Source organism: Piliocolobus tephrosceles, chromosome 6 (assembly GCF_002776525.5).
Source record: "Piliocolobus tephrosceles isolate RC106 chromosome 6, ASM277652v3, whole genome shotgun sequence".
Lineage (NCBI taxonomy): Eukaryota > Metazoa > Chordata > Mammalia > Primates > Cercopithecidae > Piliocolobus > Piliocolobus tephrosceles.
The window spans coordinates 87195888-87265334 of NC_045439.1; the positions used below are offsets into that span (position 1 = coordinate 87195888).

Below are 69447 nucleotides of genomic sequence, written 5' to 3' on the forward strand. Positions count from 1 at the left end.
GATTCAGGGTCCTAACTCCAACTCTGCCAGGCTGGAGGAAGAGTCCCACATCCAGATGTAGTGGCACTTATGGGTCTGAAAGATATAAGCCCGGGTCTAGGGGCTGAGTAGTCCTGTATGCCAGGGGCCATGCCAGGCACTTCACCGTGTTAATGTGCTTCATCCAGAGAGGAAGCCGACCACCAGAAAGGCTTGTGAGATTGACTGCTGGCTGCCTTCTTATTCTCCCCTTGGGTCAGGACTCACCCCTTGATGGGGTGAGGCTGAGGCTGGCCAGCAGGGAGGCCAAGCTGTTGGATCAGAGGAAGGTGATATTAGACACCAGCCCCTGTCGCCCACCAGCTCTTCCCTTCCCACTGTCCCCAGCTGGCCCTGGCCCAGCCTCTCCAGCATCCTCATCTCCCTCCCTGCCTCCAGCTCACCCTGCCCACGTATCCACTAAGGGCTACCGTTGTTTCTCTGATTAGTTACTGTTTTGCTGCCAAATTAATGCTTCTAAACCATATTTTATAACAGCAGCCTTCATCTGCAGAGGATCTTTGAAAATACTTGGCTTGGCATTTAAAGTGGTTCAAAAAATGTGGTCTTACTGAATTTTTACAGCTTTATTTCTCCTTTCAGAGGTGCATCCTGCATGTATGTCAAACTGTGGGGGCTCATCTCTCCACCACACCTCTGCTCAGTTGTCTTTCTCTCCCTCAGTCCCCCACTCCTGGCCCTCCTGCATCCCTCTGGGTAATGAAACAGCCCCTCAGTCAGTCAGCCAGTCTTACATTCAGCAGGCTCTGCAGGTTCCCACTCTGTGCCCACCTATTCCTGGACAGCACTCGGATCCCCCCTGCTCTGACACCTCATCCACTTGTTTTGTGATCTTATTAATCTTCATTTATTAACTCCTGCATGAAACCTTATCCTTCTGCTCCTCTGAACTGTAATCCTTCAAGGGCAGAGGCTGCATCTTGCCCATTCCATGGCCTCATGGTTACCTGCCTGTTGCAGGGGTCAATAAATATGCCACACGACCTGGACAAACATGGGCTCTGGAAGGAAAGCACTGAATACTGGCCTGGGGGCTGGAACTCAGTCTCAGTTCTGCCATTTAAATGTTGGGTGATCTCTGTAACATTACTGTCTTTTTCTGGGCCCCAGGATCCCCAGCTATAACATGCAGCTGCCATCCGTGTCCTGTTTACCTTACTAGGCTAAGGTGGGAGACTGTGCAGGTGCGGGCTGTTATTATAAGGGTTTTCCCTGTGGGTGGGGTGTGTACTGGTGTAGGGGGAGATATTGTGTTTTTTGGTGCCTCTTGGCCATAAGACCTGAGCAAAACCAGCATGAAGCCCCTCCACAACCCTCAGATGCCAACCCAGGGGGTTAAGGCGGGGGGATGTGAGGCAATGGCCAGCAACCCCATGCACACCTGTTTATGTGAGTTGCAGATGAGGTGCTCTTATGCTCCCAGGACTTTCTGCCAGCGTTGAGGAGGAACAGGAGCTCTTCTCCAGCCAGGTGAACATGGCCTCGCTTGGCAAGCTTGCAGTCCTACATTCCGGTAGGTTCCAGGCTGCTTCCAGTAATTCAGGGAGGCTGGGGAGGGATGAGTTGGGACATTTTATTGTTATGGACTATCTGAGTGGAAATGGATAGCTGAGCCCTCTGAGGACCTGCAGCCTCATTACCCAGAGGGGAAACCAAGGCTCACACAGGAGAAGGGGCTTGTCCAAGGTCACTTCTGCAGTCTCGTCTCTAAGACAAGAATATGGATTTTGGAGACAGGGAGATTTGAATTCTGCCAGTTACTAGCTATAAGAGCTTGAGCAAATGTCAACCCCTGAGGCTTAGTTTCTGCAAATGTTAATGAGGAATCACAATTCTGATATTTTATTGCTATGAGGATTAGAGGAAATGATAGATGAAGAGCCTGCTCCTGAGAAGGGCCTTCTTGTTTCTCAGGCAACAAAACTGCCAAAGGCTTTAGGAAAGAATCCTAGTGGGGTGTGGGTTGGGGGAACTCTGATTTCAAGGAAGTGAATGGCTTGGGATCTGGCCCAGCCTTCCCGTCCTTCCCTTTCATCCATCTGCTCATTCATTCCACAGATGTGGATTGAGCATCCACTCAGGGCCAGATTCTGTCCTGGATGCTACTTTATCAAAGAGAACTAAGACCCAACTTCTCCCCACCTTAAATGCTCACAGTCCAGTGGAGAGAGAGAGAGAGAGACAAGGCAAAGAGACACTGTCAGAATGAAATTGCTGTTAGAGGTGTGTGCATGACACAGGGGGAACTCTGAGGAAGTGGAGCTCCTGAAGAGTCACGCCTCCTTTTTTTTTTTTTTTTTTTAACTGCAGAGCACTTTTTTATGGTTGAGACCTACCTTTCTCTATAATTTTATAACCTGCTATTTCTGATTAATTTTTTTTAGAAACAAGGTCTCACTATGCTGCCCAGGCTGGAGTGCAGTGGCTATTCACAGGTGCAGTCCCACTGATCAGCACGGGAGTTCTGACCTGCTCCATTTTGGATCTGGGCTGATCCACCCCTCCTTGGGCAACCTGGTGGTCCCCCACTCCTGGGAAGTCACCTTATTGATGTCAAACTTAGTGCAGACACCCAATCAGCACAGCACACTACAGCCCAGAACTCCTGAACTCAAGTGATCCTCCTGCCTCAGCCTCCCGAGTAGCTGGGACTACAGGCACACACCACATCCAGCTATTATTATTTTTAATTAACATGTAGTAATTGTACATATTTATGGGATACAGTGTGCTATTTCAATACATGTATATGATCCATAATGATCAAATCAGGGTAATTAGCATACCTATCACCTCAAACATTTATCATTTATTTTTTTTTTATTTTTTTTTTGTGATGGAGTCTCATTTTGTCGCCCAGGCTGGAGTGCAGTGGCACGATCTCAGCTCACTGTAACCTCTACCTCCAGGGCTCAAGTGATTCTCCTGCCTCAGCCTCCGAAGTGGCTGGAATTATAGGCACTCACCACCATGCCCAGCTAATTTTTGTATGTTTAGTAGAGACAGGGTTTCACCATGTTGGCCAGGCTGGTCTTGAACTCTTTTTTTTTTTTTTGAGACGGAGTCTTGCTCTGCCCCCCCTGGGCTGGAGTGCAGTGGCGCTATCTCGGCTCACTGCAAACTCCGTCTGGGTTCATGCCATTCTCCTGCCTCAGCCTCCTGAGTAGCTGGGACTACAGGCGCCCGCCACCGCGCCCGGCTAATTTTTTGTATTTTTAGTAGAGACGGGGTTTCACCGTGGTCTTGATCTCCTGACCTTGTGATCCGCCCGCCTCAGCCTCCCAAAGTGCTGGGATTACAGGCGTGAGCCACCGCGCCCGGCGGTCTTGAACTCTTGAACTCAGTGACTGCCCACCTCAGCCTCCCAAAGTGCTGGGATTACAGGCATGAGCCACCACGTCCAGCCCATTTATCATTTCTTTGTGCTGGGAACATTTAAAATCCACTCTTCTAGCAATTTTTAAATATACATTAAATTGTTAATTATAGTCATCCTAGGGTATTATAGAATGTGAGAGCTTATTCCTCCTATCTAGTTGTGATTTTGTATCCTTTAACCTCTCACTATTCCCCACCCTTCCCAGGCTTTAGTAGCTGCTATTCTACTTTCTACTTCTATGAACTCAACTTTTTTTAGCTCCCACATATGAGTGAGAACATGCGGTATTTTTCTTCCTGTCCTTGGCTTATTTCACTTAACATAATGTCCTCCATGCTCATCCATATTGCTGTGAATGTCAAGATTTCATTCTTTTTTCTGGCTGAATAGTATTCCACTGTGTATGTATACCAGATTTTCTTTATCCATTCATCCACTGATAGACACTTAGATTGATTTCATATCTTTGCTATTGTCAATAGTGCTGCAATAAACATGGGAGTGCAGATATCTCTTTAGTATACTGATTTCCTTTCCTTTGGGTGTATACCCTGTAGTGGGACTGTGGGATCACATGTTAGTTCTATTTTCAGATTTTTGAGGAAACTTTATACTGGTTTTCATAATGGCTGTACTAATTTACATTTCCATGAATAGCATATAAGACTTCTCCTTTCTCCACATCCTCAGCCTTTGTTATTTTTTGTCATTTTTATGGTAGTCATTCTAACTGGGATGGGATGATATCTCATCACCATTTTGATTTGCATTTTCCTGATGATTAGTGATGTCATACATTTTTTCATATACCTGTTGGCCATTTGTATGTCTTTGAGAGATGTCTATTCACCTCATTTGCCCATTTTGAAATAAGATTATTTGTTTTTTTGCTGTTGAGTTATTTGATTGAGTTCCTTGTGTATTCTTGATGTTAGTCTTTTGTCAGATAGATAGTTTGCAAATATTTTCTCCCATTCTGCGGGCTGTCTCTTCACTCTGTTGCTTGTCTCCTTTGCTGTACAGAAGCTTTTTAGTTTGATCTAATTCCATTTGTCTATTTTTTGCTTTTGTTGCCTGTGCATTTGAGGTCTCCATTAAATCTTTGCCCAGACCAATCCAATGTCCTGAAGTGTTTCCTATATGTTTTCTTCTAGTAGTTTTAGTTTTCCCTTCCCTTCCCTTCCCTTCCCTTCCCTTCCCTTCCCTTCCCTTCCCTTCCCTTCCCTTCCCTTCCCTTCCCTTCCCTTCCTTTTTGCATAGCTAGCTGAGGTTTTCTTTTGGAAAAAAAATCGAATTGGTTTGTAGCTGGAGGCATCGCCAAGTTGGGGTACCGCAGCCAGTAAAGTCCCCCCTCCGCGGGTGGGCTTTGGCCTCCCCCACAAGCTCTGGGGCAGCCACAGGAGGGATAGGTTGGGCGGGGCTGCCATGGTCGTTCACTTGGGCAGGACGTCAGAGGACTTGGACACCAGCTTCCCATCGCAGGTCTCCATCTTCTTCACAACCATGGCGCTGGTGGAGCTGGTGTGGCTGAAGGAGCTGGAGCCCCTACCAGAGCCAAAACTGGAGTCCAGGCCATAAGCTGAGGCTGGGGCTTGTGACGCCCTTGTAGCCCGAGCTCAGCTCATTGGCATAGCCACTGGTGGTCTTCGTATGGATACTCATGTTCTGCATCCCAGATGCCAGCCGGCTCTCCTCGCCCTCCAGCAGCTTCCTGTAAGTAGCGATCTCCATGTCCAGGGCCAGCTTGACGTTCATTAGCTCCTGGTACTCAGGCAGCTGCCGTGCTATGTCCTGCCTGGGCCACTGCAGGACAGCCTCCAGCTCGGACAGCTTGGCATTGGCGTCCTTAACGGCCAGCTCTCTGTGCTGCTCGGCATCTGCGATGGCGGCCTCCAGGGAAGCCCTCTGGCCTTTGAGGCCCTCAATCTCAGCCTGGAGCCGGCTGATGTTCTGGTTCATCTCCGAGATCTCAGTCTTTGTGTGCTGCAGGTCATCCCCATGCTTCCCAGCCAGCATCTGCAGCTCCTCATGCTTGATCTGGTGCATGCTGTCAACCTCAGCCCTGCTGTGGTTGGTGATCTCCTCGTACTGTGCCTTGACCTCAGCTATGATGCTGTCTATGTCCAGGGAGCGGCTGTTGTCCATGGACAGCACCACAGACCTGTCCGAGATCTGGGACTGCAGCTCCCGGATCTCCTCTTCATACAGCTACCTGAAGAAGTTGATCTCATCAGTCAGTGCTTCCAGGCCAGACTCCAGCTCTACCTTGTTTATGTAAGCTTCAACCACATCCTTCTTGATGAGGACAAATTCATTCTCCATCTCTGTACGCTTACTGATCTCATTCTCGTACTTGTTCTTGAAGTCCTCCACCAGCCCCTGATTGTTGCCAAACCCTGCCAACAGCTTCAGTGTCTCCTGGCCCAGAGTATCCAGCTGCTGCCAAAGGTTGTTGATGTAGCTCTTGAACTTGTGGTCCACGTTGCTCCGAGCTATATTGTGCTGCTGCAGGAGGCTCCCCTTGGTCTCCAGCATCTTGTTCTGCTGCTCCAGGAACTGTACCTTGTCGATAAAGGAGGCAAACTTTTTGTTGAAGCTCTTGATCTGCTCCTTCTCCTAGGTGCGCGTGGTCTGGATGTTGGGTTAAGGGGGCTCAGCAGGCTCTGGTTAACTGTGACAGCAGTAATGCCTCCCATACCACTGGCCCGGCCACAGCCTCCGCCCAGGCCACCCTGGAAGCTGCTGCTGCCTACTCAGGAGAAGCTTGAGGAGCTGATGCGGGCACTGGGCCCACTCGTGTAGGAGCAGCTGCTGAAGGCCTGGGGGTCAGAGATGGATACCTTATAGGACTTCTAGGTCACCCTGATGGACATGGTGGAGGCAGGCAGGCTGAACCAGGTGGGGATTCAAGAAGGAGCAGAGAAGCTGCTTCTAGGTCCCTTCTAGTAGTTTTTTAGTTTGGGGTCTTACATGTAAGTTTTTCATCAATTTGGATTTAATTTTTTAATGATGACAAATAAAGGATCTAGTTTCATTTTTCTGCATAGAGATATCCAGTTTTCCCCACACCCATTTATTAAAGAGACTGTCCTTTCCCCCAAAGGACATTATTGACACCTTTGTGGAAAATCAGTTGACTATAAATACGTGGATTTATTTCTGGGTTGTCTATTCTGTTCCATTGGTCTATGTGTCTGTTTTTATGCCAGTACCATGCTGTTTTGGTTATTATAGCTTTTTTTAGTACATTTTGAAGTCCATTTTTTTAGTACATTTAAAGCTGGAAGTGTGATGCCTCCAGCTTTATCCTTTTTGCTTAGGATTTATGTGGCTATTCAGTCTTTGTTAACCTGCTTTTTTTGTTGTTATAGATAGGGTCTCTGTAGCCTCCACCCGCCTCCACTGTCCCCCCACCCCCCCGCCCCGGGCTTAAGTGATCCGCCCACCTCAACTTCCCAAGTAGCTGCGTCTACAGGCATGCCACCACACCGGGGTGATTTTTGTATTTTTTTTTAGAGACTGGGTGTTCCATGTTGCCTAGGCTGGTCTCGAACTCCTGGGCTCAAGTAATAAGCCTGCCTCAGCCCCCTAAATTGCTGGGATTACAGGTGTGAGCCATCACACCCAGCCTAACCTGCTATTTTTATTTGGTATTATGTAATAAACATTTGCCCTATAATATTATAAAACTCTTGGTAAACATTTTCAATGTCTGAGATGTATTTTCAGCAAAACAATGCCATAGTTTTTAGGGTTTTGATTTTTGTTGTTTTTTTTTTTTTTGAGGCGGGGTGGTCTCGTTCTATCACGCAGGCTGGAATGCAGTGGTGTGATCATGGCTCACTGCAGCCTTGACCTTCTGGGCTCAAGTGATCCTTCCACCTCAGCCTCCCAAGTAGCTGGAATCACAGGTGTGCAACAACACATCCAGCTAATTTTTTGATTTGTTTTTTTTTTTTTGAGACAAGGTCTTGCTACATTGGCCAGGCTGGTCTCAAACTCCTGGGCTGAAGTGGTCTGCCTGCATCAGCCTCTCAAAGTGCTGGGATTACAGGTGGAAGAAGTAGTCTTGGACAGTTAGGTTGTTTTCAGGATTTTTCTTTGACAAATAATACTGTTACAAATATCTTTGTACAGAATTGTTTCCCATGATTCTTATTTCCTTGGGATAGATTTTTTAGTCATGGAAATTCTGGACACAGCGTATGAACATTTTAAAATCTCTCAATAATCCCGTGATACTTATGGCCTGAGTGACTTCCTGAGATGGGTTTCTGGTGTGTCCAGTTGCCGTTATGGCCTTGTCCTTGCATCTGTGTGGAGATATGGGAGTTACAGAAGGAGAGAAGGTGGGCATGGAATGTTTTGAATCACATGGCTCTGGGGTTCTTACTAATCACATGGCTGTGGCCACATGGCCTCATCCTCCTGAGATTCATTTCCTCGTCTGTGTGATTGAGGTGATAATACTACCCTCAAGCAGTTTTGTGAGGACCAAGGCCGGTGAATGCGCGGCACACAGCTCAGGGCCGGGCACACAGAGGAGCACAGCAACTGTTTATCACAATAGCATGGCATCTCCTTGGTTGGGACTGGTATAAACGTTTGGCCTCTGGAAGTTGATGCTGCAGAGTGAGACCCACCAACCGAGGCATGTGTGTCCCTACATTGACCCAGCCAGGGCCCCCAAGATCCCTTCAGACAGATGGGCAGAAAGCAAAAACCAACACCAAGGTCCGAGACCAGAGAAGGTGAGCAAAAGGCTCTGAGGGCAGAACAGAGTGGGGAAGTGATCATCAGGCTGCCTGGGTGAGGAAAAAACTGGGACTGGGAAGAAGTGGGAGGGAGACAGCTTGGTTGCGGGGAGGAGGAGTGGACAGGAAAGGTCAAGATCAGAGGATGAAGTCCAAAGGGAAGGATTGGTTCAGTACCAGGACATAAGGTAAATCCAGTTACTAGGTGGCCAGAGGAATAGGCAGGAATGGATCCCAGGAAGTTCTGACACCCAATGCCTGGTTCTATGACTAGCTCACTGTGTGACCCTGAACAAGAACCTCACCCTTACTGTGCACTGCTTAGTCCCAGTTACTCAGGAGGCTGAGGCAGGACAATCACTTGATCCTGGGATGCGGAGGTTGCAGTGAGCTGAGATTGCGCCACTGCATTCCAGCCTGGGCGACAGAGCAAGACTCCATCTCAAACAAACAAAACAAACCAAAAAAATCCTCAACTGTCTCCTCAAGGTCTACTCCAAACAATTTCTAGGAAATAAGAGGTAAAGAATAATAAGTTAAGAGCCAGAGTTCTGGACTCACCACTGAAAGGAACCAGGGATCCTTGGAGAAAAGTTGATTTGAGAACGAGGGGCAGGTAACTTACAAGATGAGCCTGAAAACTTGCGCCAGAAAGTAAAGAAGTGCTCAATAAATGATGGGGCCATAACAGAAGGAAAGAGAACCCACCCTAAGGGGCTCGCAATGGTTAAATCTGGGATAATTTGAGCATCATAATAAATAATAATAGTAACAGATTATAACTCATTGGATGACATAGAACTTACCAAACCCACAGTAATATAATTAAATGGATAAATAATTGGGAGAAGGGAAAATTCTTTCTTACGGTATAATAAATGTAGATGGAATGATGGAGTTGGAGAATCACCAATGGATGCTAAAACTAGTGGGCGAAGATGCAAAGAGAAACGTGATCTATGTATTTACATAGTCTCAAAGGATTTCCCCACAAGATTCTTACAGATGACTAAGGGAAAAACAGTAACTTTAAGGTGGAGAAAACTGGTGGACACTACCTTAATCAAGTGATCAGAGTTAATAACACCAATAGTGGGACAAATTGACATCACGTGCCTCCTGTTATGATGCACTGAGAAAGACACAGCATCACATGTGTGGTATCTTTTGCCAAAAACACATCATCTGAGTCTAATCATGAGGAAAGCACTTGACACAAACCCAAATTGAGAGGCTTTCTATAAAACAACTGGCCTGCAATCTTCCAAAGTGTCAAGGTCACGAAAGTCAAGTAAAGACTGGAGAACTGTCACAGAATTAAGGAGACCAAGAGAAAAAACACAAAATTTTAAAGGACATTACAATTAATGAAATTGAATTTGAATATGGAGTGCAAATTAGAAAACAGCATTATATTGATGTTAAATTTCTTCTTCTTTTTTTCTTTTTTTTTTTTTTTTTTAAGTCAGGGTCTCACTCTGTCACTCAGGCTGGAGTGCAGTGGCATGATCAAGGCTCACTGTAGCTTCTACCTCCCCAATTCAAGCAATCCTCCCACTTCAGCCTCCCGAGTAGCTGGGACTTCAGGTGCATGTCACCATGCCTGGCTAATTGCTTGTAGAGATAGGATTTTGCCATGTTGCCCAGGCTGGTCTTCAACTCCTGAGCTCAAGCAATCTGCCCACCTCAGCTCCCAAAGTGTTGGGATTACAGGTGTGAGCCACCGCACCTGGCCGATGATAAATTTCTTAATTTAAAAAATTGTACTGTGGTTATATAAGAGAATTTCCTCATTCTTGGGAAATATATACTTGAAGAATTTTTTTTTTTTTTTTTTGAGACGGAGTCTCGCTCTGTCGCCCAGGCTGGAATGCAGTGGCCGGATCTCAGCTCACTGCAAGCTCTGCCTCCCGAGTTCATGCCATTCTCCTGCCTCAGCCTCCTGAGTAGCTGGGACTACAGGCACCTGCCACCTCGCCCGGCTAGTTTTTTGTATTTTTTAGTAGAGACGGGGTTTCACCGTGTTAGCCAGGATGGTCTCCATCTCCTGACCTCGTGATCCACCTGTCTCGGCCTCCCAGAGTGCTGGGATTACAGGCTTGAGCCACCGCGCCCGGCCTGCTTGACGAATTTAAGGGTGAAGGGATACCATGTCTGCAACTTACCCAACTAATAGAAAAAAGTCAATATGCATATATAAAAATAGAGAAACAATAATAAAGCAGTTGAGGTAAAATTTAAACAATCTGATGAATCTTGGTAAAATGGACAGGAGTTTTTGTATTCTTTTCTCTAAATTTAAAATTATACCAAAATAAAAATTTACAAAAAAAGGAAAAAAGGAACATGAGAAAGACTGCCTCTTCTAGATGACTTGAGGAGGTGCTACGAGGACGGCGCTCCGGAGGCAGCTAGAGAGCAAGTGCCTGCACCTTGAGGGTGTGGGCTCTCATAGGGCTGGGAAGTCTGTTTGCTACTCTGGCTTCCAACCACTCCTCACCTTGGTTCTATGATTTGAAGTCCTGGGAATGAGGCTTTTCCAGCTGGGCAGACAGGGCTGTCAGGAGCAACGCTGTCAGGTCTAAGGGTACAGTCATCACCCTGGTTGTGAGTCTACTGTGGGTGAACCTGGACTAAGGTGCCTTTTCATGTTATCAAACACTGGTATAGGCATGTATCTTCCTTCCTTCCTTCCTTCCTTCCTTCCTTCCTTCCTTCCTTCCTTCCTTCCTTCCTTCCTTCTTTCCTTCCTTCCTTCCTTCCTTCAGACAAGTTCTCAGTCACCCAGGCTAAAGTACAGTGGCGCAATTATACACAGCTCACTGCAACCACAACCTTCTAGGCCCAAGTGATCCTGTCACCTCTGCCTCCCAGGTAGCTGAGGCTACAGGCACATGCCATCATGCCCAGTTAATTTATTTTCCTTTCTTTTTTTGTTTTTTTGGAGAGACAGGGTCTTGCTTTGTCGCCCAGGCTGGTCTCGAACTCCTGAGCTCAAGCGATTCACCCACATCGGCCTCCCAGAGTGCTGGGATTACAAGCGTGAGCTACCAGGCCCGGCTAGAATCTGGTTTAAGCTTTAAACAAGTAACCTGCTTAAATATGTAGGCTTATCATTTCTGTTTTCCAGATGAGGTAACTGAGTCTCAGTGAGGTGAGGCTGGAGCTCTTGCAACTCTGAGTCCAGGGGTCATCCACCCCCACCCCAAGTTCCACTCCTTGGACAGGCTGGGGCTTCCCTGCTTGGAGCCTGGGCACATGCTGCTCCCTTTGCCTGCACACAGGCCTATCACGTGTCTGCCTGGGGATTTTTCTGGCCCAGCCAAGACTAAAGTTGGGGTCTCCTGCCTCTGATTCCTAGGTTTTCAGGGATAATTAAACACCAGTTGGACTGAAATCAAGCTTTGCCTTACTGTGAACAAGTTGTTTCCCACCTGAATTAAAACCAACCCAATAGGGGAGAGGATGCTAGAAACACATTTTTGAAGCTGTTTTGAGAGACAGCTGCCATAATGGAAACAAAACGAAACAGGCTAGAAAAGGGGGTAGGGGGTGGGAGATGGTTATGTCTTTCCTTCCCTGTCAGTGAGATCATTCTACTGGTCCCCCTCTGGGCCCTGCCACCCCCACTTATTGGGCCTCAGTTTCCCTATTGTAAAATGACAAAGTAAGGCAATAGAAGGAGTTCTGCTCCAAGGTGTGTGACTGACTCACGAAACTTAAAATCTATGCAGACTCCCCGGCCCCACCCAGTCAGTAGGCCAAGGTTTTGCTTTTTTTTTTTTTTTAAACAAAGTCCCACTTCTGGTAGGCACGCTTTGTGCTGTTTGAGCACCTCCAGATGGTCCCTGCTGGCTCTTCCATCACTGCAGGCCTCCACCCTCTGACCGGTGAGCAGGTGGCAGTGGATTCCTGGGACTCACTGAGGCCCCTTCCCCATGCCCACCAGTTCCTGGGCCACTTCCCGAAGGGCCACTTTGCACCTCTTTGCTGTCTTTCAAGAATCCTGAGCAGCACTCAGCTTCTGACAACTGATAATGCTTGGAAACTCAGAGTCACACTCTTGTGGCTGCAAATTAGCAAACCTGAAAGCTCCTCATCAATTCAGAAGAGCTGTGCGAGTGGGAAGAAGCCTTATTTTTTGCAACTGCTGTCCCTGGGGGCAAAATGAAAAACAGAAACTATATCATATCCTGAAGGCCAGAGGTCACACCCTTTGCCCCAGTGGAGGACTCTGGGGCAAGGATGTTTCCTGGAGTCAGAGGAGGGGAGCCTCCATCTGAGTGCACCACATCCCCACCCCGCATGGGCTCTGCACTTCCTTCTCAGTGGGGACTTGCTTTTCCCTTCTTCCTCATCCCTGTTCTGCCCCAGGCCCTGGCGCCTCACTGCCAGCTCCACACTCTGGGGAGGAAAGACCCTTGTTAGTGATGGGACTCCGAAAAGTTAACAGACCTGTCTGAGCCTCAGGTTCCTTGTCTGTTGAATGGGGCCATAATGCCTCACATTGTTGTTGGGAGGATTAAGTGATACATAAGGCAGGTGAAGTGCTTTATAACAGAGCCTGGTGCAGCACAGCCCTAGTAGGCTATTAGCGTTATTCTTGAACGCCCTTCCTGCCTCACAGGTGAGCTCTTTCCCATTAATCAAGACCCAGCTCCCCTCCTTTGGGAGGGCTTCCCAGGCCAGGCTCCTCAACAGCCTCTCTCTGTTGTCTGCACTCAGCACATTTTCCCTTCCTAGGCTACCTCCCTCACCACACTGTCAGGGGCTGAGCTTGTTCATTTCCATGTTCCCAGACAGGAAGGCTCAGTCGGTGCTGGTGGGTGTGCTTCAGTGGAGCTTATTCCATTCTGGGACAGGGTAGGTGGGGTGGACAGAGGGTGCTCCAGGACAGTGGGCATATGCCTCTGGCCACCTGGAGAGACCCTGCGGGTATTTCCCCCAGCAACAGTGAACCATCATGGCCAGGTGCTGGAACATCCCAGTTCACCCATAGGATGGGTGGACAACCCTACAGCCATGGGCAGCGTCATGACAGTGCACCCACTGAGGTCTGAATGGCTGACTCATGAATGCCCTCTGGCCATAAGCTGATGGCAGGTTGAGGATTACTCCTGCAGGACAGATGCTCCCCTGCAGAAGGGAGAAGCATGCATCACTTGCCTACTCCTTGGACCAGCGGCAATGCTGTCTCCAAATGAAATTCATGGCAACAGCCTCCTGGCTCTTCGAATGTCACCAAAGAGCTTTCAGACCCTCCTTCTCTCCTCTTCATTCCAGCCCCTGCCCTTCTTCAGAAGGCTCGAAGCTCTCGCTTTAGATTCTTCCTGGATAACAAATTAGAATCTTAGGACTCTCAGAGTGCAGTCCTGCCCTCCAGCTTGGTGTCAGCCTCACCTCTGAGGGCTATTCCCTGACAACGTCTTCTGTTCCAGCTCCTGGGAACTTGGCTGAACTTCCTTCAAAATGGTGTTTATTTGGCCAGGTGCAGTGGCTCACACCTGTAATCCCAGCACTTTGGGAGGCCAAGGCGGGCAGATCACTTGAGGCCAGGAGTTTGAGACCAGCTTGGCCAACATGGTGAAACCCTGTCTCTACTAAAAATATAAAAATTAGCCAAGCATGATGGTGCATGCCTGTAATCCCAGCTACTCTGGAGGCTGAGGCCGGGAGAATTGCTTGAACCTGGGAGGCGGAGTTTGTAGTGAGCCAAGATTGCGTCACTGCATTCCAGCCTGGGCAACAGAGCGAGACTCTGTCTCAAAAAAAAAAAAGAAAAAGAAAAAAGATGTTTATTTGCCTTCCATGTTGCCTGCATTTTGTCCATTCGTCCATCCATTTATTGGTCAGGGAAGGCTTTCCTGAAGAGGTGACATTTGATAAGAGGGCCAAGGGATAAGGAGTAGTTAGCTGGGCCAAGGCAGGATCTAGGATGGAATGGGAAGAAGCTTCCAGGCAGGGAGATCGTGTGCGAAGAACCCGGGGTAGAAGAGAATGAGGCAGAATGGAGGAATTGAAAGAAGGTCCGGGAAGCAGTACCAGAAATTGACGGAAGCATAGTATCAGTTGAAGTTGAAGAGTAGGCTGGGACCAAATTATGCAGGGTCTGTAGGCCATGTAAGGGCAATGGCCATTGTCCTGAGAGGAATGGAAAATCATGGCAAGGTGACAGTGGGACGCTGACATGAACAAATGTGGATCTGAAAATGTCATGAGCAGGGTTGGTTTCATAGACGTGCAACTTGTGTAAGGAAATTGCACTTGGGGTCTAATGCTCTGAGATTGCCATCTTGGAATTCTTAATCACATTATTTTTGAATTTGCTTTTCTTAAGTACAGTCTGGTGGGACAATGAAGCATATATCAAGGACTTGGAGCTTTGGCTCCTGTGGTCCTGCTTCCAACTGCCTCCCCTGGACTGGTTCTCAGTCTCCTTCTCCACTTCTGCCTAGCAATCACTGCCACCCTCTGCCCCCAGCAGAGACCTGAGTGCAGGCATGGTGACAGTCAGGGTGAAGGGCACACCAGGTAGCATCTGAGGATTGGCCATGGCAGTGTGGCCCCTGCCCCAGGCTGGCAACACCATGGCAAATTCAACAGGTGACTCAGGGGGCTGAGCCTCTCACTCACTTCTGACTCAGGTCCCTAGTGCATCCCGGCCTGGACTTTGCAACACCCCTGGGAACTGCCTGTCCACTGTGGGTTGGTGAGGCAGGTCCATGGGAAATGGCAATGCCTGGCTTGACTTCCTCAACCCCCGCTGGGGAATGCAGAACACAGGTCAGTGTGGTGGCAGCAGGAGAACTCCAAGCAACTGGTGAATTTCAAACAGAACTGAGTCGAGTCAGAGGGTGGGGTGGGGCAGGTTGTCCCACAGATATTCCCATGCCCAAGGGATTGTAATGTTAAATAAAAAATCAAAAACACCATTCCAGGTTGAGAGAGAGACTGCAGTAAAGAAATAAGTTTTATATATTAGTACCTTTAACCATAATTTTGTCCCTGCTTTTTGAGTAAGAGGTCTCACATTTTTATTTTCCACTGGCCCCGTAAATTATGTAGCTGTCCAGGCAGTGAGGAATCAGTGAGATCAAGCCTGTGAAACTGGTGGAGGTCCTATAAATATTGATCCTCCTTCTGTGGCAGCTGGTGTTACTGGTTTTATTGTTTATGTGGCTCAGAGGGATCGATGAAGTGTCTTCAGGAGCTGAGTCCTGCCAGTCGGTGGTGGGGGCTGTGACAATAAATATTATAAAACCTGATTTTGCATTTTATTCTTAATCCTTGGAGCTACTGCTTCTTGAATTCTTCAGGCAGATGTGTTCAAATACCATGCAAAACAGGCAGGGGCTCTGCCTGGGAGGGGGATGCCCCACAGCCTGGCTTGAGGCACAACTGCACAGACCTCAAGGCAAATTGTTTTGAAGCAGCTGGAACAGTCACTAAAAAGCGGTGATTTTCAGGACTGTATTCCTCTCCCCAGGGGCCTGGGAGTGGGTGTGGGTGGGGCTGCTGGGAATAGGGGCCGCCTAGGACAGTACTCTTTTCTGAGGGGCACTCAGATGTGTCTCAGTCTTGCTCCTCCATCTCCCTGACATCCCACCAATCCACCCAAGCCCCACCCCACCTGCCCCAACCAGACCTCATTCCTGTCTAAGTCATCACAATATCTTCTTCTGGTCTCACCCGCTCTGAGCCACTCCTCATGGAGAAAGAACTTCCTGGAACCTTCTTCCCATTCCTTCCTGGAAAGAAGGTCCAGGAAGCAGTACCAGAAATTGACGGAAGCATAGTATCAGTTGAAGTTGAAGAGTAGGCTGGGACCAAATTATGCAGGGTCTGTAGGCCATGTAAGGGCAATGGCCATTGTCCTGAGAGTAATGGAAAATCATGGCAAGGTGACAGTGGGACGCTGACATGAACAAATGTGGATCTGAAAATGTCAGTCTGCTGTGTGGAGAGCAGACAGTCTGTCAGTCTCTGGGCCCCTCGGAGCAAAAACCAAGTTGGCCTCCCCTTGAGGCCCCAGTCCCAGCAGGACCCTGTGGGAGTTGGTGCTCAGCAGTGCTTGTGTGCCTGGGCTGAGGAGAAGGTTGTGGTGGTCACGTGATTGGCTTTCAGACTCCATGGCTGCCCATTTGCAAGGCCAACCGTGAGGAATGAGGAGCACATGACCCACTTTGGGCCAAGGAGACACAGGGGAAGGTCTTCTGGGGAGCTGGGCAGAAGGGAGAGTGCAGGGGTTTTGGAGAAAATGAGACACAAGGGCAGGTGTCCTTTTCTTTCTCTGCTTATGGCTGTGTCTGGGGTTGTAGACTAGAGCTGCTGCAGCTTCTTGGCCTCCAGCCCAAGGAGGAAGATCATAGATGCAGGAGAAACTCAGAGAGACTGAGCTGAAGCCCTCATGTACCACAGCTGGAGGCTGCCCTGCCTCCAGCCCCCTTGTGTAGGTGACAGCACACATCCTCTGTGTCAGACCCTCTGGTTTATGTTCTTTGCAGCCAAAAGCATCCTCAACTGATGCAAATAAGACAGTGACTGCACAATAGCATGTGCTAAAGGCCCAAAGTGGGTCACGTGCTCATACTTCCCCATGGTTGGCCTTGGGAATGCGCAGCCTCTCATCCCAATAGCACCATCAGCCCCGGTGGCTTCCCTAGACTGTTTTTCCATCTATCGACTTGGGTGAGAGGGTCTCGAGGTAGAACTGGAAAAAGGAACAATGAAACCCATTTTGAATAGAGGGCTGTTGGTAAAAGACAACTGTGGAAGTTAAGAGCATGTGCTTTGACTTCTGACAGATCTCGGACCAAAGCCCAGCCCTCCGCTTATTGACTGTTACTTGGGTGCATTACTTACACTCTTTAATCACTGGTTTGCTCATCTGTAAAGTGGGGATAATGACAGTGTAAGTGAGGCGGTCCATGTGAAAAGCGGAATGATGTACCCGGTGCTGGGTAAGTGCTCCAAAGCCGAATTGGCTGTCTGGTCGCCCAGCCCGGGGAGCTGCAATAGGTAGGGGTGGAAGGGAGGGGAGGAGGAAGACTTCTTTAGCAGAGAACTGCAGAGTCTCTCCAGGGGTTCCTCCCATTACTTCCTTCTCCAGTTGCTCCAGCCCATCACCAGCATGGTCCTCCATCCGGGGCTGCCCTGGCTGGACAAGTGCACTTGGGAAACGAAGGCCTCATGTGTGGGAGCCTTGAGGTTGGCTTTGAGGGGTGGGAGGATTTGCCAAGGTAAGGAAGATCAAGGGAAGCTTGCCAGAAGGGAGTCTGGGAACAGAGCAGGTGGGAGTGGGAAAGGTGCCTCTGGGGAGAGGGAAGAGGCCTGGCCGGAGCGGAAGTCTCTGGGAAGTGATGGGAAGGATGCCTAGAGAGGCAGGGCAGGGAGCCCAGCTGTGAAATTTTCTGCCAATAAGAGGGCAGGAGACTTCTGTTAACAGAGGGTCTCTAGACTGCTCCAGACCTAGAGGCATCATCCCATCTGATGGATGGAGAAACTAAGCTCAGGGAGGCTGAGCCAGTGCTATCAGAGGTAGTGGTGCCATTGTGAGGGGAGGTGCAGCCTGCCTCACTCAATGGCCTACGAAGTTCAAGGGGATTTTTACACTATTAGTTGTCTTCAGCTGCAAGTAACAAAAAACCTGACTGGGGTGCCTTACAGATTAAAGTTTAGCTCAAGTCCAAGGTTTCTGGAGGTAAGGGCCTTCTGGGGGCAGTCCCATTGCCCTGCAATTCTCCCCAAAGTGTTTCCTCTTGGGTGGCTATTTCAGAGCCTGGGTGTGTACCTCTCTCTAAACCCTGGGCATGCATAATGGGCACTTGGGAGCTCAGCTATTTCATCTGCAGCAACTCTCATCTATCTTACCACCCCGTCAGCTGTAAGGCAGACATCAGTGAGGGTGGTGATTTGTGGACAATCCCTGACTCATCCCATTTTGCCAGCCTGCCTTGGGCTCAGGACTTCCTGCTGCACCTTCTGCTGAGGGGGCAGGGCCTGGCTCCTCGGGGCTGGGGCAGGGGCTCTAGTCCAGGGCTCTTCCTCAGGTAGTACCACACAGTGCCCCCAGCACCTGCCCACCAAACTGGAAATTCCAGAAATATTCTTGACACCGTCTCCTTTCCAAAGACTGGGTGTGGCAGATGAGGAAGCTGAGGTTCAGCGAGTTGGAGCCCTCGAAGGGCAGGGTCAAAATGAAACAAAAACTGGGCCTCAGGCTGGGTTTCCAAACACCCTACTCTGTACCTTGATAATCCTGTTTCTCTCTCCGTCCATTCCCATTCACTGAGCCGGAAGTCTCCATCTTCAGAGGGAGGTTTTCTGCCCCAAACAGTGTCTAATCAGGAGACTTGCGGCAGTGGCGGTGATGGGGGGTGGGAGGCAGTGCTGGGGCCTCAGGCTGTTCTCCCTCATCTTGCTGCCTGCTCACCTCACCTCTGTGTGCTCACAGCCCCCCAGAGCACAGCTGTGTCTGCCCCCAGACTGTGGGCCCCTTGAGGGCAGGACCTGGTTCAGGTCCCAGAGCAGCCAGGGTTTGATGCATGAGAGATGCCCTAGGCCTGGGTAAGCCCCTCCAGAATGGCTTGCTTGTGCGGGGTAGAGAGTCTGGCATCTCTGGGCCCAGCCTGGAAGGGCGCTGGGCTGGCTGGCCAGTGACATACCTGGGGTTCCTGGGCCCCTCCTGGCCACATTGTTGGTGGGCCTCAAGCTCCCTTAGCCTATGACCTCTGGAATACTGAGCCCGCGCCTCGGGAGGGGCAAGCAGAGGCAAGAGCAGGATGGCAGGTGGCAGGCGGGGCTGCACAGGAGAGCACAGCAACTCCACTTCCTGTGGGCAAGGGCCCCGCGCCTGCCCGGGGGGGAGGTTGCACAAACCTTCCTGCGCAGGCCTCGGGCTGCCTGCCTGCCTGGCCCAAACTCCAGCCTGCCTCTTCCACTGGCCACTGCCTCCCACACAGGGCTGGCATCCCTGTTCCCTGCTCTGGGTCCCAGACTGTGTCCTCCATCACTGCAGGGTCGGCGAGGGGCTGGGCTGGACACCAGGGCCCGCCCTCCCATCACTGAGCTCCACTCCTTCCTCATTTTGCTGCCGATTCTAGCCCCAAACAAAACAGGTTGAGCCTTTTCCTCCCCTCGGCAGCTCCTGTCTGGCTCATGGCTGTCTTCTGAGTGCTGCAGACGGCGCCGGCCAGGAAGGGGGGCCTGGGCCAGCCCTGCCAGGACTGGGACGGTGCTGCTGGCGCCTGGCCCTCCATCAGGCCAGCCTGTGGCAGGAGAGCAAGCTTTGCCGCGGCAGACGCCTGAGGATGATGCCCCAGCTGCAGTTCAAAGATGCATTTTGGGTGAGTGAGGATGGTTGGGGGCACTGAACAAGTGGAGCGGGCAGAGTTAGGCTGAAATCTCCATGCAGGTGATGGGCTGCGGCTCCAAGAGGGGAGCTTTCTCATAAAATAGGGGTTGATTCTTGTTCTTAATCGTCATGGAGGTGACCCGGGTCCCCACCCTTCTGGACTGGAAGGCAAGTGGACTCCATGAATGAGGGTCCTCCTTTCTGCTGCCCCAGCTGTTTTCTCCTCTGGGAGACCTCTCCCCACAGCAGGAGCTCCTCAGAAAAGGGCAACACATGGGTGGCGGCTTGAGGAGGATGTGTGGGGCAGCAAAGGAGGGGTCACAGATTTAGAGACCAGACAAACTTGGGTTCAGGTCTTGGCTCTGTTACTTACAGGCTAGGCAAGTCATTTCTGTCTCTGAGCCTCAGTCTCTCCATCTATATAATGGGGATAAATAGAAATCAACACACCAACTAAAGCATTGGATCAGCAAGGGGATCCAATGCACTAAAGACCCCAGCCCCTTGCCTCACTCCAAATGGTAATTCTCTTTCCCTCACCCAGCCCCTTGTCTCTTGCAGTCCTTAGGGATCCTTCAAGGAGGCAGCCAGGCGGGCAATTGCTTGCTTACTTTCTTAAATTCAACACAGGCTTAAATCAAGTCATTTCCCCCATGAAACAAGGGCGCCCAGCCAGTGGTAGAGGTAAAGTGACTTGGCCCGGGCCACGTAGCCCGCAGACCAGCTTGGACCCTGGATCATCTCAACATTTTTCCAGCTGTCCTTCAACTCCCCCTCTGCCCTTCAGCTCTAGCTGTGCCCAGGGCTCTGGGGAAAAGCTGAGACCTCTCTGGTTGGAGCTGGGGAATATGGCTGTCCTGGGGTGCTGCCTCCAACCCCGAAGAGGACTCTCTGGCCCTCGGCTCAGCCGGCTGAGCCCCAGCCAACTGCCCTGCCCTCCCCGGGCCCTTTCCTGGGGCTGCAGCCAGGAGGATGAGAGCCACGGAGCCAGGCCTTTCTTCCCTTCCGGCCAGCTCCACTTGGGGCCTGTGGCCAGCGTGTGAGTGTTCTGCTTCCTCTGCACTGACTGCACAGTAGGCAAAGGACCCCACATGGGGAGGGCACCTTGTGCCTTTCTGGGCCTCAGTTTCCCCATCTCTACAAAGACAGGGTGGGCGCAGCCCAGAGAATCAAATGGAGGCAGAGCTGCCTCAGCCCATCCGGAGGACCAGGCACCAGGATGCTCAGGGCCCAGGCTGGCAGCTGGAGCCCTGGGGGGTGGGGGATGTGAGTCACCACCTTGCTGCCCTGCCTTGGTGTGCAAAGTTGGGGGAAGAGGTAGGGCCTGGAAACCCAGTCCACTCTGTAGCCCAGGGCAGGCCAGGACCCCTTGACTATCTCATCACTGAGACCTCTGTCCAGGCCCAGAGCCTAGTGCAGAGCTGGGCAAGGAACAGCCCCTATGGTAGGATCTGGGCACAGGTAGGGGTGGTGTATAAGGGATCAGGGTGTGGCAGCAGCAGCAGAAGCAAGCAGCCAGCCCCTGTGGAGCTTCCTGAGCGGCATCCTGCTCACACTCTGAGCTCGTCGCACCTCTGGGCTTCCTGGCCTCCAAGTGCCTGCTCTCCTCTGTGGCTGGCTCCCTGGGTCTGGGGTGGGCATATAGTTTCCCTAGGGAAGGCCAGAGCAGGAAGGGGAGAGAAGTAGCCAGTGGGAACCTTTCACACTGAGTCTGGGCCGACACCCCGAAAGGTCACTGTACGATCAAGGCATCACCTGCCCCAGGGCTCTGGATTCTAATACCTGTTTCTGATGCTCAGCCCATCCCAGTGCATAACAACTAACATTTGCTGAGCACGAAAGATGTGCCAGGCGCTGTTCTCAAGATGAATGCATATTCACTCATTCAATCCTTCAAACAGATGCTACTGTTATCTCTCTTATTCAGATGAGGAAATTGAGGCACAGAGACATTAAGAGACTTGCACAAGGTCACACTGCTGGGATTAAACCCTGGCAGGCTGGCTCCAGCACCTGTGTTGTCACAGGATCCCTCTATCTTTCATATCATAGATCTTTTGGCTTCGGGGTAAGAGGAAATCCTCTTATCTCCCAGAGGGTTAAGAAGATCAGACAAGGTGGCTAGAACAATATTTTGAAGCTTCATTTGTAGACAAATCTGTAAAACAGAAAAGGCACACTACTCTGACCGCAGGTGTTATGTTAGGAACAGCCCAGCCAGCTTGGCCCTTGTCTGGGCCTTCCCCCACCCCAGCCCAAGGCACTGTCATTAAACCCTGATTCAGCCTGCCAGCACACTGTTTAGAAATGACTGGTTTTTAGGTCGGGTGCAGTGGTTCATGCCTGTAATCCTAGCACCCTGGGAGGCCAAGGCAGATGGATCACTTGAAGTCAGGAGTTCAAGACCAACATGGCCAACATGATGAAACCCTGAGTCTACTAAAAATACAAAAATTAGCCAGACGTGGTGGCATGCTCCTGTAATCCCAGCTACTTGGGAGGCTGAGGCAAGAGAATGGCTTGAACCCAGGAGGTGGAGTTTGCAGGGAGCTGAGATTGCGCCACTGCACTCTGGTCTGGGTGACAGAGCTGACAGAGTGGAGGGACCCTACTTTGGCTAAACTAGAAAGATCAGGTTTGATATCACAGCCCTTCAGTTATCACCCATATCACCTCACCCATACAGAACACGGGGCAGAAGAGGAGAGCTAGCCCTGCTGTTTCTGGCTTTAGCTCACAGTAAGGGAGGAAGCAAAAGTGGTTTCTCAGGAGCCAAAGATGATTTCCCTAAGAGCTTTCCTTAAAGCTCATATACTACACTCCTAGGAGACGTCCCCTAGCTTTTACTCAGGTAAACTCTAATTTTTGTGAACTCTAATTTCACCCACAATTTTAACGAACTTGGCATGGGGTCTTTTAGCCTGTAGATGTAGCAATTGGTGGCAGTCTGCACAGTACCTGATACACAGTTGGTGATGGATAAATGCTGGTGGACCTGGACTATGAGAGGACATTTCACAGGCAGGGCAGCTAGCAGCCTGATTGCAAGGAAGGAGACAGAAACAGTCTGAAAAGCAGCTGTAATGGTACAGAAGTAGTGGGGACACTCAGAGTGGGAGCAGACACAGTCCTGTCCCTCGGTCGGCCTGTTTTTGTAATTTTATCAGTGTGGCCACACAGTATTTATTTATAGCCTGATTTTAGCTGCAGCCGAGTGTTTAGATGCACGCTGCTGTAGGAGTGAGGCAGGGCAGACCAGCCACAGGGGAGGGAAGGGATAATGTGATTTCTGTGATACATGCAGACGATAAAGAGTATCATCCCTTGGCAGGAAGTTTGTAAATGAGCCTCAGAGTGGGACCTGTCAGTGAGACAAGGTTGAGCCTGCAAATCCCAGCTGTCTGAGCGGAGAGGGCGTTAGACCTCATGTTGTCTGGCCTAGCACTGAGTCTAAGGAGCTGGGAAACCCAGAGAAGGAAGAGTCCTCCCCCTGCCCCTAGTTTGTCACGGCTCCACTCCCAGTAGGCGGCCAAACTATTGCAAGAAATGTCTGTGGCATGCACTGCCACATCCAGTTAATTTTTGTATTTTTAGTAGAGGTGGGGTTTCACCATGTTGGCCTGGCTGGTCTCGAACTCCTGACCTCAGATGATCCACCTGCCTCGGCCTCCCAAAGTGCTGGGATTACAGGTGTAAGCCACAGTGCCCGGCACTTCATTTCACTTTTGTTATATTCTACAAATATTTGGTGAGTAGGGCTCTCTACTAGGTGGTCTACCCTGGACCCCTGAGCTTCTTCACCCTGCAACATCTAATTAGATGAATGAGACTGTCTTGACCTGAAGGAAGCCACGGTCCAGTGCCAGGGCTGGAGGAATAACTGGGTCAGGCAAGGAGTGCTCTGAGAGGAGCAGAATCTCAACTGTGCCATCCCCTCCCAGGCCCCCCATCCCTCACAATATGTATGTCCATCTAATGGCCTTTGCAAAGATGTCATTAGATATCGTTTTAAGAGGGAAAATCTAGTTCTGGACCAGATCCACATCCTATCCCTTTTAGGGTAGTTAAAAGGAAAAGTAAGGACCTGGGGAGGCTGGGCCACATGCACTACAGCGACCGTCACCCACCCTTTGGGTGGGAACCACCAAGGGGGTATGGGGACAATAGGCGTGAACTTTCCCCTTGACATGTGGGCGTATCTCTCCTTTGAGGTTGGGCTCTGGCTCCATCTGGAAACCCCTGTGCCACACTGGGAGGAGCTGAGACTCCCCAAGCCCATTTAACAGGTGACGGCATTGCTGCTGGGTGGGGCAGTGACTCAGCAGCTTCACACAGTGGGACTGGCCGGGCTGATGCGCCCCTTCCCTATGTGGCACTCAGCCGCTGGTGCCTTTTCCCTTCCCAGTTCTGAGACACTGAGATGCCCATTTATGAGACTACAGAGAAGGGGACTGAGGGGCACTACTTTGCCCTGTCACAAAGCTGCCTGTCCCTACCCCAGACTTGTCTACCATGGCCCAGGGGCATTAGGAGAGCCTGACATTTGCTGGGCACCTGTTCTATCCTGGGCATTTAAAGATATGTGTGTATGTGTGTGTGTGTGTGTGTGTATGTATAATTTAAAGTGTGTATGTGTGTGTGTATATATATTTAAAGTCTGTGCGCGTGTGTGTGTGTATATATACATATATATATATGTATGTATATATATATATATACACACACACACACACACACTGTCTAAAGAAACAAAATCGACTAATATAAAATCCTAAAAGGAAAGTGGGGAAATGGAGAAAAATAGGAAAAGAAAAAGTACCTTTAGTTTAATCACACAACTGCTAATATATTGCTGTGTTTGGGTGAGATTGCCTTACATAGGTGCAAGCATATTGTGTACACAATTTCGTATTTTCCCTCTTTTAAAAATTTTTTATTTTTGCAGAGATGAGGTCTCCCTATGTTGCCTAGGCTAGTCTCAAACTCCTGGGCTCAAGCAATCCTCCTGCCTTGGCTTCCAGAGTGCTGGGATTACAGGAGTGAGCCACTATGCACGGCCCTCCCTCCTTTTTTTTCTAGTATTCTAAATTTTATTTTAAATTGTAGTGAAATACACATAACATAAAATGTACCAGCTTACCCATTTTTTTGGTGTATGGTTCAGTAGCGCTAGTGTTCACACTTTGCCACCCTCTCCTTTTCTTAGCGTAACTCACTCCATCAGGAACACTTGTGGGTGTGGACATGGGTTCCTCATTTTCGGCGACACCGATGTTCATGGCCACACAGTTCTCTAGCTTGTGAATTTGGTGACTATGCTGTGATTTTTTTGCCCAATCCCCCATTGCTGAACATTTAGGTTACTGACAATTATTTATTATTCTGGACAGTAACACCATGGGTAGATCTTTGACTATAAAGGTTTTTCACTTGGGGATGATTTCTTTGGGCAGAGGAGGCTAATGGCTCTTTTCCAGGGGAGGAGGCATTTCTGGGTGAAAGAGTGAGGGCAGTTCTTTAGCCACAGGCACTAGCAGCCACTTTGGGATCCCCCATAGTCCTCTGGTTGGGCAGGAGCTTTTTCACACAGAAAGGAGGGACCCCAGAATGGCCTGGAAGGATCAGGGCCTGTGGGTGGGGCCCTGCTGGAAACCAGAGCCTGCTCTCTGACTTTGTGAAAGGCCTTGCAGCCCAGCAAACTGCTGTGGCCTTGAAGGCCCTGGACATCCTGCCTTTGCTGCCACCAAGTACCTTCCCAGCACCTGCCTGGCTGCATCTGTCAGAAGAAGTGAGGACGGAGGCTCTCCCTTTCCTGATTGAGAAAGCTCTTTAAGACCTGGTGTTCCCTGTAAAAAGCAGAGAGTCTAGCAGTGCGTCTGGTCGGCAACTCATTGTGAAAAGTGGGGAAATAAGCATTTATACTGGCACAGGCTTGTTGTACTAACAACAAAAATCTGTGGACGGATGCACAGGGAGCTCATTAAAGTGGTTGCCTGTTGGGAGGATGAGAGAAAAGAGATGGGTGAGGGATGAGGCTGAGCGTCTGTGAATGTTTTCAGGATTGATGTTTTTATACTGTTTGATTTTTGAACCATATGAATGTATTAATTATTCAAAAATTAAATCAAACAATTAAAAATGAAAAAGATGACATTTATTTCAAGTCCCATGAAGAATTTTTCCCTGAATCCCAGCTACTTACATCATCCCCTGAGAAGCAGCAATGCTGCCTGTTTGCTGAGTGCCTGTTCCGTGCCAGGCATGGTGCCATTCAGTCCACATGCTCCCAAACCCATCTTCAGTGTCTTCCTGACTCTGTGATGGGACCTAAGGCACGGCAGGATTAGGACCAGACCAGGGTCACCTGTGCAAGGTAGAGCAGGGACTCCCACCCAGGTCTGTCGAACTCTATTGCCCTCTGCCCCTGAATTCTAGAGAGTTTGTTCTTGCTTCTATTTTAATTTCTGTAGGATGAAAGGACGGCTCCCTACATGTTAACATTGGTGTCTATGGGTTTGGAAGTAGGATTCTCTCCATCCCTCATCTAATTTTCTGCAAGTCAATACAGAGTACCTGTGTCATTAAAAAGAAAATATTTAAAAAGAAAACTAAGCAATTCCTGCTTTCAAGACTGAGGGGTGTTTCTACGCCAAATTTGTGGTTTGCTAGCACGCCCTTTCCACACCCTCTGTGCATACTTTGTGGTACATGGGCCTCTGGTGACCAAGAACTTGGTTCATCTGTGCCTGTTCCACAGAACGTGGCTGGCTGCTCAGGTGTTAGAAGATGCAGAGGTTTGTGGTCTTGCTTGCTCTGCTTTTGCGATGCCTGCAGATGGTCACTGCCAGGATTTGCTAGCTGCAGGATTCTGGGTCGATTTGGTGTTCTTATTTCAATTTTATTCTTGATAAAAAACAAGATCTGTTTCTTGATGACCTGCTTTGTGCTCCAGTCCCCAGGAACCCACGTGCTTTTCCTGGCTGCTCCTGGCATCTACACAGAGCTAGGGCAGCCCCTGGGATGGAAAAGGAGGGCCTTGCTTTGGGCTTTGGAGGGTGGGTGAGGCTCTGAGATGTCAGGAGGACAAAACGGCACTCAAGGTGGGAGGCACGGCATGGGCAAAGGTGTGGAAGGGGGTTTGGAAGACCATTTTCTGGCCCAGAGCATTGTGCAAGGTGACTGGTAAGAAGGGAAGGCATGAGCTGGATTGTGAAAGGTCTCTGCCCTAAGTGGTGGCAGAGGTACTTTCTTCTGCCTCTCTGCACCCTCTCTGGTGGTGGCTGTTTCCTCTCGTGCAAAAGAGAACAGAGGCTGCAGGCTGTGAGTGGGATGCCCTTCCTCCTCACCCAGAGCCTGGCTGACGCTGCAAACCACACAATGGAGGGAACTTTGGGTGGAAACCAAGACTGCCTCTGCTTCCAGCTAGAGAGGATGATGCCCTGGGCCGTGGGCCGCCCACACCGGGACTCCCATTTGGGTTGGCTCTGGAAGGTTCCTCCCTCACAGACTCAGTAATGACCCATCCTCCAGGCTTAGAAGGAAATGGCTTCTTGGGAGGCCGAGGCGAGTGGATCACCTGAGGTCAGGGATTCGAGACCAGCCTGGCCAGCATGGTGAAACCCTGTCTCTACTAAAAATACAAAAAATTAGTGGGGCATGGTGGCGCGTGCCTGTAACCCCAGCTACTCAGGAGGCTGAGGCAGGGGAATCGCTTGAACCCAGGAGGTGGAGGTTGTAGTGAGCTGAGGTTTCACAATTGCACTCTAGCCTGGGCAACAAGAACGAAACTCCGTCTCAAAAAAAAAGAAGAAGGAAGCGGGCTTCTTTGAAGCCTCACCCAGCCCTCACCCACACTTGCTGGATGGCCTTGGAGAATCATTTTCCCTTTCTGAACCTCAGTTTCCTCATCTGTAGGATGTCAGGGTCATCATCACTTAAGATAAGGGCTTTGAGGATGGGGTGCCTCAGGGCAGTGCTAAGGGACCACCTCCTCCTGCGGCTCAGGGCAGCACTAAGGGACTGCCCTGAGCCTTATACATAGATCTTGCTGTTTCCAGAATGCCTCCTCCACTGATGTTCAGCATTGCATGTTATACTCCACCATTAGAGAATCATTCCTTTGGTTTCAAGTAACAAGATGACCTATGTTATCTCACTGAATTCCAGCAATAGTCCTGAGAGGTCAGTATTCTTATTACTGTTTTACAGAGAGGAAACTGAGCCTCATGGAAGGGATGTGGGCCTGGGGGATGCCACAAGGATGGAATTTCGGACTGGGCTAGGCCTGGATGCCACCTTCCCAGGTCTGGGTCAGAGAGCCCTTTGCAGTTAATGGGAGGGTGTGGTGGTTTGCTGAGGCCTGGCATACTGAGCAATGGGTGATGGAGCAGGCAGGAGAGTGACAGCTCCTCCCACTTGTGTTGACAGGCCACCCACCATTGGGCAACAGGAAGTGCCAGCTGGAGCCCTGGAGACCAGCAGCCAGTGTGGGGATGCGGTGGCCAGATGGAACTCAGGGCTTCCCAGCTGTGGAAACAGGAACGGGAAACAGTCACACTGGGGAGGAAGTGAGGAGGTGATGGGCTGAGGCAAGAGCATGCCTGCATGGCTAGAAAGAGTGACCAAGGTTGAGAGTAGTTGGAGACAAGGTCAGAAATAGAACAGCGGCCAGGCGGGGTGACTCACGCCTATAATCCCAGCACTTTGGGAGGCTGAGGCGGGAAGACAACTTGAACCCAGGAGTTCAAGACCAGTCTGGGCAACACGGTGAAACCACTTCTCTAAAAAAAAAAAAAAAAGTACAAAAATTAGCCATACCTGGTGGTGCACACCTGTAGTCTCAGGTATTTGGGAAGCTAGAGTGGAAGGGTCACTTGAGGCCAGGAGTTGGAATCTGTAGTGACTACATGATCATACCACTGCACTCCAGCCTGGGCAAAAGAGCAAGGCTGTCTCAAAAAAGAAAAAACAAAGAAAGAAAAGAAATGAAGCAGGGAGCCAGACTGTAGGACTGTCATTCTAAAAAATCCCAATGCCTAGGCCACACCCCAGGTCAATTACATCCCGATTTCTGGGAGTAGGACCTGGACATCAGTATTTTTCAAAGTTCCCCAGTGCCTCCATGTAGAACTTTAGGTTGACAGGCATCAACATAGATAATTGTGGTAATTAGTTACCATTGCTGACCGAGCGTGGTGGCTCATGCCTATAATCCCGGCACTTTGGGAGGCCAAGGTGGGCGGATCACCTGAGGTCAGGAGTTCAAGACCAGCCTGGCCAACATGGTGAAACTCTGTCTCTACTAAAAATACAAAAAAAGTAGCCAGGTGTGGTGGTGCGTGCCTGTAATCCCAGTTACTCGAGAGGCAGAGGCAGGAGAATTGCTTGAACCTGGGAGGCAGAGGTTGCAGTGAGCCAAGATTGTGCCATTGCACTCCAGCCTGGGGAACAAGAGCGAACACTCAATATCAAAACAAAACAAAACAAAAATTACCGTTGCTGACAATGGGCATACATCTGGTTTGTACCATTTTCATGACCTCATTTGACTCACCTGAGTGAGCAGAGATTAAAAGTTTTGGGGGTGGTGGTTATTATACGTAACATAAAATTGACCATTTTAACCATTTTTAAGTATATGATTCAGAGGCATTAAGAAACATTCACTATTTCCTGAACTGCTTCATCATCCTGAACAGAAATTGTACCCATCAAGGAATAACTCACCACTCCTTCACCTCATACCTTGTTCTACCTCGATTCTACTTTCTAGCTCTATGGATTTGCCTATTCTAGTCATCTCCTACAAGTACAATCAGATAATATTTGTCCTTTTGTGTCTGGCTTATTGTCTTCAAGGCTCATCTATGTCATATCATGTGTCAGAATTTTCTTCCTCTTTATAACAAAATACTATTCCATTCTACACATATACTTTATTTTGTACATCCATTGATCCATTGATGGCCACTGGGCTGTTTCTTTGAGCTATTGTGAATAACGCTGCCATGAACATTGGTGTGCAAGTACCTGTTGAAACCCTGCTTTCAATTCTTTTATATACATACCTAGGAGTGGAATTGCTGGATCGTATGGTAATCCTTTATTTAACTTTTTGAGTAACTGCCAAACAGTTTTACATTCCCATCAACAATGCAAAAGGGATCCAATTGCTTCATATCTTTGCCAACTCTTGTTAATTTCTATTTTTTTTTAAATCATAGCCACCTTAGGAGGCATGAAGTGGTATCTCATCGCAGTTTTGATTTGCATTTCTCTAATAATTAATGATGTTAAGCATCTTTTCATGTGTTCATTGGCCATTTGTATACCTCCTTTGGAGAAAGTCTATTTAAGACTTTTGCCCACTTTTCAATTGGTTGTCTTTTTATTGTTGAGTTGTAGGAGTTCTTTATATATTCTGGATACTCATCCTTTATCAGATATATGATTTGTAAATATTTTCTCACACTCTGGAGTGTCTTTTCACTCTTTTGATATTGTCTTTTGATGCACAAAAGTTTTTCATTTTGATGAATGCAATGTGTCTACTCTTTGTTTTGTTGCCTATGATTTTAATATCATATCTGAGAAATAATTGCCAAGTTAAATATCATGAAGTTTTTCCCTATGTTTTCCTTTTAAAATTTTGTAGCTTTAGGTCTTACATTTAGGTGTTCAATTCATCTTGAGTTCATTTTTGCAAATGGTATAAAGTAAGGGTCCAGCTTCATTCTTTTGCATGTGGATATCCAGTTTTCCCAGCGCCATTTGTTGAAGTCTGTCCTTTTCTCATTGAATGGTCTTGGCACCTCTGTCAAAAATCAATTGACCATATATGTTAGGGTTCATTTCTGAGCTCACAATTTCCATTCTATTGGTTACATGTCTGTCCTTATGACAGTACCACACTACTTCAATTACTGTAGCTTTGTAGTAAGCTTTGAAATCAAGAAGTGTGAGTCCTCCAAACTTATTCTTCTTTTTCAAGGTTGTTTTGGCTCTTTGGGGGCCTGAGTAGAGCTGCTTTTGTTGTTCCCATTTTATAGGTGAGGAGACTAAGGCCTGGACCCTCCTAAGTTTGCCCAACCTGGACTGGCCACGAGTCCATGACAGACTCCTCATCATATTCCTACCCTAGGCACACATAGGGAGACACTTGCTTTAGAGGGCCCCTGGGTTGTGGGCTCCTCCCTGCGATTGCTCTGCCTTCCAGCTCCCCAAGAAAGTCCATCTATGACGTCTCGACTTCCTTGAGGCCCCACCAGCTCTCACTCTTCTTCAAGGAGGGTCTGGAGGGAGGGCCTGGAGGCTAGGTCACCAACTTCCTCAGTGGATGAAGAGAAGACCCTGCAAGGAATTAATGTCTGTCCCAGCCTCAGCTTGCCTGGGCCTGAGAGGCCTTTAAAAATCAGGACTTCTGGCCCTGTGCAGTAGCTAATGCCTGTAATTCCAGCACTCTGGAAGGCTGAGGCAGGTGGATTGCTTGAGCCCAGGAGTTCAAGACTAGCCTAGGCAACATGGCAAAACCCAATCTCTATGAATAATACAAAAATTAGCTGGGGCGTGGTGGTGCACACCTGTGGTCCCAGCTACTTGGGAGGCTGAAGTGGGAGGATCAGTTGAGCCCAGGAGGTCGAGGTTGCAGTGAGCTGTAATCACGCCACTCCACTCCAGCCTGGGCAGTTGCTGCCTAGGCTAGAGTACAGGGGCGCAATCTCGGCTCACTGCAAGCTCCACCTCCCGGGTTCATGCCATTCTCCTGCCTCAGCCTCCCGAGTAGCTGGAACTACAGGTGCCCGCCACCATGCCTGGCTAATTTTTTGGATTTTTAGTAGAGACGGGGTTTCACTGCGTTAGCCAGGATGGTCTAAATCTCCTGACATCGTGATCCACCCATCTCATGCCTTGTGTGTCAGGCTGCAGAAATTTCATCCCAGGCCTCAGATAACTCCCAGTCCTCAAGGGAAGGAGCTTGTACTCAGGGTCCGGCCGTCTTTTTGTTTCGTTTTGTTTTGTTTTGTTTTTTGAGACAGAGTCCTGCTCTGTTGTCCAGGCTAGAGTGCAATGGCACCGTGTCGGCTCACTGCAACCTCTTATCTCCTAGGCTCAAGCAATTCTCCTGCCTCAGCCTCCCAAGTAGCTAGGATTACAGGCACCTGCCACCACACCCAGCTAATTTTTGTATTTTTAGTAGAGATGGGGTTTCATCATGTTGGCCAGGCTGGTCTCGAACTCCTGACCTCAGGTAATCCACCCGCCTCGGTTTCCCAAAGTGCTGGGATTACAGGCGTGAGCCACTGCATCCAGCAGTCTTGATTTGAGTCCTACCTCTGTGTAGGCTGAGAGTAAAATGTTAAATAATGAATGGTCCCAGAGAGCACCAGACTCCTCACACAGCCCAGCTCCCCAGACCTGGGGTAGGGGGAGCATCTGACTCTACTTAGAGCCGTGTTTCTCCGCAACGTGGCTCTGTGCAACATGTCCACTGGCTGTGTTGGGCAGAGTAGAGCAATTTCCCAGGCTCCAACACAGAAGCCTTTACTTGGCAGGCACCATCTTTGTCTCTCACTCTGACCTTAGAGCCCAGTGGCCCGCTTTGATCCTACTACACTCATGGGTGGCCCTGGGGAGCCCCACAACTCTCTGAGCCTTGGTTCCTTGTCTGTGAACATTGTAGTAGTAAACCAACGTTAGAAGATCGAGAGTGGAGACGTGCAGGTTAATGGCCAAGCAAGGATAAGGAGCCCCACATGCCGTCCCCTGCAGGTGCAGAGTCCAACTAGCCCCAGGCGCAGGAGGCCTCAGGCTCAGCTCCAAGGTCCTGAACCTGCTGAGGCTGGCAGAGGGTGCTAAAGGGCCTCCAGAGGCTGCAGGGGTCTCTCCCTGCCTTCAGGGATGGGCATGGGCATAGGAGTGGGGATCCCCTGAAGCTCTAGGGGCCCATCTCTGTCTCTTGAGCAAGTCCCAAGCCCAAGGGAGCCTGCCAGCCCTCACACCTACAGCAATTCACAGCCACAAAGCAGGGCGCCCATATCAGCCCTATAAGGGCTTAGGAGTCCACATATTCTCCCCAATTTACAGATGAAAAAATTGAGGCCAAAGAGTGGGAGCCACTAGTCTAGAGAAGTGTCCCAGCTAGGATCAAACCCAGTTCTTGTAAACGCCCCTTCCCTGGGCTCCTCTCAGTTAACATGCATGAATCCTTTCAGCTGCCCTTCCAGGAGCCCAGTGAGTGTCAAGTGCCCTACGTGAGGCTCCTGCAGGTGTTGTTCATTTAGTCCTCAGAGCCCCTGGAAGTGGATGATGCTCTCATCCCCATCTCACAGAGGAGGAATCTGGGCCCAGGAGGTTTGTGACTCATGCAGACTGTGTGGAACTGGCCAGAACCAGAACCCAGTGCCTGAGCCCTGTCACGCCGCACTGCCTGGACTCGCTGTGGGCCTGTGCTCCCCTGGGACATCCCTGGCAGGTGTAGGTGGTGTGGGAGGGCAATGCCTGGGGACGGGGGTGTGCAACAGTGCCTGGACCACTGGTACCCCTGGCTGGTCACTCACAGGCAGGAACCCATGCAGCAGGGAGCCCTGCTCTTCCTGTGAAGACAGCTGGACCCCTCCTGGCTGGTTATAGGGTCAGTGCCTCCTCCAGGGCTCAGGGTCTGGGGTGGCTCAGCTCCATCCTCCCCTGCATCAGTCACCCCCAAGGGCCCACGGCCTCCCTTCCTCACTTGCCCTCACCGTCGGCCTCTGCCTCCTTCCTCATCCACTGCTGGATCCTAGTGAGCCCCCGACTGCCAAATCAGCTTGGCAAGGACTGTACAGAGCTGTGTGACCGATGAGTCACTGTTATCCTCAGTTCCTCACCTGCCTGAAAGATGGGACAGTAACAGCACAGTACTGACTTGACAGGGTTCCCTGAGGATTGGAGGGGATCATGCGTGAGAGCCCCACCAGGCACCCCACCCACTCAATCCCTTCCCCTGAATCTGGAACCTGGTCCTGGTGCCTATGACCTCCTGGGAAGGTCCTGCCCCTTGCTGTGTGTGACTTGGCTCTCCTCAGTCTGGCCTCAGGCCACCTTTACAGACACTTGCTCCATCTCCCTGCACCTGTCTCTGTTACCTTGAAGCAGGCTTGCACAGGAACAGCACTAGCACTGGACTTCCAGGCAGCTGAGCTACCTCTGATCTACCTCTGGCCATCTTGTGTTTGCTCCTTGCCTCCTCTCTCACTTTTCTTCTCTTTTCTTTTTCTTTTGAGACAGGGTCTTACTCTGTCACCCAGGCTGGAGTGCAACGGCATAATCTCGGCTCGTTGCAGCCTCTGCCTCCGAGGTTCAGGCGATTCTCCTGCCTCAGCCTCCAAGTAGCTGGGATTACTGGCGCATGCCACCACGCCCAGTTAATTTTGTATTTTTAGTAGAGACAGGGTTTCACCATGTTGACCAGGCTGGTCTCAAACTCCTGGGCTCAAGTGATCCACCCCCCTCAGCCTCCCAAAGTGCTGGGATTTCAGGTGTGAGCCATCATGTCCAGCCCTCTCTCACTTTTCTGCATGTTTTGGTTTCATGACACAGGAGAAAGAAGTGGGAATTGGGCTGGCCCCATGAGAGTGCAGGGGGGGAAGCAGGCAGGGAACTGAGGTAGTGGGGCGCTTTCCTGCCTCGTCATTGAAAAGGCCTATTTAAAAGAACAAAACTTTCAAGCCAGACAGACCTTGGTCAAAAGCCAGATGCCCCACAACATTAGAGAGAGTCACCTCTCTTGTCATCACCTTCCTCATCTTCATGACAGACAGCTGCCTTGTGGTCACTATTGCTGAGGGCAGGTGCCACATTCATGCACAGTGCGTCCTTGTCCAGTGCCTGTGTTGTCCCCTCAGTGGGACCCCTGGGAGTCCCTGGAAGCTCACAGGGCTCTGATGGGGCCCCTGTCAGCCACGGGCCTGTGGGCCTCCCAGCACAATGGAGCCCAGCCCAGGCATCTTCGGGCACAGCCAGCTGGGGTGCTCAGGTGAGGGACTCTGTAAGGCCCAGCAGAGGCCATCAGACTGGAACTCGGAGGAGAACTGTGGCACTCTGGAAACTCATTTCTAATCTCAAGGTCCTGTCAGCCCAGGTGAACACAGAGTTACTCATCTGACAACATTAATGCACATTTGTTGTCTAAAAACTGTCTGTCTTTGCCTTCTTGGCCCTCTCTGTTCAACACTTACCCTGGGCCATCTCAGACAGCTGTAAGTCATCCTCATCCCATATTTATTTGCTTATCCATGGATCCCAGCAGTACTTGGGTCAGGGAACCCCTAGACAGCAAGTCTCTAGTTTCACATCTGAGGCTTGAGTCCTCTCTGTGGAACCAGACCTGCTTACAGACTGCAGGGATGGGCGCTCTCCACCTGTCAAAGCACCCCGCCCTCTTTCGATACCTGCAGCCACTCGGGCTTCTGGGAAGCCTTTCCTTGCATTGACCTGGAGTTGGCCTCCCTGTCTCTGCTCCTATGAGTCCTGGCATGGGCTGGGAAATGCCAGTCACTAGTGCTCCCTCTGCTCCTGATGGCCTCACAGAGATCTCCAGGTGAGACTGGAACCTCAGCAGTTCCCCCACAGCTTTGGCTTGGAACCTTCCTTCCCTCCCTATCACCTCCTCCCAAATACTCTGGGTAAGCAACTGCCTTGTTTACTGAGGGCTCTGGCCATCCATCCACCCACCCACCCATCCATCCATCCACCCATCCATCCATCCATCCACCCACCCATCTACCCATCCACCCACCCACCCATCTACCCATCCACCCATCCACCGACCCATCTACCCATCCATCCATCCATCCATCCATCCATCCATCCATCCATCCATCCAAATTGTACCTGAGTGTTTGGTCCTTTGCCTGCCTCAATTTGCCAGCCAGTAATGGTGGAGAGGAGTCCCATTGTGGGGTACTAACTGTAGGGCAGTGGAATGAGTCTGGTTGCTGCTCATTGACTTAGCGTCCCTGTGCCTCAGTTTCCATATCTATACAATGGGGATGATAATTCCTGCCTCAGAGGACTGTTGTAAGAAGTAGAGGGGACCAGTGTGTCTGGCTTCTTTAAAGGTGCTGGGTAATGGGTCATTGAATCTGCAAGCAAATGATCTGGTCCCCTCCATGGGGCACCTCAGGAAGCAGCAGTCATAAGGCCTTGTCCTCTCGAGGGCCTCACCGAGGCGCTTCTCCAGCCCGTCACTCAGTGTGTCTGTGAGCAGGGCAGTGTGTAGGCACCGGGTGCCAGGATCCAGTGGGGAACCTGAAAGACCCCCCTCTGCCTCCATGGAGCTCAGCCCTTCCTACCCCAGGTTCTCAGTCCACAGAAGACAAGCAGCAGGAAACTAGGTGCTAGCAAACCCACAGTGTCAGCCACATCGGCTGCAGAAGTCACTGCTGGTGTGAGGCAGGAGAGCACCCCAGCACCATGCGGCTCCACAATTGCCATCCAAAACAGCTGGCCCTGACTCCCGAGGCTTCTGAGATGACAGGACAGGCAGGGAATTGACACTCCCTGTTCCATTTCTTTACCCACCAATAAAAGATAATCTTTTTAAAAGGTTTTTTTAAAAAGGAAAAACCTATCAACCCAAGAGCGTGTCAGCCATTAGAAAGATTTTCAGCAAGAATAGGAAGCCTTTTACCAGATGGTTTTTGAACTTGGTAGGGTGCAAGCAGAAAAAGTTTTCTTTCTTCTACCTTCCAGATCCGCTGCTAGGTCTTGCGTCCCCACCTGTGGACCCATGCTGGAGCTTTCCTAGTCGTCTTCAGATGTAACCCAATCTAGTCCAACCTAGTATCACAATTTCACTCTGTCATTCAATGTAAAGCTCCCCAGTCCCCCGATTTTTATTGGAAGCCTCTGATGGGGAAAAGAGAACAGGGTCGGTTTCCTCCCTTGCCATGGGGTACCCACACTGCACTGCCAGCTGCCTCTGGGGTCTCCATGGGTGGGGTGGGGCACGGGGCCATGACTGTAAAGGGGAGAAATGTCCCGTTGCCCTGGTATTCTTGTGACTGGTGACAGCGAATGCACACAGGTCAGCCCTTTCTCTCCCTGGCACCTGGGCAGGTTTTTTGGCGACCCTGCCCCCCTTGGAGTCCCTAACCATTCCGTTCCCTACAGCCTTCCACTTCCAACCCCTCCCATTGCACCCAATAGTCTGCTCCACTCAGCTGCTCCTTAGGGTTCCTCTCTCCCTGTCAGGCTGTTCTCATGGACAGAATCACCAGGCAGCTCTTCCTGGCTACCTTCCACAGCCCCCACTTGGTTCCCAGGGAAGATTTCGGTGCCAATTCTTGGACATAGCAGATGGGAACTGGGACCAAAACCCAGGAGTCCCCCTCCAAGGTTGGAGGCTTAGCTGTCCTCTGATAGATGCTGTATTCTGGAGTGCCAGGCAAGCGAGGGTTTGAAAAAGGCTCTGCTCCCCTTTAAACGGACCCTCTGGTGGAGGAAGGTGTGTAAGGCGAGAGGGGAGGTGAGGAGGTGACTCATTTCTTCCAGCCTGGCCCCTGCTGAGGGAAGGTGTTTCTGGTGGGGGAGGTGGCAGACAGGCGGGTAGGGCTCGGGGAGCTGCTGCTTGCTGAACTGCCACTGGGTGACAGGCCCTGAGTGTGGGGCTTTGCAGAGAGGCAAAGTAATGGGAAGTTAACAGCCAAGATCGTGGCTTGGGATATCTGGGTTATATCCCGGCTGCATCCTGCAGGTCCCTGGACAGGCTGGGTAACCTCTCTGGGTTACCCTTTCCTCATCCATAAAATGGCAGTCATCATCCCGAGCCCAGTATCCGCCTTGTGGTGAGCCCTGATCTTGAGTCCACTGTTCTCACCTATGCACACCATTTCACTTGCTTCTCAGGACACCTCTATGTGGTGAGAACTATTAGGCCCATTTTCACAGGGAAGGAAACAGGCTGAGAAGGGCCAGGGTCACGGGAGGTGTGAACCCACATCTAGTCGGTCAGACCCTTCCCAGCCTCTCAAACAGGCCCTAGGACCCTCTCTGAACTGTGGCCCATACTAACAGGACTGTGCCCTAGAGGGGCGGGCTGTCAGGGCCCGAAAAGGGGTTAGCCTCCTGCCCCCACTTCCCCAATGAGGAAACTGGGTCCTGAGAAGTAAAGTGGCTTGCTTCAGGCCCTGATGTCTGTGGTCTCGCCCCTGCAGCCACCAAGAGTGTTATGGGCATGAAAAGGGGGAAGTGGTGGTAGGTACAGAGGATGCTTCTCCACTCAACCGGTGGGGGTGTGGAGGGCCTGGCCAGCTCACAGGCCTGGGCCATGGCTCACACCAACACCCACCAAAGAATGAAGCCAGTGGGCTATCTCTGGACAGAACAGGGCACCCAGGCCTTGGCCGTACTGCCTCAAGGCAGAGGCAGGAATGTGTTTCCTCCCAAGAGCCTCCTCCTGGCGTTCTGGGATGCAGCCTGGAGCCGATGGCCACACACCATGGATGGCAAGGGCTGGGTCCCACATCTGGCTCAAGTGAGCCTCCCAGAGGGAGGGACTGTGCCCGCTCCCCACCTGGCACCCCTAGTCCAGGACAGGTTGTCCTGGGTGCCACATGGCTGGGCCGTGACCACTGGCTGTTCACTGGTTCTCCAGGGCTGCACTCCTCTGACCCAGCGTGGGCACCAGGCTACCCTCTGTGAATCCACAGTAACCAAATTGTAGCCCAAAATACAGCTTTGATTTGAGGTGGAGATAATTTGAGTAATCATTTTCAAGAGTTATTTTTTCGAATCATGTTTGGACGTTCCAAAATAGAAAATGGTTCCTGGGCTGTCTACTAAATGGCTGATGTAGCTATATGGTTTTGGGGACAGGTTGACCTGGGTTCAGATCCCAAACTCTGCCCTTTGCCCATTGTGTGGCTTTGGGCAGTCTCTTTCCCTGCTTGGGCCTCCTGTCTCCATCTTTGCCTCCCAGGATGTGTGTTATGGTCAGGAAGATAACGCTATGATACCCTGTGATACCCTTGGTGCAGCGTGTGCCAGGTGGACTTGATAAATAGAGATTTCACAAAGGGCAGGGCCACAGGCAGCATTCAGATAATGGAGGTCGGACAGGAGGAGGGGAGAGGGAGGTAAGAGTGGGGGACAACTAGGGTAGGGCCCCTGGGGGTGATGCTGATGCTGGGCCTTGGGTGGCAGACCCACACGACTGATTAAGTTATAGGATGGTGGGTTCATTCATTTCCTAAACACATCCTGAGCCTGACTCTCCCAGCTCAGAGCACTGAGTCAGACCCATGCCCTTGAGGAGGTGGCAGGGGTGGGGGTGAAGGAGGAGGACGTGGGCTGGGGGAAGGGGTGCAGGGCTGGGAGCCATCGTGAGCAGTCCCTGGAGAGTCAGGCACTTCCTCTGAACCGCCCAGTCCTTGTGACAGTAGCTTACTCAGCCACAGCCCCTGCCAGCAGCCCAAAGCTCTGAGCAGGGGACTGGGCGGGATCCTGGAGCCTGCAGCCTCTGGGGGCTTGAGCACAGCGGTTGCAGCCTGCAGAGCCTCTCGCTGCTTTCTGACTCCTCCTGAATGGCCAACGTAGGTTCAACTTGGTTCTCTTTCCACTCTGGGGGCCTCCATAAGGACAAAAGAAAGGTTCTTTTGGCGTCAGGGCTGGGTGTGGGCTGGGCTCCAGGCGGCCACCCCAGAGGTATTAGGAAGAAATGACAGGTCCCCTGAGAGTCCAGATTCTCGTCCTGACTCTGCAGCCTCAAGCAAGCCATTTCCCTCTCTGGCCTCAGTTTCCTGAGGAGTAAGGGGAGCCACACAAGGCGGCTCGCAGCTCTGGGGTGGGAGGATCTGTGGCATTCTGACCTGAATGCTGGTGTCCCTCCAGGCAGGGGCAGGAGGCTGAGGCCCCGGATTTGTTTTTCTTCCCAGCCGCCGGGGACTCTGACCTGAGAGTCTGAAGCGAGGGCAGAGGCTCAGGGGTGGGAAGGGGAGGGCTGCTGGCTGCAAGCAGCTGCCCACCAAAAACCACAGAAATGGAAGCCTGGCCCAGGCTAGCCCAGTGATGCCAACCTGGACATGGGGGTGGAGGCCTGCCTCTGAGGCTGGGGGGACAGCTTCTGGCCTTACAGGCTAGACACCCTGCTTGTTGCTCTGTGGGACAGCTGAGCCTGGGCCAGATCCTCCTCGGGAATTTCTAGGGATGTTTATGGAGGGGGTAGGAGCTTGGGGTCCTAAGTGTCCTACAGGCCAGGAGAGTCCACCCTTCTGAGCTTGCTGAAGGTGGACTGCAGTTGGTGGGAAGGGTGGGGCGCTGTTGGGGCAATTTATGCCATTGCTACCCCTCCCTGCTGCTTCTGATTCTCCTTAGACCTTGGAGAATACCTTCTCCTTCCAGCACTTGAGTCAAATGCCTCTTCCTGCAGAGAGCTCTCCTTGATTTGGACTCCATCCCTGCTCCCCTCACACCCCTAAGGTGGCGTTTGAGGGGAGACATGGGTCAGGCGAAGGAGCACCAGGCTTTACCTGAGTCATGCCAAGTGTGTGCGACCCTGGAGAGTGTGTGACCTTGGAGACTGTAATGTGTGTGGTCAGGGGAGCTGCAACTTCTTGCTCGTCTCTGAGGCTTTAGGGGTCCTCAGGGATAGAAAGGAAGACAGACTAGGTGCAGAATGTCAGGCCTGCCTTTGTTCAGTTGGTAACAAAAATCCTGTCTCCCCAGCACCTCAGGCTCCCCTGGAGTAAGCCTGCATGCAGCGCCCGGGAGAGCTTAGGGGGTTGTGGCGGGAGCCTGGCCCTGGGACCCATTCTCCAGGCCTGGGAGTGTCCTGGGAGACCTCTGTTCCTTCATAGTCCTTAAAGACTACCTCCCTCCCCCAACTTCTCACACCAGCTTCCCACACCAGCAGCTCAGACACACACCTGGAACCCACTGCACCGTGAGAAAGGAGAATTGGGTTGGCCAGAACGACAGCCAGGGCAAGCTGGGCAAGTGCCAGGCAGCAGAGGGTAGCTGTCCCTGGAGAGTTCTCTGAGGCTCCCCACCCCACCCCAGTCCAGAGGGGAATGCAGGGTGTGTTTGCGTGTGCTCTGGCCTTGACTGAAGTAACCCTCCATGCCCATCTCCCTGGATCTGCATGAGGGGGGTTTCCTGAGCCCACAGAGAGCCCAACGTGGCATCTGGCACATGGCTGGTGCCCAAGAAACTGCAATTGCTGTGATGGTCATGGAGACTGCACAGTGCTGAGGCGAGGGCAGGGACTCCAGCCAGACACCCTGGGGTTTAAGGCCAGGCCAGCCACTTTCTAGCCGGACCACTCTGGATGCGATCATGTGTCATCCCCCTGCACCTTGGTTTCCCCACTTAGCTGAGACAGGGATATTGGAAGGGTGGCACCGTGAGTGAGTGAATTTCAGGGCTGACTGTCATCAGGGGGACTTAAGGGTGGCCCTTCCCATCTGCTATCTCATGCTGATGTATGTCCTGTCCTGTGAGCTCTGATGCCAGGCCCGGCACCTCCAGCCCTGTCAGCTGGGTGGGGTTCACTTATGTACCTATCACCTCCGCAGATGTGAGGGGACCTCCTGTGTGCCTGTGTAAAGCCCGGTCTAGAGTCCCAAGAGCTTGCCCTGAGCAGGGGAGATAGAGGCAGGAGAGAGGCTGTTCCTGGAGATGGTGGGAGGGTCCCCACAGGGCTGTGCTTGGTGTTGCCTGGTCGTGGCCCTCATGTGTCCTTCTGTCCTATGTCACAGTGCAGGGACTTCACAGCCCACACGGGTTACGAGGTGCTGCTGCAGCGGCTTCTGGATGGCAGGAAGATGTGCAAAGACATGGAGGAGCTACTGAGGCAGAGGTGAGCTGCTGGGCAGGCCACGGGGAGCACAGGGCAGGAGACAGGTGCCTTCCACTCAGCTCCTGGGGCAGTGGCCGAGGCCCGCATCCCAGCCAAGCTGTGTCAGAACATGTCCTGCTTTAAAAAAACTCTCCTGTGTTCCCTCAAACCTGGGCCTCCCCCAAAGGGGGCAAGTCACTGATGATCTTTCAAATGCCCTTTTTTTTTTTGCAGGGCCCAGGCGGAGGAGCGGTACGGGAAGGAGCTGGTGCAGATCGCACGGAAGGCAGGAGGCCAGACGGAGATCAAGTAAGAGCTCCCAGGCCCTGGGGCTCACTCCTCTCCTCTGCTGGCAGTTTCTGGGCCTTTAAATGAGGTTTAGGGCTTCCTGGCATGGGGGAGGCTGGGCAGAACCAGAGTAGGTCTGGATTGCTCATGAGGCGTCGGGACTCCTCCTTGGTGTCTGGTTATCGGGCATTCAGGGTGAGGCCAGGTTCTGTGCGGGAGGGAGGAAGCCCAAGCGTCTGAGTGTGGAAAGGGTCTGGGCGGGGGAGCAGGAGGCCATCCATCCTCAGTCATTTGCAGTGCAGCCTGCACCAGCCTGGGTGGCCTCCCCTGAAGTCCTGAGGGGCAGGTGACAGGCCTCTCCACTGGTAGCCCAAGCCCCCTGCAGCACTGGCTCAGCATGGGCTTCAAGGATGGAGATGTAGCCAGAGACAGGGGTCCAGGAGGGGACACACCTGGGTTCTGGTGCCAGCTCCTCATCCCCCAGCTGTCTGACCATGGGCTGGCTGCTGACACACTCCGTGGCTCCATTTCCTCGTCAGTGGTGGGACAGTAACGCAGCCCTCCTCAGAGGAAGAAGTGGGCTCAGGGGCTTAGCTGAGGCCTGGTTAGAGGGCAGGCCATCAGGGGAGTGGCTCTGATGAAGCAGGGGTCCCCAGCCCCGCAGGTCTCTGCACGCAGACCGCTGGGGTGGGAAGAGGGGTGAGGAGATGAGGCTGAGTTCAGGACAGAACCACCCTAACAGTGGAGAGGAGGGGCTGCTCTGGGGAAGGCCCAGACTGTCCCCCTGGGTGAGGACAGAGCCAGGTCGAGGGGAAGACAGACCACCGGCCTCAAAGTTCTTGAAAGGTCTCTGCAGAGTCCTCCTGCCGAGGGGCCCTGAGACCTGACCTTGCAGCTGTTGTGGAACCCCTTCCCCTCCTGCCTGCTCCCCCGAGACAGGAACTGAATGTGCCATACTCTGAAGGTCCCCCAAAGACACCAGGCACCCTGGCGGCTCCTGCTTCCAACCAGGAGCCAGAGATCACAGGAAAGCTTAGATGTGGCGTGAGCCATGTGTGAGGTCAGAAAGTGTGCACACAGCCCTGGGAGGACGGAGGGCTGAAAGGAGTCCTTAGAGCTCCGGTCCCGGCTCGGCCGATGTGAGCTGTGGGACTGTGGGCAAGTCGCCTACTTCTCCGAGTTTGTTTCTCATCTCCCACTCCAGTGAGCTGCTGTACAGATCAACAAGAACATGGTCTGAGGGCCTCCCAAGGGAAGGGCTGAGGGCCGGGTGCAGGCTGGGCACAGAGGAGGGCTCAGGACATGGTGAGGAGCGAATGGGTGTATGCCTTCTGCAGGAAGCAGTGCCCAGAGCTCTCAGCCAGGTGGGGAGCAGCTGTGGGGGCCTGGCAGCATGACCAAGGGAGCCCCTCCTGGCCTCCTGGCCTCCCGGCCTCCCAGCCTCCAGGCCAGCTGGAAGATAACTTTCCCAGAAAGAGAGGGTACCTCATGGGGAGAACTCAGAGACTCAGGAGAGGTGGAGAGGGTGGCCCCGGCAAGGCACGATGGGAGCCAGGCTGGAGTGAGTCTGTGTGATGCAGGCTCAGGGGATTGTGAGTCACAGGGGATTTACAGCAGGGAAGGAGAAGCTATCCACAAAGAAAATACAATGGGGGTTGGGGGCAGGGTGGGCCGCAGGAAGGAGGAGGTACACAACATCTTGCTCCATTTGTAGAACTAGGAAGGGGCCAGGTGGAGGCGGCCCTGATTGTGCCATGGTTATTCAAGGCCAGGTGGGACAGGGTCTGCCCTGACTTATCCCTGGTGTGGCCCTGGATGATGCTCCCTGTCTCTGAGTGCAGGGTCTGTACCTGTGGAAGGTGATGGTCACTTGGAGAGGTGTTCTGGGCAGTCACAAGGACAAGCAGAGAGTGCCAAGCCACAGGGGTTCACCGCACACAGTGGGGCTGTCCATAGTGTTGCTGTTGACCCATGTGGCATGAAGTAGTGTTGGTGAGGCCATGCAGTTGTTCCTTACAGTGTAGGCCAAGCATCCATCTTCCATCCATTTAGACACCAATTGAGGACCTACTATGTGTCATGCCCTGGATGGGTCAGGAGGATTCACTAATTTGAATTAAAATAAAATAAAATAAAATAAAATAGAGGGCTTTGCCACTCCTTAGCCAGAGCCCAGCACACTGAGGGTGACTTCCTTCTCCGTCCTAGTCCTTTGCATTAGGGTCCATTTATGCATCTCCTCCAGGAGATCTCCTCCAGGCCCATCTCCTCCAGGAAGCCCTCCCAGATATCCTGCCTTGCCTCACTGTCAGTCTTGGCTTAGACCCGGTTACCCCTACCCATGCCAACCTGAAGGGCTTTTGGTGGGGAAGTGTGAACAGGTGAACAGTGGCCGTGGACCTGTTTCCTCATCTTGGCCTCCTTGGGGGTGGGGAGTGTTGGCCCTCAGGAAAGGTGGCCTGGCTCTTCAGCATGGGGGCTGGTGGCCCACCCTCCAGGGCCCATCCCTGAGTAGGGGAAGCCCCTGGCCTCCCTGAGGCCCACAGCTGTCCCCCAGGTCTGTGGGATGCTCATTCCCTGCCCCTTGCAGAACAGGCAGGGGGGTGGGGGATGGGAAGGCTAGGAACAGAGTGCAGAACAAGGACAAAAGTCAGGTGGTTAAGTGACCCTATAAATAGCCTAGTGAGCCCTGAGGGCAGAACTGGCCCGCTTCCCCAGCCCCACTGCCTGAAGGTGTTGCATTTCTGCACAGTCCCCTGACCTCAAGCCAGCCAGGAGCCACCCTCAGGCCTGGAGGCTCAGGCCACTGAAATTAACAGGAGGTTACATCTTAAGTGATTTTTGACATGTACCTCCTTCACATGTTAACTCAGCAAACATCCGTGGGGCAGTGGCAATGGAGGATGGACAAGTAAGCCCCAGTCCCCAAACTCCAGCAATCCCCACCAGCACTTTCAGTGCATTTTAAAGACAGCATTAGGGCCAGGCGCTATGCCTCACGCCTATAATCCCAGCAATTTGGGAGGCCGACCTGAGGTCAGGAGTTCAAGACCAGCCTGGCCAAACATGGTGAAACCCCGTCTCTATCAAAAATGTAAAAATTAGTTGGGCCTGTTGACGCGAGCCTGCAGCCCCAGCTACTCGGGAGGCTGAAGCAGGAGAATCACTTGAACCCGGAAGATGGAGGTTGCAGCGAGCCCAGATCGCACCACTGCACTCCAACCTGGGCTGCAGAGTGAGACTCCGTCTTAAAAGAAAAAGACAGTGTTAGTATTTGCAGGGGGCTTACCAATATTGCTGACGTCATATGTCTAGCCCTGCAGAGACTGCCTGACTCTCCTTTCCAGCCTCTGGGCCTTTGCTCCTGCTGTTGCCCTGTTGCTCCCCTGCCCGGCCCCACCCATCCCTCAAGGCCTGCCTGAAATGCCACCTCCCTCAGAAAGCTGTCACCTCCGCTCCCCTATTGCTCCTCCTGCATCAGGTAAGGTGCTGGGGGTGCTGCATGCCCCCGGAAGTTGCACAGGGCAGGGGTTTGGGAAACAAAGGAAAATCAAGGCAAGGCCAGCTTCCTGTAAGCCTTCTGTGGTCACCAGTGAGCAAGCACAGCCCCCAAGGGGTGCAGGTCTGAATCCTCACGTCCCTGCCTCACCCCCACTTGCCACAAACCAAAAATGCTGTGGTTTTCCTGTCAGAGAGATTTTTAAATTTTTTTTTCATGGTCTCTCTTCCTCTGAACTCAGAGAGAATGACGGCATTGCTGAGGATATTGGCGGGAGACAGCCAGGCCCTGTTCCTGTCAGATGTCCCCTGATGCTGGCTCACTGTGGGCACAGCCTCAGCACAGGGAGGCGAGAGGGCTACTCCTCTCAGCCGGTGGGCAGGCAGCAGGGACACAGTGGGGACAGAGCAGGAAACACACTGGAAATCTGGACTGTATATGAGCACAGAATTTCAGACTGAGCTTCCTGAGAGCCGAGTCAAAAAGGGCAATGGAATGAGTTACACATGAAGGCACTGGTGACAGATGGCAGGAGATAGAGGCCTGTGCAGGACCCTATCCTTGACATGCGATGGAGACGCAGTAGAGGCACTCAGGTCGATCTTGACAGTTTCCCCGCGCAGACAGCGGAGAGGAAGCGGGAATTTCATGGGGCAGAGAATGACTTTATGCGGCCCCCAGATCCTCCACAATATCAGAGCTCAAGGCTGTTCACTTTGGGAGTTCCGGGGCAAAGCTGGGCTCTTCCTCTCATCCACAGAGCTGAGGCTGCCTCCTTGAAATTTTATCTGGGGCCAAGAAAGGGAGGAGTGTTCTGGGCCTTGTTGTGTGAGCTGAACTAGGGTGGCCTGATGGTTCCAGCAATGGGGACAGGGTACCTGGGGCAGGAAGGCCTGCAGCCCAGGTGACAGCAAGAGGGGGCCTGGAGGGGCCAGAGCCTGCCTGCCCAGGTGCCCCAGACAGAGGCAGCACCAGCATCTATGCAGCCCCCAAGGCCTAGCCAGGTCATGGGGGCAAGAGTTCAAGGTGAGCACAGACCGTCACTGTCAAGACTGTCCCAGGGGTGGGACAGAGGCTGAATGTCAACCTGGCAGTGCTGTGCATTCAGGCAGGCTCTCAGCTTTCAGGTGGGGGCTGGGAAAAGGGCCAGCAGCTGCCAGAACCTGCGATTCCTTACAGCACCCTGCAGACTGAGACCATGGACCAGGGTGGCCCACAGGTGGGTTTGGGGCTGAGAAAGTCTAGATTATGAGCCTGGGGACAATGAGGAGGAGAGCCGGAGAGCCAGGCATTGCCCCTGTCCTCAAGGGCTCATGGTTCAACAAGGTGACAGACATCCACTGGGTCAGTCCAAAGTGACATCAGTGCTCAGAAAGGACAGGAGAGGATGCCAGGCAAAGATGCTGCAATGGAGATGGGCACATGCAAAGGCCCTGAGGCAAGACGGAGCCTGGCACCTGGAAGGAATGGGGGGAGGGGCAGAGAGCAGGGCTGACAGGTGGGGGGTGGAAGTGGTAGGGCAGGGGCTGCAGCGGTGGTGGCAGCTAGCGTGGGATAGGCATGAGATTTAGGAGACGAAATAGAAGGTGGCGGCAAGGAAGGGAGAGGACAGAGCCCAGGGTGACTCCTAGATTTCTGGTGTGTATAACTGGTGGACAGCAGTGTCTTTGCTGAGAGGGGAGCCCTGGAAGAGGAGAGGTTTGCAGGACAGGTGCTGGGTCCAGTTTTGGACATGCTGAATTTGAGGTATCTGTCAGATGTGAGACCCAAAAGGTGAGGGCTGGGCAGTGGATGTGCAGGCCCTGAGCTCTGGGAGGGGTCTGGGCATGCTGTGGTCATGAAGGAGGTGCGGCTGGAGGGTGGTGTGCGTGAGGGCTGGGTTGGGGGTGGGGGGACCACGCTGTGACTGGAGGCCTCTAACTGAAAGAGGGGGACTGAGCTGAGAGGTGAACTGACAGGAAGCAGAGGGATTGGAGGTGTCACTGCTGGTGAGGAGTCAGAGAAGAGTCCTGAGTCCCACAAGGGAAGGTGGGATCACCACACAGCCACCCCTCTCCTTCCTCTCCCTGGGTTCTGCCTCTTACTGTAGGGTGGCCACGGGTGCAGCTTCTTCACTCCTGTGACCCTTGGCTTCTCATCTGTGAAATGGGATAAATAAAGGCACCTGTGCCGGCAGAGTTGCAAGGAGGTCTCGTTACTCAGGCCAGCAGTTCTGACGTCTGGATGGGCATCAACAGCCTTGGGGCCGGGCCCCAACTGGAAGCCTCAGCCTCAGGAGGGCGGGGAGGAGCCTGAGAATCTGTATTTCTAACAGGCTCCGCAGATACTGATGCTGCTGGTCTGTGGACCTCACTTTGGGATCCACCAGTTTAGGGCGAGGGGCCTGGCCCCCACAGATCTCCCCCAGACCTGGATCCCCACACTCCTGCCAGGCTGCTGTTCCTCCTTGGCCTCTGCTTCCCCAGGTGTCTACTGAGAGGAGAAGTCACCTGAGAAGCCTGCCTGGTGCGCTGCCAGCGCCACCCAGGGCTGTCCGGTGGGCGTCATGAGGTCATGTGGCCGCCAGGGGGCAGCCGAGCTGCTCCACAGAGAGGCTGCAGGGAGAGTCAGATAAAATACTGGATGCCCAGGTGAATGTGAATTTCAGATAAACAACAAATACTTTAAAAATAAAAGTACGTTTTAAATACTACAAGGAGCATACTATACTCAAAAAGTGCTCATTCATCTGAGATTCACATTGCACTCGGTATCCTGTCTTTATGTGTTCATTCTGGCAGCCCCCGCCCATCATTCCCTGCCTCCTATATTCGGTGCTGGGCCCTCCCCTCCCTCCCTCCCTGGCAGACAGTGCCCACCTCTCACCTCCTGCGCCCTGCCCTGCTGGCCTCTCCCACGGCCATCCAACCTCCTCCAAACATCCCCTGGGCCACCTACTGAAAGCCCATCTGAACACTGTCCCCTCCCCTGCAGCCTCACCCTGGGGCCATTTGGTACTTGCAGAGGAGGACGGAGTGCTGTGAGTGTGGGAGAGGAGTTCAGGGCAGGGAGGCAGGGTCCTGAAGACAATCCCCTCTTCTCTAAGAATGCAGCCAGGAGCACAGATGGTGGGGGGGGGGGCATCGATACCTCCTTCTGCCACATTGCAGGGGGTTGATCGCTTTAATTTGCAGAGAGCTTTGCGTTCCGGAAATCAGTATGGGGTCCCAGTAGATGGTCACCATCTGGCTAAAGGGTCCCTTGGTTCTAGAGTGACCCAGGGTCTTCCCACCAAAATAAAAGTCCTCCCCGCCCCTGCAGCTGGGGACGGCCTGGACTTCAGGTTCCCGCTGTGCTCTCCTCCTCCTGACCTGGACCCGTCTGTTTTGCAGCTCCCTGAGGGCCTCCTTTGACTCCTTGAAACAGCGTAAGTCCCCCACCCTGGGGCAATGGGATCTTTTGGGGCTGGTGGAGGGTTTGGGGGGACAGAAGATGAGGTGTTGGGGCTGGGGCTGGGCTGGCCCAGACAGGGGCGAGTTGTGGGTGGCTGAGGCCCATCAGATCTGACACTGGGGACCAGTATCCATGCTCTGCCCCCAAGAAATGGAGAATGTGGGCAGCTCACACATCCAACTGGCCCTGACCCTGCGCGAGGAGCTGCGGAGTCTCGAGGAGTTCCGTGAGAGGCAGAAGGAGCAGAGGAAGAAGGTGAGGCAGGTGTAGAAGCAGGGGAGCTGCTCCCCCATTGCCAGCCTCTCAGCTGCTGTAGAGGAGGGGGGCTGACCCTCCTGGTAGAGTCAGTGGAGGGTGGCAGGGGGTGGTGGTGGGACAGTACCCCAGGCTTTGGGGCTTGAGGGTAATATGAAGTGGGTGGGGAGGGCAGAGGCCTGGCCACTGGCACCAAGGCCAACTCTCAGTCCCAGAGCCCCGTGGAGGGTCCTTTCCGCCGAGCTGCCTCACACCTAGGAGGATCCTCCTACGGAAGACTCTAGAGGGTCTGTAGCAACTTGGTGGTGTCCAGAGGAGGCAGTCTAAGTTGTGGGGGTCACTGGAAACTGGTCTTGAGTCCAAGGATCAGGGCTGATTGTTCTGGAAAAAGACAGACTTGCGGCCAGTCACCCCACAGGACTGCCAAGGCTGAGGGGTCAGAGACAGACGGGTGGGAGAGTTGTGTGGCATTGCTTAGCATCCAAAGGTACTTCTCACCCATACGCAGGGCATGGCCATCCCGAGACAGAGTGCATGAAAGTGAGGCCCCCATGATGGGAGCTGCGTAAGCAGAGGCTGGCAGATGCTTGTCAGGGAGGCTGCAGGGCTGGGGTTGGGGATGGGTTCCCTGGAGGGCAGGCAGGATGCAGGGTGGCCTGGAGGCTGGGCTTGGGCCTGTGAGGATGGGGGCTCAGCCTCTCAGGGCCTTAGTGATGAGGGTGGTGCCCTGCATAGGCTGGGAGGGCAGCACACAGACCTGCTTCTTGCTTGGGGAGGAAGGATCATTGTAAAGTGGCCAAAGAACTGAAAATGAAGACACAACTGAGCCTTCAAGGGGAGGAAGCTGTATCTGAGGCTGGGGCCAGGCTGGGCCTGGGTGTCCTGGCCATACCAATTCCCAGCTCTGTGCCTCAGTTTCCCTCTCACAGGATGGGACACATATGTCTACCTCCCAAGTACTGAGAGCTCAGCCCAAGCCATGCTCCCCTCAGTCTCCACAGACAGGGCTTCAGCTCTGCTTAGCGGTTCTGCTGGCAGAAATGTCGCGTGGCTGCCTGCGCCACCTGCTCGTCTGCCAGCTGGGCTTTCAGGATTCTAAATGTGGGGTTCTGAGCAGACAGTGGGTCCCCAGAAGCCAGCCCAGGCTTGAGGTGCTGCAGCAGACACCCTCTCTGAGTTGGGACCTGCCCACAGAGCCTGCAGAGAGCCCGCCAGGACGGAGGGACTCCAGCCCTGCTATTTTGAGCCATCCTGTGGCCAGAGGAGCTGCACTGGCTGCAAAGGCTGTTTTGGACAGAGCACTCCTTCCCCAAATGGCCAGGGCCCCGCAGGCAGAGTGCTGTCTTGTGGAGCATGCCATGTGTGTCTGAGCCTCTGTGTGTGTGTGTGCCACAGAGCAAGGACACACGCTCACAGGAGTGTACACACATGCCCACGCTCCCCTGCATATGCCTGTGAGCATGTGTCCTTGTCTAGCCCTGCTTGGGTGTTTTAGGGGGGGTGTGTGTGTGAGTGCCTGTGACTCACTGGTCTCCTAGCTGGCACAGAACCCCTCCCCTGAGACCCCAGGCACAAACTGGCTCAGTTCTCCTCCGACCTCATAACCCAGTCGCTGTCCTGCCTGTTTTCCCTTCTGTATCAGAACGGGAAGCCTGGGAGGGGAGGGGAGGCTTGGCCCCAGACCTTGTGGCCCAGTAGCCACTGTGCCCGCATGTGGCCTGAGGTTGTGTGTGGGTGACTGTGGGAGTACTTGTGAGTGGCATCTGTGGGTGTGCACAGGGATGCCTGTGATCATGCGTGTGCACAGCTAGGGATGGGGCCGATGTGCCTCCGAGTTAACGTGGAGCTCTGCATGTATGTGTGTGTCATAGTGTGCACACATGTGTGAGCCACTATGATGCCTGCAGAGGCTCTGGGATGCAGGATGAACGACTGTGTGTGCACATGTGTGGGGCTGGGAACTCCCCAGCTGGAGATGAAGCTCTGGCCAAGGTCTGCAGTGAGGACCTCAGGGCACACCCATGCCCTGGGCTTGTCTTCCATTGTGAGGGTCACTGTGAAGCAGCAGGCTCTGGCGGAGGGAGGGCAGCCTGTCACCCCCTCTCCAGAGCCAGGAGAGGTGCTGCGCCTCATCCCAGGGACACCCCGTCCTCTTGGCCTAGGGGAGCCTCCCGAGGCCGCGGCCCTCGGCTCAGAACCTCCTGTCCCCTGCAGTATGAGGCCGTCATGGACCGGGTCCAGAAGAGCAAGCTATCACTCTACAAGAAGGCCATGGAGGTGAGCGCCAGGGCCTGGGGCCGCGGCCTGGCCTTCCCTCGAGGAGCTGAGAAGGGCTCAGGGTGCGATCCTGGGCTGTGGCCCTAGGCAGGGCGTTTGGAACAGGCTGGCCTCGGCGTTGGTCCTGCAGGGCGCACCAGCCTACGGGGTGCTTGGGCCTGCGCTGGGCGCCATGGTCCCGTGGGGATGGGCCCGGGCCCTTCCCTTGGGGGCTCGTGAATGAAGGGCAGATGAAGTCGGCTGGGGACTCTAAGGGTGGAGTGAGGAGGGACTCCTGAGCTGGATCCTGCGAGACGCTGGGCAGGAAGTGAGAGGGGCTCCTAAGAGGGCGCGGCGTGGCGAGGGGCGTGGCGAGGGGCGTGCCCTCGCCGAGGAGCACAGCCCAGGAGGCGGGGCCCGGGACAGGCCGCGCTGTCCTCAGTGGGGAGGGCCTGGGAGCAGGACTGCCAGTACCCCCACGCCTTCTCAATCTCCTTCCGGACCCCCAGATCCCTGTTCCTGGTGAGGATGCCCCCACTCCACCCACAACCCTCGCCAGGGAAAAAGGGAGGTTGGGCTCAGGGAGGCTCATTCCCGGGGGATACAGAGCAGGGCTGTGCAGCCCCCAAGTCACGCCCCTCCACACTCCCAGTCCAAGAAGACTTACGAGCAGAAGTGCCGGGACGCGGACGACGCCGAGCAGGCCTTCGAGCGCATTAGCACCAACGGCCACCAGAAGCAGGTGGAGAAGGTGCGCTGGGATGCTGGGCGGTGTGGGTTGCCCAGGGCTGGGGGCAGTGGAGGAGGCACGGAAGGGGTGCCGTAGACACCCCCAGGCAAAGGTCTGCATGTGGAACACGCTAGCTGCTCAGCCCTCTCTGACCCCCAGTCTCCTCATCTGTGAAATGGGTTTCCTATAGAGAACCTCAGGGCATGGGCAGGCTGGTCAGCTGGATCCCCTTTGCCACCATCAGGTGGCACTCAGGGACCCATTCCTCAGAGCAGGCCCACTGAGGCCCACGGGGCGATGAGAGCAGATGCCATCCCTCACACAACCTCGGAGAAGGGCTCAATAGGCCCATGTCACAGAGAGGAAACTGAGGCTCACAGTAAGTGACTTGTCTAAGGTCTCAGAGCCAGGAAGCTGCAGAGAAGGGACCCCCAACTCAGGTGGTCTAGAGCCCATGCTCCTGAGGCTGTGACCCCTAGGCCAGAGTGGGGTTATCAGAACTCCCAGAGCCCAGGAAACACATCACCCATTGCACAGACAGGAAGCCTGAGGCCCAGAGAGGGAAATGGCCCAAGGATGAGCTGGGGGCAGTCAGTCAGGGGCCAGAGCCCAAGTCCCAGCCAGGGGGCTCAGCGGTAGTTGCATCTCTCCTGTGGGTTGTGGTCCCACTCTTCACAGGCATCCTTCTGGACTCAGTTCCTGTCTTCATTCCCTTTCCATGGAGCTAGCCTGTGGTCCGCTGTGAGGGGAGGTTGCTAGTGGATGATGGCATCTGCCCACAGTTGGCTCCTGAACTCCCCCACAGGGTGGCCGGGGAAGGTGTGACACTCACTGCAGGGCTGCCCGGGTGGGCCTGGGCTCCTGGGGCAGGGTCTCAACGCTGCTTCCCCTCTGTTTCCTCAGAGTCAGAACAAAGCCAAGCAGTGCAAGGACTCAGCTGCTGAGGCAGGTATGTGGGCCCTGGCTGCCCCATCCGACCAGGGCAGAGGCCTGGGTAGTACTCCCCACACACACCTCCTCACCCTGGAACACTCCCACCTGGCTGCACAGTCATGGGCGCGGTGCTCTCATTCCAGATACCTGCAGTCAAAGTAAACGCTGTGCTCCCCCATTCGCCGGCCATTCTTGGCACTTCATGTGTTCAGTCCTCACAACTGCCCTCTGAGGTGGCTGCTGTTATTATTCCCTTTCTTAACAGATGAGGAAACAGAGGCACTAAAAGGTCCACTTATTGGTTACAGCCAATAAGTGGTGGGGACTGCATTTGAACCCAGGCCATCGGGCTTCAGAGCCCAGGACTTGCATGGCACAGCCCCAGAAGACAGGGCCGCTATCTATTACATGCATGTGCGCACACACACTTTCAAGCTCGGGCACACGCATGTGTGCACATAGCCTTCTCTGGGCCTCTGTCCTTCACTTGATGCCCGAATCCTACCAACACCCTTGTCTCTGCTGGTGCCCCACCCCCCAGACACGGCGCCCACCCTCCTCCCTTCCCCTGGGAAGGCCTGTCCCTTGTGCTCTGTCTCCATCAGGACCCCGCTACTCTCTTGGCTGGGGGACAGGTGACCTCCAGAGATCTGGGCACAGAAGTTGTGACCCAAGCCTGTGGGACTCCACCCCTCCTCCAGCACCCTCTGAGCTGCCCTCTCTGAACCTCAGTTTCCCCTCTGGAAAGTGAAGTGGGGCGCCCAGAGATGCCCAGACGCCAATACTCTGGACTTGCATATATGAGGCTCCACTGCAGCCCTCAGGCAGCTCAGAGCACAGTTGGGGAGCAGAAGCAGTACCAGCGTGGGTGGCCCTGACAGGCATTCAGATGAGGCTCCACCAGCTGCTAGGGCAGGTCCCACAGGGGAGGCGGGGCTCCCAGTGGGGAGGAGGCCTCCAGGATGGGACCCAGCAGGAGCCAGGGCTGGAGGAACTTGTGTCACGGCCCTCCCTGAGGCTGCCTGCACTTGCAGAGCGGGTATACAGGCAGAGCATCACGCAGCTGGAGAAGGTCCGCGCTGAGTGGGAGCAGGAACACCGGACCACCTGTGAGGTGAGTGGCCCACGTGGAGCCTCGCTTTCCCCAGCGGGAAGTGGAAGACACCCATCCCTCCTCCAGCTGCTTCAAGGGGCCCAAGCGAGGCAGTGGGGGAAGGTACCCTTACTCAGCCTCCTGCTCACAGGCCTGTGCCGGGACCTGGCCGTGGTGCTTGTCACCTGACCTTGAGTCCCGGGGCCCCTTCGTTGCGGGCAGGCACTATTTCACCGTTTTTGTTGAAGCCAAAACTGAGACTTGGACAAAACCCACAGCCTCTCTGGGCGCTGCCGATGGACAGGGCCTGGGGAATAGGGCTCAGGACTCCTGTCCGAGGCTCCTCTCACTACCCCTCTGCCTCAGTGTGGTGCGGCCTGAAGGGAGGCTGGGGCAGGGACCCCCTGGGCAGTTCCACCTCCCTCCCTGCAGCCTCAGGGCTGGCCCAGAGTCGGGATGGGGACCCCAGGGCACTCTCCTTTGGATCGGGCTTCCAGCAGAGAGGACTGGCCTGGTCAGCTCCGGCTGAGGGGTGAACGGGGCCCAGCCTGGCCAGGCCCTGCAGCCCCTCCTCATGGTTCACCTCCCTCCCACTGCCCCTAGGCCTTTCAGCTGCAAGAGTTTGACCGGCTGACCATTCTCCGCAATGCCCTGTGGGTGCACAGCAACCAGCTCTCCATGCAGTGTGTCAAGGATGATGAGGTGGGGACTGAGGGCCTTGGTGGGGTAAGGGAGGGCAGCCTCTAGGCGGCAAAGTGCCCAGGTCCGTCTGAACCAGTCAACAAGCACCTGGTCCTTTGTGGTCCAAGCTTGGCCCCAGGGGTCTCAGGCCTCAGCAGCTCAGCCTTTGCCCCCAGAACCCCAGGACAGGAGCTCAGTACCACAGGGCCAAGGCTTCTCTGCCTGGAAGATGGTGACTCCGTGGTTCCCCTGCCATCTGACTTCCTCCTCATGCCTCAGAGCCACAGAGCACCTGCTCCCTCTGCCGGGGATGGGAGGGGAGGTGGACATAGCTCTCAGAGGTTGGCGGAAGCTGGAGGACCCTGGCTGCTCTGCTCTAGGCCCGGTGCTTGCAGGAGCCGAGGTGCAGTCCTTCCTCTGCTTCCCACATCTCCAGGGTGCCCTGGTTCCCCTTACTGAGCCCAACCTGCTGGGTGGGTCCTCCCCAGCAGAGAGGGCCCCCCGCCAGGGGCCCTGAGCTCCGTTGATACAGCCCAGCGCACGGCTCTCCCGGGCAGCCCCGGCCCCCTTGCCTGCTGTGTTTCCTGCCTGACCCTCCTGTCCAGGGCTGTGGGGATTGATTTTCTTGTTGTTTTTGCCCAAGTGACTTGAGCCCCCTGCTGCCTCCTCGCCTCCTCGAGGTGGAAGGGTGAGCTCTGGATCCACTCTCACTAGCCCCAAGACCTGGCTGTGCTGCATGCTCGCTCTGTGACCTTGAGCAAGTCACTTTCCTCTGAGTTTCCTCATCTATCCAATGGGAAAAGTGGGGTCTACCTCAGAGGACAGGTGTGAGTTAAGTCCCTTGCACAGGGCCTTGCGCATAGAAGGTGTTCAGGAAACAAGAAGCTGTCAGCCAGGGCTGTGACCCCTCAGGATCAAAGACCCTGAGCTGCGTACAATGTCCTGTGAGGAGGCCAGTGGGTGGGGGCCGCTGGCCAGAGTTCAGGCCCACAGAGGGGCAGAGTGGGCATCGGGCTGCAGCCTCTGCTCTTTCCTGCTCCAGCTCTACGAGGAAGTGCGGCTGACGCTGGAAGGCTGCAGCATAGACGCTGACATCGACGGCTTCATCCAGGCCAAGAGCACGGGCACCGAGCCCCCGGGTGAGGACTGGCCTGTGGACAGCACAGCCTCTGGGTGCACTGAGCCCCTGCGAAGGCCTGGCCCTGAGCCTCAAGTGCCAAGACAGGGCTGGGGTAGCTCATAGCTCCCTTTCAGGCAGAGGAGCCCTAGCCAGACCCAAGAGGTTGTGGGGGGTTGGGTCCCAGGCCTGCAGCCTCCTCTCAGGCAAAGCTAAGGGCATGATAGCACTCAGAGGAAGAGGTGGGGATGGGGATTGAGGTGAGGAGCTCCCACGGCCCCCACTCCCCTCCTGTTTGGTTCCGTTGGATCACGGGTCCAGAATATTAGGTCTTGGTGGTACCTACAGTGGGGTGTCTCATGGGAGCAAGACAGGCACCTCCCCAGGCACCAGGGTGGGCCAGGGCCAGATTGGGAACACAGGGCCCCAGCTGAGTCTCTGGCAGGGCCAGAATGGGGTGTTGGGGGCTGCCCTGGGCCTCACAGCTTGCTGTCTGCAGCTCCGGTGCCCTACCAGAACTACTATGATCGGGAGGTCACCCCACTGGCCAGCAGCCCCAGCGTACAGCCATCCTGCGGCATGATAAAGAGGTGAGGCCCCGACAGACGGAGTGACTGCCTGAGGCTGGGCCGGGAAGTGGGTCGAGCACCTGGCCTCTGCACCTGGCCCTTCCTCGTTCACTGAGCACCTACTGTGTATCTGTATCTGGTGCCCAGTTAGGTGCTGGGTACCCTGTGGAGACAAGATAGGCTCAGTTCAGCCTATGGAGCCCTCGGCCCAAGGGACCCAGACACTAAGTGAATAATCACATCCCAATTATTCAGCAGGGGATGTGCTCCGAGCTCTGGGGAGGCCCCTATGCTGGCTTCCTTGTCCCTGGGGCCTCGCGTGAGCCTGGTGCCCTGTCAGGCTGCAGTGGCAACGCTGTCTGGCTGGAGCAGGACTAGGGCATCTGGAGAATTCTCCAGGCTTTTCCAGGGTCCCTTCCCCGGCCTGGCTGCAGTCAAGTGCGAAGGTCCTGGTGCTGGGCCTCAATGTGTGACCTGGGCAAGTCATTCGCACTCTCTAAGGCCAGGGCCCTGAGTGTTGGGGTCAGATTCAGAACCTAAGGACTCTCCTGGTTCAGGCCTTGAGTGACAATGGTGACAGCCCATTGGGAGCACTATAGCTGGTTCAGGGAGCCCTCGTAGCCAGGCCTTTGAGGGAGGCCATGTGCCCTGTCTATGAGCATCCACAAGGGTCTGTGGGTTTCACATGGCGCCTGTGCCCCCACTGCCATGCTGCCACTCCTCTCTCCAGCCAACCTTCAACCAAGAGGGCCCTGCCTCTGGGAAGTAGTGGACTGTGGGGAGGGGCTGATGCAGTTCCTGGCCCTTCGCAAGGACCGGCTCATTCCAGGGCCTCAGGAGCCCCTGGACCTTCCTACTCCTGGGAGGCAGAGGCTCGTGGGAACCACCGAGAGGGGTACACATACACACCCCTTTGAGAATCTTGTGAAAGCAGTGGCCCCAGGGCGCAGCACATCCACAGCCTCACATGCTACAAAAGCTTGTGAGACTCAGGCTTCCCTGCACCTGGTGAGGACCTGGATACCAGCAAAGGTGGTCATTTAAGCAACTGGACAAAAGAGCTCACCTGAGGCAGTGTCAGGAAGGGGCAGAAAGGGGTGGCCCCAGAGGGGATTAGAGAGAGAGAGGAGAGAGAGAGGTCCTGTAGGGTGGAGGGAGGCCTGGCTGCTGGAGGGGGCTGGTCAGGCCTCGGGATGGGGCAGCTAGAAGCCAGGCAGGGCTGGGAAGAGGTGGGGGTCAGTGACTGAGAGTCAGAAGTGTAGACAGTCTGGGAAAAAGAGGTGTGGGGCAGGCAGCACAATGGCTCAGCAAGCCTTGCCCACCTTTACCCTGCTCTGGCCGCTTCCTCCTCCCGTCCCCAGCCCCTGCTGGCTCTCACCCTGTCCTTTGCTGCCTGGGGCGCTGGTGCGTGTCTGCCCGCCTCTGTTGGTGTCAGGCCCTCCCATGTGCTGGGTCCACGCATGTCCACCCTGCACATGTGTGTGCACTCCTAGGGCCTTGGCCCTCGGCCCCTCATGTGGGAAAGGTCCCCCACATGCCACCTTGAATTGCAGTCCCGTTCCTCCCACACCCAAATTGGTCTGGTCCACTCCACAAACCCCACCTGTGCCGTGCCTCCTCCCCTGCACCTGAGTGCTCCCTCTCCTGGTCACCCGCAGTGCCTCGTTCCCCTTCTCGCCTAGGAAAGCTTCACTCACCTTTGAAGACTCAGCCCCACCCCACCAAGAAGGCTTCTGGCCTTGGAGGCAGTGTCAGCCTCTACTTGTAGAGCCCTCACTACTGCTCACTTCAGGGGGTGCCCCCAGCATCTGCCTCTTCTGTTTTATTTTCCTTTGTTCAGTAAACCTTCACAACCCCAGCTCAGTCCAGGCCTAAGCCTGGCACAGGGGCAGGGGTAAAGTAGCCCAGCGCTGTCCCAGAACTCCTGATCACTGCGGGCCCGCAGGGAGGAGGGCTGGCTCGGCCCAGGCAGTGCAGGCCTCAGCAGAGCACGTAAGCCAGGCTTTGTGTGGCAGTGCACCCCCACCCCCACTGGCCGGGGAAGTTGCTAGGGCAAGCTAAAGCAGGGGTCTGGAGGGTGAGGACTGGGTGTCTTCCCACGAGGCCTCAACATGGAGGTCCTAGAACCCCCGAAAGGGCCATGGGAGTCTTCCCATGAAGCTGCAGCTTTGGGGGTTCTAGGATCCCCCCAAAGGGCCCTGAAGGGAGCAAGTGCTGAGATGGCCTGCAGAGGGCGCCAGTGGAGGGCCTAGCTGGGGAAGGAGGAGCCACCGGGACCACCTTCTGGGGGCCCTCCTGCCTGAGGGGCACCTCATAAATCACATCCATGCCAGGAGGCTAGGGGCAGGCCCAGCCCTGGCAGAGCGTGTGCAGCTCTGAGACTTCTCCCTGTCTAAATCCTCCTCCCGGTGGGACCCTGAGTGTGGAGCGGGGGCACTAACCCTCTTTCCTCCCCATCCCCAGGTTCTCTGGACTGCTGCACGGAAGTCCCAAGACCACTTCGTTGGCAGCTTCTGCTGGTAGAGGGGGTCAGGAGGGGACCCCCAAACACACTGATCCCGGGGGGAAGGAGAGGTCTCCTACATGGCACAGATGGGGCCACTGAGGCCCCTCAAGGGGAAGGGTGTGTCCCCCAACAGCAAGTATGGAGAGCGGAAGGAAGAGGCAGGGCCCAGCATGGAGAAAGCCCGTTCTCGCAGAACCTCCAGGGGCCAGTGTCCCCAGAAAGGGGAGGGGTCCATGCTTCACCCTGCTCTCAGCCTCCACAGAGACCCTGACCCCCACCCCCGGGCGGAATGAGGGTGTCTACGCAGCCATCGCAGTGCAGGAGATGCAGGGAAACCCGGCCTCGCCAGCCCAGGAGTACCGGGCGCTCTATGACTATACAGCGCAGGTGAGGCCTCCACACCCTAAATCCACCTGTGCCACCTCTCCTGCGCCTGAGAGCCCCCCCCCCCATTCAGTGCCTCGCATCCTCATCTCTCCTGGTGGTTTCACTCATCTCCGAGCATCCTCTCCTACTCAGGAGGGCACGTGTGCCCAAGAGTATGTCCACACTAGCAAGGGCACCTGGGAGTGTGCTCGGGCATGAGCTCTGAGAACAGCGCCCCAGGGCTTAGGGGGCCTCAGCGCACAGGTACTGACTGGAAGCTGGTGTGCAGCAGGCCTGTGTCTGCCGGGGCCGTACACAGCACACATGTGGGGCACATGGGCCTGTGCTGTCCACACAGGCTGGGCACTGCGTGGTACACACGTGCGGGGAGCTGGCAGAGCCTGGGGTTGCCTGCAGGTCATAGCTTGAGGGCCAGGCTCTGCGCCTTTGGGTCAGGGCCCTGTCCTCTGTGGCCATGGGTGTGGAAAACTGGCCAGAATGAGTCTTGCAATCGTGCCAGGATTGATTTTCTGATGTGCATAGGGTGAGGATGTACCAAGGCAGCCACAGGGCAGCTATAAGAGAGGGTGCACTTTGCTCCCTGCTTGAGGGGAGGGGTGCATACCCAGACCTCATCCACTGGACTGAGGCCAAGCACCCCCCACGGCCAGGCAGGCTGGGTGTGGGCTCCACTGACGAGGCCAGGGCTCGGGGAGGTAGGGAAGCCAGGCCAGGAGAGTGACGGGGTACTTGGATGGCAGTTGCTACCTGGGGCTGGGGACCACAAAGGGGAGGCTGTGTTAGGAGCTTGGGCATGTGTCCTGGGCTTGGGGTGTGATGCATACCCCTGACCCCTGACATGCTCCAGTCACTGCGTCTCCAGAGTGGGAGAGGGGAGGTACGGGTGGGGAAGAAACCCAGGTTGGGGGAGGCTTATGATGACAAACTGGGGTGGATGGGAAGCCAGGTCCCTTGGGTTAGCCCCCTCCTGTGTCTCCAAGGGGCTGCCCCAGCAGGCACGGACACAGCTCAGCCTGCCGCATTTACTGCTGGGTAGGGGAACACCAGGCCACGCCCCTCCCCGCAGGCCCTTCCAGCGTCATGCGCTTTCAATCTCTTGGCCAGAACCCGGATGAGCTGGACCTCTCCGCGGGAGACATCCTGGAGGTGATCCTGGAAGGGGAGGATGGCTGGTGGACAGTGGAGAGGAATGGGCAGCGTGGCTTCGTCCCTGGTTCCTACTTGGAGAAGCTTTGAGGAAGGGCCAGAAGCCCCCTCGGACCTGCCCTGCCAGTGGAGCCAGTAGTGCTCCCAGCACTGTCCATGCCTTGCTGGGGCCCAGAACCAAGCGTCCCCAGCCCTGAGAGGGAGCCTGTCTCCCAGAGAATAAAGGAGTGCGTTCTGTTCTCCTTGGTGTGCTGGGGTCTTTCTCTCCTTCTCCTGCTCCAGTGTCCGAGTGCTCAGTTCAGAGGAGGCAAAGGAACAAGGGAAGAAACCTGAATGGCGGAGCTCCCCAACTCAGCCAAGGCTTCAGCTATAGTTGGAGAAGAGGCTTGGCCCCAGTTACTAGGAGCTCCCAGACCACCAGGGAGACACATTCACACCTGGACAGAGGATACAGGGTTGCAGGAGGATGTGGCAGGGGCAAGAATGGGTTCAGCAGGGCTGCAATGGGGAGAGCAGGCGTCTTGGGGACGGAGGGTTGAGCAGGTCCACAGCCGGGCAGCAGCGGCTAGAGCAGGGCAAGTGCGTGGGCAAAGGTGAGGTTGGGGGTACATCCAAGAATATTCTGAGGACTCAGTCTGGAAACAGGAAGCTAGTGATGGATCTGTTGGAGAGGCTTGTGGCTTGTGGGTGCCAAGTGGGGCCTGGGGAAGCCACTGCTGTCCGTGACACTCCCGTCAACATGGCAAACCCGGCCGAGCAGGGCTCCAGAGCCCAGGCAGAGAGGGGCACAGAGGGGGCTGTTCTTGACGGCCTTCAGTCCTTTTCTCTTTTTGGTCCCAGGAACATAACTTCCACCACTAGCCAAGCCCTGCTTCAACCATGATAGGCTTCATCCATGCCAAACGCATTTGGGATGGGGAGTAGGGGAGAGGGCCCCTGGCCCTCAGTCTTGGGGGTGGCCAAGTCGGCCCACCCCACACCCACCTGGGATGCCCACCCCGCCTCGGAGCCAGGCAGGTGCAGGCCTGTAAGGGGTGGGAGGGGGGACACAGTGGTCCTCCTCTGCTGTGACCACGCTGAAGAGCTGCTGCAGGGTACTGCTGTTACCCGCGAACTGTCTTTGGATTGCGAACTGCTCGGCCTCTCCTCAGCCATACCCTTTGGGGACTGCTCTCCACGGACACAGCTCTGTGCCAGGCCTAGGGAGGGCCGGGTTTGCCCTCAAATCAGAGGAGCAAAGCCTCAGTCTGCTCCATGCAAGGAACTCTTGACCCAGTAAGGGGACCACACGGCCCAGAAAGTTTAAGAACTCTACAGGGAATGTCCCAGTGCGCAGAGATGTCACCAAGGTTTCTGGGAAGAGGTGGCCCTGAACATGCAAAGGAGATGGGGGGACTCCTTTCTGCTCCTTCCTGCCTCTGGTAGCTCCACCATGACAGGGAGAGGGAAGGAGAGGGAAGGAGAGGGAGGGAGAGGGAGGGAGAGAGAGGGAGAGAGGGAGGGGGAGGGGGAGAGAGAGAGAGAGTGTGTGAGAGACAGAGAAGGCAGTGAGGTCACCCCTGGAATTCCCCAGGACTGAGGACTAGATGAGACTCTCTTGGCACCTCCTGCATGATGCCTGCCCCGCCACCTCTGGGGAATGGGCATCCCAGTGGGCTTCAACATCTCTAGTGACAGGGAGCTCATCACGCCCCGCAGAAGCCCAGAGTGGACCTGCGGCTTCCCCACCAGTCCTGGCTCTGCCAGGCTGGCAGCCAGCTGGCATACAGAGGCTCTCTCATGTGCCCAGGCCACTGTCAGATGCCACCATGGCAGAAACGAGGCTTTTCACCAAGCTCTGCTCTAAGAAGAGGGCAAGGGGGGCTCGCAGAAGGGGACTGCTCTGGTGTTTCACACGAATGCCCATCTTTATACCCTGATCTTTACTTGAGCAAAAAATTGGGTTCAGTTAAGCAAGCGTGAGACATGGTGAAGGCGGGGGAGGGAAAGCGCCCTTGGATTGCCACCTCAGGTGCGTGGGCACCTCTCAAATCTGCAGTGTAGTGAGAGGGCTGTTCTCCCACCAAAGTGTTATTCGTGCTGGGGCCAAGCAGACATGCAAAGGTACAGGCAGCCCCCAGACTGCAGGTGCGGGACCCTGGAAGCTGGGCTCCGGAGCTGGGGACAGGCTAGCTGTCTGCTGAGTGTCACCTATCACTGCTTCCCACCAGAGGGTGTGTGGCAGACAGGGTGGGAAAAGGATTTGGTTCTCTGAAAAAATTCAGTGATGCTTAAATCCTTCCTGAAATGTCATTTTCCCTCCTAAAGCCATCCTGCGAAAGCCGACCAAATGCCCACTCCTGCTCTCATACATCCAAGGTTTCCCAATAGAGATGTTTGAAGAGAAAAATGTCATCTGGTGCTTGGTCTCATACTCTCCTGAAGGAGAGAGAAGTCCGTGAATAAAGCCTTGGATGTGAAAATGCTTGCCTGGGCCAAAAACATTGCCCAGGACACATGTCTGAAGCCCCACCAGGTCCAGCTGGGTCCCAGACCTGTCAGGTGGTCCAAGTAATTCAACCAGGATATTCTGATGACTTCTCTGTGACCTGCACTGTACCTAATGATGGGGGCGTGGTGCTAAGATAAAGGGGGCCCTCAAAGAGCTCACTGAGCCCAGGAGGACAGACAGGCACCCAGTAGGTCCTGAGATGTGAGGCAGTGAGCGGGGTGAGTGGGCCCCAGGGGCTGGTGCAGGCCATCCAGCAGAGGGGAGGGTGGCTTGTCTGGGAAGCGGTGACTGGGCTGGGGAACAATTCTGGAAGAACACAGGGAGCAGATGAACTGGACTTGGTAACTTATGGGATGAGAGACAGGTGAGAAGAGAGGAAAGCAAGGAGGTGAGGAGTGACTTCAGAGCCGAGACTTGAAGATGGGCTTCTCCCCAGGTGGAGGAGCTGGAGGGGAGTGGTGCGGGAACAAAGCCTGGGCAAGGGCTGGGAGAGGCAGGACAGCCGCGTAGGCTTACCACTGGGTCGGGCAGGAAAGGGAAAGGAAAGAGTAGAAAGTTAGGTATCAATACTTTATTTATTCCTTGAAGATGCCTTGTCATCTTGATTGAACATTCCATTCCACTGCAAAGACTTTTTTACAAACCTTTGGCCTAGATATTTATCATCATCTCTGACAGATGCCGCAGTGTCTGTGGGCCCCGGAGGATGATGGGTAACAAGTGTTAGATAACAGAGCCTGTTCTCCAGTCATTCAGGTGGCTAGAGAATAGAACTGAAAGCAACTCTTGGGTCACAATTTATGCCAGGGGGAGAATGCCCACAAATGAATCCAAGTCAGATTCACTGCCTCTGCAGCTTTCTCCATTCTCCCTTCATCCCAGTTGGTTCAGCTGCTGGGAACCAACTGCATGGATGGATGGCCTTCCCAGCAGAGATGGTGCCAGATAAAGAGGGAGTTAGCGTGTAACTGGGTGTATAAATAACTGCAGCCTCTTCCTGACAGAGGGCCACTCAAAGACAGCACGAAGCAGGAGGACAAACATGGTCTCTGAATCAGAACATCAGGGCCTGAATCCAGGCTCACAGTTCACTGGGTGGTCTTAGGCAAGTCACAATTTCTCTGGGCCTGTTTCAGCATCAGTAAGATGGATGCAATATGCCCCTATGCAAATTGCTATCCCCTAAGGTTCAAATTAGGCAATGGTTAGGTGTGACTTACCAGCAAGGGATACCACTTTGAAGGAAAAGGCCCACAACCTCTGAATCTCGGCTACACTCAACAGCAGCTTTGAGCTTGGCAGAGACACCCTCACTCCGCATGCCCTCTGGGACAGCTGCGGTTATGTCAGTGAGTCCTTCACCGTCGTGACGAAAAGCAGCAACTCACATTTGGCCAAACTGGAAGCACGCGCCACTGGTGTGCAACACCTAATTCCAACTGCTCTCTCACAGCCTTTCCTAAGCCAAGGAACGTCAGCATAAGGGTCACCTGCTTGCCTTGGTCTGGCTGTACCCGAGTGTCTGCCTATTTCTCCATCCTGGCATTTGAGCCATCACAAGCCCAGGACAAGGTAACACCAGCAAGTGGGCTTGCTGCCCTTAGCACCCTCATGGGGTTATCAAACTGTGCTCAGTAGAGCCCTCTTAGGGGCCAACGGGAGGAGAAAGGGGACACCCACTCCACTTCGAGCTCTACTTGGAGAATTTACGTATTGCACGAGCAGAGGTTCTCAATCCAGCTAGCTGCTCAATGGAGTCACCTGAGCAGCTTTTCAAATGCTGATGTTTCAGTCCCACCTCAGACAAACTGAAACCAAATCCCTGCAAACTGAGCTTGCGCATAAATATTTGAAACATTTTCCTGGTGATTCTGATATGCAGCCAGAGCTGAGAAACCCCTGGCTAACAGGATATTCAGCTAAACATTTAAAAAAGTTTGAAAAACATTTATGGCACCATAGTGACTTACCACTACCTATCAGATGGTGGGGATGACAAACATCAGCAAGCAGGCCGGGCGTGGTGGCTCAGGCCTGTAATTCCAGCACTTGGGGAGGCCGAGGTGGGTGGATCACCAGGTCAGGAGTTTGACTCCAGCCTGGCCAACAGGGTGAAACCCCGTCTCTACTAAAAATACAAAAATTAGCCAGGCATGGTGGCGCACGCCTGTAATCCCAGCTACGTGGGAGGCTGAGACAGGAGAACTGCTTCAACCCAGGAGGCGGAGGTTGCAGTGAGCCAAGATCGTGCCACTGCACTCCAGCCTGGATGACAGGGCAAGACTGTCTCAGGAAAAAAACAAAAAAGATCAGCAAGTCTCTTTTCTACCCTGTAATTTCTACATCTGTCTTACTTTCTTCATTGGATAAACTCAGGAGAGCAGGATTTATGTATGACTCCCCCACAACCAGCAGTGCAGCAGCACCATTCAAAAAGGTATTCAGTAGATAGGAGGTTTCTGCCAGGTCACTGTGTTACACCCTCAGGAGACCTCACAGACCTCACAGGCACTGCAATAGAAAGCCAAGTGCAACACACAAGTTATTTTCAAGAACTGCAAGGATGCACCCAAAAAGCAGGTGCTGTTACACACCAACACCAACCAACTAGGAAATAACTCAGGAAAACCACTGCATTCACAATAGTTACAGACATTAAGCTTCAGAGAAAAGTTTCCTAAGTAAACTCTGTTAAGATCTGAAAGAAAAAAACCCATTAACCAATCAAACCAGGCAGAGGACAGTAACAAAATTCGGAAGATACAAATGGCTGAAACACTTTTAAAAGCATCCTGGCCCTAGCTAACAGTCAAATAAACACATATTTTCATTTCTCAGACTGGAAGAAAAGATGAAAACTGATCATACAAAAAGTGTTGACAAGGGTGTAAAGAAATGCACATTTCATACACTGCTGGTGGCAGCAGAAACTGATATAATCTTTCTGGAGAGCAACCAGATGTATCCACGAAAATGTTTCAACATGACTTTTTTTTTTTTTTTCCGAGACAGAGTCTTGCTCTGTCGCGCAGGCTGGAGTGCAGTGGCATGATCACGGTTCACTGCAACCTTTGCCTCCTGGGTTCACGCCATTCTCCCGCCTCAGTCTCCCAAGTAGCTGGGACTACAGGTGCACACCACCATGCCCTGCTAATAGAGATGGGTTTCACCATGTTGGCCAGGCTGGTTTTGAACTCCTGACCTCAAGTGATCCACCTGCCTCGACCTCCCAAAGTGCTAGGATTACAGGCGTGAGCCACCGTGCCCAGCCAAACGTGACTTTCGATCCCGAGTAAATCCAACTATCAAGCATCTACCCTGGAGTTCATGTAAAAATACATGACACAGGGTGATGAATGTGCTTTGAAACTAGATACAGGCAGTGGTTCCACAGCATGGGGAATGTACTCAAGGCCACTTGTTTACTCTAAAATCGTTAATTTTATGCCATGTGAATTTCATCTCAATAAAAACTGTTTTAATTTTAAAAACTGTAAATGACTGCAGTGTGTGTATAGTCACTGTGGCGAGTAGTGGAGGCACTGGAGGCAGCCTGCAGGCCTGCCCTTTATACACCTTGGTTAATCATGGTACTAATGTACTCACACAGCTAACACAACGGAATGACAAATTCTACAGTCCGACATGGAAAAAGCACCAGACTATGTTGGGAAGACAGAAAGAGGACCTTGTAGGATAAAATTCCTATTAGCAAAAAGCAAAAACCAAAACCAACCACCAAGTCGGTTTTTGTGTACGTAGAGTCTGCAAACACATATGCCATTGCTGAACTTGCTTCCCTGTGGGTACTTTGTTCTTTATAGATGTCTGCATTGTTTACATTTTTAAAGCACCAATTACTTTTGTTTAAAAAAAATACAATTAAAAAAGGCAGTAAGACAAAGCCCTGTCAATCTACAGGACAAAAAGCAAAGACACCCCAGTTGCAATAAGCGCACCTAGTGCCAAGGACCAGGGCTCCCGGGAGAAACACTGATCCAGGGCTGGCGCCCAGGGGCCCAGAACATCTTGTTAGATCAGAAATTAGGGGAGTGCTTCCAAAAATGCTGGGATATAGGAGGAACTAAAAGGGGCTCTCACTGGCCAAGTCTGTAACTATCTGAGGAACTCTTCTCCCACCCCTAAAGGTCAATGATGAAGTAGACTGTTGAAAAAATGGGAATCCATAGTGGATGTATGAAAACAAGTGAAAGAGAAGGGAGGGATGACAGGCAAATGAAGAAGGAGTGCTGGACTGCAGAAACGTCGCTTGGCAATCATCATAAAGATTGAATCAGGCCAGAATCAGCAACATTTGCTGAACTTGAGTGGGGAGGCGGGGATTCTGATGAGGAACAGGGTATGTACATGGAGACAGTGTCTCCAGAGATTTCTTATTAGTTGAAAAGAAAAAAACAGTAACTATGCTATGGAGAAAGTGGACACACCTCGGCCAGGTGTGCCAGGTATTCATTTATTGCCTCTTAGCTCCGAACTCCCCTGACCTTGCCCTTCCTTTTCACACTGAAGAGGGGACGCTGCACACTCCTTTATCCTTTGCCAGCCTGACCCACAGTGGGCTCTGAAGGGGCCCACAAGGCTAGAGGAGGAAGATGGCCTTTTTCTTCATTCCCCACCGTGGCAGCTCTCTGCTCCCGTGGCTTGGCGGGGGGACCTCCAGTGAGCTGATTCTCCAGCACGGGACAGGCAGCATATCCCAGGCAACCACAGCCACCCCTTGGAGGTCTCTCCTCCTTGGGGAATCTCCTCTGAGTTTCCAAGTTCCTTCTCTGTGTTTTCTTCCCTTAGCCCTAGGGGTGACAGCTATTCTCTACTAAGCTGCTTTAGAGCTTTTTTTATCTCTTTTAGTAGTTAACCACCTTCTACACGGTTAATTATTTATATTAAAATCTTCCTGTTCACATTTCCTCCTTCTTGGACTAGATGACCAAAACGAACATCCCCACTGAGGGGCAGATGGGCACTGTGTGCCTTAAGATGGGATGCCCTGAGAGGCATCCCACGTGACACAGGTAGTGGTTCAGCCACCTGGAATGCAAAATCAAATCTAATCACGAGGAAATGGCAGACCAACGCAGAAAAGCAGCACCACCTAAAACGAACTGTATCCTTACAAACTATTCCTATCATCAGAGACAAAGCTATGGAAATGATCCAGATTAAAGAAGACCAAGGAGACATGACAACTCAGTTGATTACCTGATCCAGACCGGATCCAGCACCGCAGAGGGAAAGGTGCTATAGAGGACACAATGCAGCCAATAGGAATATGAGTGGTGAGGTATTCTATCAGTGTTAGATGGATGGAATTTGACAACTGTACTGCAGTCATCAGAGTATCTTCTTCTTGGTAAGTACTCACTGAGGTATTAGGGTTTTGCAAAAGGCCATGACGGGTGTGGAGGCAGCAGGAGGGAGGGAGAGGAAGAGACAGGGGTTTGGGGTGAGGGAGAGAGAACGCACACACATTTGAGAACACACATGACAGACAGAATGAGACAAAATGTTAATAGGTGTATCTGGGCAAAGGATATTTGAGCCTCACGTGTACAGTTCTTATTCTTGCAACTTTTCTGTAGGTTTGAAATAATTTCCAAGTGAAATTAACTTTTTTAAAAGAGGCAATACGATATAGCAGTGGTCCTCAACCGGGGCTGTGTCCTGGACACACCCTAGACCACCTCAGAAGCTCTGGGACCCAGGCATCTGTAGTTCTCAAAGTGCCTCGGTGCTTCCAATGTGCAGCCACGGGTGGGAAACACCAGTCTAGTGGGTGAGCTCGCTCACTAAATTTCAGACATGACGAGCAGTGCTTTTGCTCTCTGAAGAATAAGCACTGGGTAATGCAAACTCCGAGCCTCAGTTGCACGGGGAAAGGCAGAAACGAGATGTTGAATTTGCACGGCCCTGGCCAACACAGACAACATTCCTCTTCTAGTGGTTCCCAGGCAAGAGAAAAAGGCATTTCCAGGACAACTGTGCCAGGAATTAAACACAATATAAAGCTGGCAGGAGCTAGAATGGTTTCCCAGACCTCAGAGCTACCTCCCCCACCCCCATCTTTTTGGTCTCACTGCTAATACAGCCAGTCTGGGTCCAGCTAGCAGAGCACACGGGAGGAGGCTGCTCTCTCACCAGGCAAACTGAGGACTGAGTACCGGAAGGGTATGGAGAATTATCCTCTTGGGCAAGTTCAAGGACAAGGCTACTGCTTGGCATATTTCTCAAAGCCATTTCCCACTCTAGAGGCCCCATTCTGTTCTGTAGAAAGAGTGGAGGGCAACCAACATCACAGTCCAAATATTGCTCACCTCAGGGCCAGTCTGTGACAAGTTGCCACAGGACGGTTCATATTGAAAACTGGGGGGACCATGCTGGGAGGAGGTGGTAGTAGCAAAAGGTCACAAACATTCTTGCCCACTGTGCAACAGGCACGGGCAAGAGGTGGGATGGGTCAGTAGCCACATGATAAATCCCTTGGGGCCTCTGAAATCACAAACGTTCTGGTAACCTCCACTTTGTGAAAAGGAGTTAATTTTTACTCCTCTCCTTTCCCGTGTCTTCTCCATTTTCAGGTGGGACAGATTTGCATATTTGGGCATCTCAAAACTGACGAGCCCAAAACTGACCATGAGCTCACACCCCCAGATGTGTTCTCTAACTATTCCCTATCTCTGTGACTTTGTTTCCCCAGTTGACTGAGCCAG

At 53.4% G+C, this 69447-nt stretch overlaps 1 protein-coding gene, 1 long non-coding RNA gene and 1 pseudogene across 4 annotated transcripts; 2 read left to right on the plus strand and 1 right to left on the minus strand.

The window, feature by feature from the left end:
• Nucleotides 1-4851: 4851 nt before the first annotated feature.
• On the minus strand, nt 4852-6297 carry LOC111530417 (annotated as a pseudogene).
• A 12707-nt stretch (nt 6298-19004) lies between these two features.
• Nucleotides 19005-60469, plus strand: PSTPIP1 (proline-serine-threonine phosphatase interacting protein 1). Of its 3 annotated transcripts, none has more exons than XM_023197638.1 (15): nt 19005-19517; nt 41257-41357; nt 41571-41645; nt 48495-48529; nt 48704-48810; nt 51025-51087; nt 51719-51817; nt 52700-52745; nt 53764-53843; nt 54426-54524; nt 55546-55642; nt 56120-56210; nt 58653-58708; nt 58949-59082; nt 60187-60469. In XM_023197638.1, the coding sequence occupies exons 1-15, from the start codon at nt 19482-19484 to the stop codon at nt 60316-60318; spliced, it is 1251 nt and encodes a 416-aa protein (XP_023053406.1). In that variant the 5' UTR covers nt 19005-19481; the 3' UTR covers nt 60319-60469. The 3 variants fall into 3 exon arrangements, with proteins under 3 accessions (XP_023053406.1, XP_023053408.1, XP_023053407.1); XM_023197640.2 differs by having other exon boundaries at nt 19052-19517; nt 60149-60469; XM_023197639.3 differs by lacking the exon at nt 19005-19517 and adding an exon at nt 38914-39093 and having other exon boundaries at nt 60187-60318.
• On the plus strand, nt 22018-28323 carry LOC111530434. Its single transcript, XR_002727807.2, has 2 exons — nt 22018-26319; nt 27583-28323. It is a non-coding gene; the product is annotated as an uncharacterized LOC111530434 (long non-coding RNA).
• Nucleotides 60470-69447: the final 8978 nt, after the last annotated feature.

What these genes read in the sequence shown, in the direction of transcription:
- PSTPIP1 (XM_023197638.1), top strand. Translation starts at nt 19,482, where the DNA reads ATGATGCCCCAGCTGCAGTTCAAAGATGCATTTTGG. An exon ending in CTTTGACTCCTTGAAACAGC is followed by an intron (nt 48,530 to 48,703) that starts GTAAGTCCCCCA and finishes TCTGCCCCCAAG; the next exon opens with AAATGGAGAATGTGGGCAGC. An exon ending in TCTATGACTATACAGCGCAG is followed by an intron (nt 59,083 to 60,186) that starts GTGAGGCCTCCA and finishes TCTCTTGGCCAG; the next exon opens with AACCCGGATGAGCTGGACCT.